This window comes from Gobio gobio (genome assembly GCF_949357685.1).
Source record: "Gobio gobio genome assembly, chromosome: 21".
Lineage (NCBI taxonomy): Eukaryota > Metazoa > Chordata > Actinopteri > Cypriniformes > Gobionidae > Gobio > Gobio gobio.
Window position 1 is genome coordinate 46,390,690 of NC_137117.1, and position 72,089 is coordinate 46,462,778.

Below are 72,089 nucleotides of genomic sequence, written 5' to 3' on the forward strand. Positions count from 1 at the left end.
TGGAGGGGAACATTTGCGAGTTTTTGGTATTTTTGGATGCTCTGCTCACAGCAGAGCCACACGCATCGGTTGAAAAACAGAGAGTGCTGAAGCTTTTCAAAGCTCTGAGTCAATAGGACCAAACGCTTGGCGAAATGTTTCACTGCTTTGAAGCGCCACACGCTGGTGGCCCCTGCTGGTCACAACAGTGGAAATGCAACACAAACCCAGGCCAAACATGCATAAAAACACCTTTTACAAACCCCTTTCAAACGTTTTATTGAAAATAAGACCTATCACGTACAATCGGCTAATCATCAGCAGGTGAGTCTTGAACGGCGGGTTGGCTTTATCAGCAGATTGACGGTAAGGCCTGAGCTTATGCAAGGTGTTATTTGGCCGTCATAAAGAAGAAGCCTCCCCGTCGGGGAATCGAACCCCGGTCTTCCGCGTGACAGGCGGAGATACTGTCCACTATACTAACGAGGACTGGCTCTTGCAGCCGCTGTTTTGCATGCGCAACCGTCGAGAAGTCCCTTAATACTGGATATGCTTTCCATTGTGGGAGTTATTATTTAACCCTTTTATTTTGGCCAAGGGGGCAGGAGAGGAGCTTACCCTGTCCTATGGAGGAATCAACCCGCAATGGAAGGAGATGAGGGGCTTGTTTATTCCGCTTCCAGGAAGTTCATAACAAATCTTGTGCGGATACCACCACCAATGATCTTCAAAATACCACCGTCCTCAGCGACATCCTCTTAGACAGGGTTTGCGGTCATCTGGTGATGGGGCGGGTTCTTATTACATTTGCTCCTTCCAATGGAAATGGCTCGATGATTTGAAAAAGAAAAAAGCAGGGTGGGAGGAGCCTGCACCAGACATTACCCTTGCTGAGCATTGTGGCATATTGGTGGGAGCACATTGGCCCAACCTCTCAGGGGTACAGCTCGAGTTTCTCTTCATTCACGCATAAATCTTTCGCCTTTTACTAAAGATTTCCGTGGAGGGGAACATTTGCGAGTTTTTGGTATTTTTGGATGCTCTGCTCACAGCAGAGCCACACGCATCGGTTGAAAAACAGAGAGTGCTGAAGCTTTTCAAAGCTCTGAGTCAATAGGACCAAACGCTTGGCGAAATGTTTCACTGCTTTGAAGCGCCACACGCTGGTGGCCCCTGCTGGTCACAACAGTGGAAATGCAACACAAACCCAGGCCAAACATGCATAAAAACACCTTTTACAAACCCATTTCAAACGTTTTATTGAAAATAAGACCTATCACGTGCAATCGGCTAAGCATCAGCAGGTGAGTCTTGAACGGCGGGTTGGCTTTATCAGCAGATTGACGGTAAGGCCTGAGCTTATGCAAGGTGTTATTTGGCCGTCATAAAGAAGAAGCCTCCCCGTCGGGGAATCGAACCCCGGTCTTCCGCGTGACAGGCGGAGATACTGTCCACTATACTAACGAGGACTGGCTCTTGCAGCCGCTGTTTTGCATGGGCAACCGTCGAGAAGTCCCTTAATACTGGATATGCTTTCCATTGTGGGAGTTATTATTTAACCCTTTTATTTTGGCCAAGGGGGCAGGAGAGGAGCTTACCCTGTCCTATGGAGGAATCAACCCGCAATGGAAGGAGATGAGGGGCTTGTTTATTCCGCTTCCAGGAAGTTCATAACAAATCTTGTGCGGATACCACCACCAATGATCTTCAAAATACCACCGTCCTCAGCGACATCCTCTTAGACAGGGTTTACGGTCATCTGGTGATGGGGCGGGTTCTTATTACATTTGCTCCTTCCAATGGAAATGGCTCGATGATTTGAAAAAGAAAAAAGCAGGGTGGGAGGAGCCTGCACCAGACATTACCCTTGCTGAGCATTGTGGCATATTGGTGGGAGCACATTGGCCCAACCTCTCAGGGGTACAGCTCGAGTTTCTCTTCATTCATGCATAAATCTTTCGCCTTTTACTAAAGATTTCCGTGGAGGGGAACATTTGCGAGTTTTTGGTATTTTTGGATGCTCTGCTCACAGCAGAGCCACACGCATCGGTTGAAAAACAGAGAGTGCTGAAGCTTTTCAAAGCTCTGAGTCAATAGGACCAAACGCTTGGCGAAATGTTTCACTGCTTTGAAGCGCCACACGCTGGTGAACCCTGCTGGTCACAACAGTGGAAATACAACACAAACCCAGGCCAAACATGCATAAAAACACCTTTTACAAACCCATTTCAAACGTTTTATTGAAAATTAGACCTATCACGTGCAATCGGCTAATCATCACCAGGTGAGTCTTGAACGGCGGGTTGGCTTTATCAGCAGATTGACGGTAAGGCCTGAGCTTATGCAAGGTGTTATTTGGCCGTCATAAAGAAGAAGCCTCCCCGTCGGGGAATCGAACCCCGGTCTTCCGCGTGACAGGCGGAGACACTGTCCACTATACTAACGAGGACTGGCTCTTGCAGCCGCTGTTTTGTATGCGCAACCGTCGAGAAGTCCCTTAATACTGGATATGCTTTCCATTGTGGGAGTTATTATTTAACCCTTTTATTTTGGCCAAGGGGGCAGGAGAGGAGCTTACCCTGTCCTATGGAGGAATCAACCCGCAATGGAAGGAGATGAGGGGCTTGTTTATTCCGCTTCCAGGAAGTTCATAACAAATCTTGTGCGGATACCACCACCAATGATCTTCAAAATACCATCGGCCTCAGCGACATCCTCTTAGACAGGGTTTGCGGTCATCTGGTGATGAGGCGGGTTCTTATTACATTTGCTCCTTCCAATGGAAATGGCTCGATGATTTGAAAAAGAAAAAAGCAGGGTGGGAGGAGCCTGCACCAGACATTACCCTTGCTGAGCATTGTGGCATGTTGGTGGGAGCACATTGGCCCAACCTCTCAGGGGTACAGCTCGAGTTTCTCTTCATTCACGCATAAATCTTTCGCCTTTTACTAAAGATTTCCGTGGAGGGGAACATTTGCGAGTTTTTGGTATTTTTGGATGCTCTGCTCACAGCAGAGCCACACGCATCGTTTGAAAAACAGAGAGTGCTGAAGCTTTTCAAAGCTCTGAGTCAATAGGACCAAACGCTTGGCGAAATGTTTCACTGCTTTGAAGCGCCACACGCTGGTGGCCCCTGCTGGTCACAACAGTGGAAATGCAACACAAACCCAGGCCAAACATGCATAAAAACACCTTTTACAAACCCATTTCAAACGTTTTATTGAAAATAAGACCTATCACGTGCAATCGGCTAATCATCAGCAGGTGAGTCTTGAACGGCGGGTTGGCTTTATCAGCAGATTGACGGCAAGGCCTGAGCTTATGCAAGGTGTTATTTGGCCGTCATAAAGAAGAAGCCTCCCCGTCGGGGAATCGAACCCCGGTCTTCCGCGTGACAGGCGGAGATACTGTCCACTATACTAACGAGGACTGGCTCTTGCAGCCGCTGTTTTGCATGCGCAACCGTCGAGAAGTCCCTTAATACTGGATATGCTTTCCATTGTGGGAGTTATTATTTAACCCTTTTATTTTGGCCAAGGGGGCAGGAGAGGAGCTTACCCTGTCCTATGGAGGAATCAACCCGCAATGGAAGGAGATGAGGGGCTTGTTTATTCCGCTTCCAGGAAGTTCATAACAAATCTTGTGCGGATACCACCACCAATGATCTTCAAAATACCACCGTCCTCAGCGACATCCTCTTAGACAGGGTTTGCGGTCATCTGGTGATGGGGCGGGTTCTTATTACATTTGCTCCTTCCAATGGAAATGGCTCGATGATTTGAAAAAGAAAAAAGCAGGGTGGGAGGAGCCTGCACCAGACATTACCCTTGCTGAGCATTGTGGCATATTGGTGGGAGCACATTGGCCCAACCTCTCAGGGGTACAGCTCGAGTTTCTCTTCATTCATGCATAAATCTTTCGCCTTTTACTAAAGATTTCCGTGGAGGGGAACATTTGCGAGTTTTTGGTATTTTTGGATGCTCTGCTCACAGCAGAGCCACACGCATCGGTTGAAAAACAGAGAGTGCTGAAGCTTTTCAAAGCTCTGAGTCAATAGGACCAAACGCTTGGCGAAATGTTTCACTGCTTTGAAGCGCCACACGCTGGTGAACCCTGCTGGTCACAACAGTGGAAATACAACACAAACCCAGGCCAAACATGCATAAAAACACCTTTTACAAACCCATTTCAAACGTTTTATTGAAAATTAGACCTATCACGTGCAATCGGCTAATCATCACCAGGTGAGTCTTGAACGGCGGGTTGGCTTTATCAGCAGATTGACGGTAAGGCCTGAGCTTATGCAAGGTGTTATTTGGCCGTCATAAAGAAGAAGCCTCCCCGTCGGGGAATCGAACCCCGGTCTTCCGCGTGACAGGCGGAGACACTGTCCACTATACTAACGAGGACTGGCTCTTGCAGCCGCTGTTTTGTATGCGCAACCGTCGAGAAGTCCCTTAATACTGGATATGCTTTCCATTGTGGGAGTTATTATTTAACCCTTTTATTTTGGCCAAGGGGGCAGGAGAGGAGCTTACCCTGTCCTATGGAGGAATCAACCCGCAATGGAAGGAGATGAGGGGCTTGTTTATTCCGCTTCCAGGAAGTTCATAACAAATCTTGTGCGGATACCACCACCAATGATCTTCAAAATACCATCGGCCTCAGCGACATCCTCTTAGACAGGGTTTGCGGTCATCTGGTGATGGGGCGGGTTCTTATTACATTTGCTCCTTCCAATGGAAATGGCTCGATGATTTGAAAAAGAAAAAAGCAGGGTGGGAGGAGCCTGCACCAGACATTACCCTTGCTGAGCATTGTGGCATGTTGGTGGGAGCACATTGGCCCAAACTCTCAGGGGTACAGCTCGAGTTTCTCTTCATTCACGCATAAATCTTTCGCCTTTTACTAAAGATTTCTGTGGAGGGGAACATTTGCGAGTTTTTGGTATTTTTGGATGCTCTGCTCACAGCAGAGCCACACGCATCGGTTGAAAAACAGAGAGTGCTGAAGCTTTTCAAAGCTCTGAGTCAATAGGACCAAACGCTTGGCGAAATGTTTCACTGCTTTGAAGCGCCACACGCTGGTGGCCCCTGCTGGTCACAACAGTGGAAATGCAACACAAACCCAGGCCAAACATGCATAAAAACACCTTTTACAAACCCCTTTCAAACGTTTTATTGAAAATAAGACCTATCACGTACAATCGGCTAATCATCAGCAGGTGAGTCTTGAACGGCGGGTTGGCTTTATCAGCAGATTGACGGTAAGGCCTGAGCTTATGCAAGGTGTTATTTGGCCGTCATAAAGAAGAAGCCTCCCCGTCGGGGAATCGAACCCCGGTCTTCCGCGTGACAGGCGGAGATACTGTCCACTATACTAACGAGGACTGGCTCTTGCAGCCGCTGTTTTGCATGCGCAACCGTCGAGAAGTCCCTTAATACTGGATATGCTTTCCATTGTGGGAGTTATTATTTAACCCTTTTATTTTGGCCAAGGGGGCAGGAGAGGAGCTTACCCTGTCCTATGGAGGAATCAACCCGCAATGGAAGGAGATGAGGGGCTTGTTTATTCCGCTTCCAGGAAGTTCATAACAAATCTTGTGCGGATACCACCACCAATGATCTTCAAAATACCACCGTCCTCAGCGACATCCTCTTAGACAGGGTTTGCGGTCATCTGGTGATGGGGCGGGTTCTTATTACATTTGCTCCTTCCAATGGAAATGGCTCGATGATTTGAAAAAGAAAAAAGCAGGGTGGGAGGAGCCTGCACCAGACATTACCCTTGCTGAGCATTGTGGCATATTGGTGGGAGCACATTGGCCCAACCTCTCAGGGGTACAGCTCGAGTTTCTCTTCATTCACGCATAAATCTTTCGCCTTTTACTAAAGATTTCCGTGGAGGGGAACATTTGCGAGTTTTTGGTATTTTTGGATGCTCTGCTCACAGCAGAGCCACACGCATCGGTTGAAAAACAGAGAGTGCTGAAGCTTTTCAAAGCTCTGAGTCAATAGGACCAAACGCTTGGCGAAATGTTTCACTGCTTTGAAGCGCCACACGCTGGTGGCCCCTGCTGGTCACAACAGTGGAAATACAACACAAACCCAGGCCAAACATGCATAAAAACACCTTTTACAAACCCATTTCAAACGTTTTATTGAAAATTAGACCTATCACGTGCAATCGGCTAATCATCACCAGGTGAGTCTTGAACGGCGGGTTGGCTTTATCAGCAGATTGACGGTAAGGCCTGAGCTTATGCAAGGTGTTATTTGGCCGTCATAAAGAAGAAGCCTCCCCGTCGGGGAATCGAACCCCGGTCTTCCGCGTGACAGGCGGAGATACTGTCCACTATACTAACGAGGACTGGCTCTTGCAGCCGCTGTTTTGCATGCGCAACCGTCGAGAAGTCCCTTAATACTGGATATGCTTTCCATTGTGGGAGTTATTATTTAACCCTTTTATTTTGGCCAAGGGGGCAGGAGAGGAGCTTACCCTGTCCTATGGAGGAATCAACCCGCAATGGAAGGAGATGAGGGGCTTGTTTATTCCGCTTCCAGGAAGTTCATAACAAATCTTGTGCGGATACCACCACCAATGATCTTCAAAATACCATCGGCCTCAGCGACATCCTCTTAGACAGGGTTTGCGGTCATCTGGTGATGGGGCGGGTTCTTATTACATTTGCTCCTTCCAATGGAAATGGCTCGATGATTTGAAAAAGAAAAAAGCAGGGTGGGAGGAGCCTGCACCAGACATTACCCTTGCTGAGCATTGTGGCATGTTGGTGGGAGCACATTGGCCAACCTCTCAGGGGTACAGCTCGAGTTTCTCTTCATTCACGCATAAATCTTTCGCCTTTTACTAAAGATTTCCGTGGAGGGGAACATTTGCGAGTTTTTGGTATTTTTGGATGCTCTGCTCACAGCAGAGCCACACGCATCGGTTGAAAAACAGAGAGTGCTGAAGCTTTTCAAAGCTCTGAGTCAATAGGACCAAACGCTTGGCGAAATGTTTCACTGCTTTGAAGCGCCACACGCTGGTGGCCCCTGCTGGTCACAACAGTGGAAATGCAACACAAACCCAGGCCAAACATGCATAAAAACACCTTTTACAAACCCATTTCAAACGTTTTATTGAAAATAAGACCTATCACGTGCAATCGGCTAATCATCAGCAGGTGAGTCTTGAACGGCGGGTTGGCTTTATCAGCAGATTGACGGTAAGGCCTGAGCTTATGCAAGGTGTTATTTGGCCGTCATAAAGAAGAAGCCTCCCCGTCGGGGAATCGAACCCCGGTCTTCCACGTGACAGGCGGAGATACTGTCCACTATACTAACGAGGACTGGCTCTTGCAGCCGCTGTTTTGCATGCGCAACCGTCGAGAAGTCCCTTAATACTGGATATGCTTTCCATTGTGGGAGTTATTATTTAACCCTTTTATTTTGGCCAAGGGGGCAGGAGAGGAGCTTACCCTGTCCTATGGAGGAATCAACCCGCAATGGAAGGAGATGAGGGGCTTGTTTATTCCGCTTCCAGGAAGTTCATAACAAATCTTGTGCGGATACCACCACCAATGATCTTCAAAATACCACCGGCCTCAGCGACATCCTCTTAGACAGGGTTTGCGGTCATCTGGTGATGGGGCGGGTTCTTATTACATTTGCTCCTTCCAATGGAAATGGCTCGATGATTTGAAAAAGAAAAAAGCAGGGTGGGAGGAGCCTGCACCAGACATTACCCTTGCTGAGCATTGTGGCATGTTGGTGGGAGCACATTGGCCCAACCTCTCAGGGGTACAGCTCGAGTTTCTCTTCATTCACGCATAAATCTTTCGCCTTTTACTAAAGATTTCCGTGGAGGGGAACATTTGCGAGTTTTTGGTATTTTTGGATGCTCTGCTCACAGCAGAGCCACACGCATCGGTTGAAAAACAGAGAGTGCTGAAGCTTTTCAAAGCTCTGAGTCAATAGGACCAAACGCTTGGCGAAATGTTTCACTGCTTTGAAGCGCCACACGCTGGTGGCCCCTGCTGGTCACAACAGTGGAAATGCAACACAAACCCAGGCCAAACATGCATAAAAACACCTTTTACAAACCCATTTCAAACGTTTTATTGAAAATAAGACCTATCACGTGCAATCGGCTAATCATCAGCAGGTGAGTCTTGAACGGCGGGTTGGCTTTATCAGCAGATTGACGGTAAGGCCTGAGCTTATGCAAGGTGTTATTTGGCCGTCATAAAGAAGAAGCCTCCCCGTCGGGGAATCGAACCCCGGTCTTCCGCGTGACAGGCGGAGATACTGTCCACTATACTAACGAGGACTGGCTCTTGCAGCCGCTGTTTTGCATGCGCAACCGTCGAGAAGTCCCTTAATACTGGATATGCTTTCCATTGTGGGAGTTATTATTTAACCCTTTTATTTTGGCCAAGGGGGCAGGAGAGGAGCTTACCCTGTCCTATGGAGGAATCAACCCGCAATGGAAGGAGATGAGGGGCTTGTTTATTCCGCTTCCAGGAAGTTCATAACAAATCTTGTGCGGATACCACCACCAATGATCTTCAAAATACCACCGGCCTCAGCGACATCCTCTTAGACAGGGTTTGCGGTCATCTGGTGATGGGGCGGGTTCTTATTACATTTGCTCCTTCCAATGGAAATGGCTCGATGATTTGAAAAAGAAAAAAGCAGGGTGGGAGGAGCCTGCACCAGACATTACCCTTGCTGAGCATTGTGGCATGTTGGTGGGAGCACATTGGCCCAACCTCTCAGGGGTACAGCTCGAGTTTCTCTTCATTCACGCATAAATCTTTCGCCTTTTACTAAAGATTTCCGTGGAGGGGAACATTTGTGAGTTTTTGGTATTTTTGGATGCTCTGCTCACAGCAGAGCCACACGCATCGGTTGAAAAACAGAGAGTGCTGAAGCTTTTCAAAGCTCTGAGTCAATAGGACCAAACGCTTGGCGAAATGTTTCACTGCTTTGAAGCGCCACACGCTGGTGGCCCCTGCTGGTCACAACAGTGGAAATGCAACACAAACCCAGGCCAAACATGCATAAAAACACCTTTTACAAACCCATTTCAAACGTTTTATTGAAAATAAGACCTATCACGTGCAATCGGCTAATCATCAGCAGGTGAGTCTTGAACGGCGGGTTGGCTTTATCAGCAGATTGACGGTAAGGCCTGAGCTTATGCAAGGTGTTATTTGGCCGTCATAAAGAAGAAGCCTCCCCGTCGGGGAATCGAACCCCGGTCTTCCGCGTGACAGGCGGAGATACTGTCCACTATACTAACGAGGACTGGCTCTTGCAGCCGCTGTTTTGCATGCGCAACCGTCGAGAAGTCCCTTAATACTGGATATGCTTTCCATTGTGGGAGTTATTATTTAACCCTTTTATTTTGGCCAAGGGGGCAGGAGAGGAGCTTACCCTGTCCTATGGAGGAATCAACCCGCAATGGAAGGAGATGAGGGGCTTGTTTATTCCGCTTCCAGGAAGTTCATAACAAATCTTGTGCGGATACCACCACCAATGATCTTCAAAATACCACCGGCCTCAGCGACATCCTCTTAAGACAGGGTTTGCGGTCATCTGGTGATGGGGCGGGTTCTTATTACATTTGCTCCTTCCAATGGAAATGGCTCGATGATTTGAAAAAGAAAAAAGCAGGGTGGGAGGAGCCTGCTCCAGACATTACCCTTGCTGAGCATTGTGGCATGTTGGTGGGAGCACATTGGCCCAACCTCTCAGGGGTACAGCTCGAGTTTCTCTTCATTCACGCATAAATCTTTCGCCTTTTACTAAAGATTTCCGTGGAGGGGAACATTTGCGAGTTTTTGGTATTTTTGGATGCTCTGCTCACAGCAGAGCCACACGCATCGGTTGAAAAACAGAGAGTGCTGAAGCTTTTCAAAGCTCTGAGTCAATAGGACCAAACGCTTGGCGAAATGTTTCACTGCTTTGAAGCGCCACACGCTGGTGGCCCCTGCTGGTCACAACAGTGGAAATGCAACACAAACCCAGGCCAAACATGCATAAAAACACCTTTTACAAACCCATTTCAAACGTTTTATTGAAAATAAGACCTATCACGTGCAATCGGCTAATCATCAGCAGGTGAGTCTTGAACGGCGGGTTGGCTTTATCAGCAGATTGACGGTAAGGCCTGAGCTTATGCAAGGTGTTATTTGGCCGTCATAAAGAAGAAGCCTCCCCGTCGGGGAATCGAACCCCGGTCTTCCGCGTGACAGGCGGAGATACTGTCCACTATACTAACGAGGACTGGCTCTTGCAGTCGCTGTTTTGCATGCGCAACCGTCGAGAAGTCCCTTAATACTGGATATGCTTTCTATTGTGGGAGTTATTATTTAACCCTTTTATTTTGGCCAAGGGGGCAGGAGAGGAGCTTACCCTGTCCTATGGAGGAATCAACCCGCAATGGAAGGAGATGAGGGGCTTGTTTATTCCGCTTCCAGGAAGTTCATAACAAATCTTGTGCGGATACCACCACCAATGATCTTCAAAATACCACCGGCCTCAGCGACATCCTCTTAGACAGGGTTTGCGGTCATCTGGTGATGGGGCGGGTTCTTATTACATTTGCTCCTTCCAATGGAAATGGCTCGATGATTTGAAAAAGAAAAAAGCAGGGTGGGAGGAGCCTGCACCAGACATTACCCTTGCTGAGCATTGTGGCATGTTGGTGGGAGCACATTGGCCCAACCTCTCAGGGGTACAGCTCGAGTTTCTCTTCATTCACGCATAAATCTTTCGCCTTTTACTAAAGATTTCCGTGGAGGGGAACATTTGCGAGTTTTTGGTATTTTTGGATGCTCTGCTCACAGCAGAGCCACACGCATCGGTTGAAAAACAGAGCGTGCTGAAGCTTTTCAAAGCTCTGAGTCAATAGGACCAAGCGCTTGGCGAAATGTTTCACTGCTTTGAAGCGCCACACGCTGGTGGCCCCTGCTGGTCACAACAGTGGAAATACAACACAAACCCAGGCCAAACATGCATAAAAACACCTTTTACAAACCCATTTCAAACGTTTTATTGAAAATTAGACCTATAACGTGCAATCGGCTAATCATCACCAGGTGAGTCTTGAACGGCGGGTTGGCTTTATCAGCAGATTGACGGTAAGGCCTGAGCTTATGCAAGGTGTTATTTGGCCGTCATAAAGAAGAAGCCTCCCCATCGGGGAATCGAACCCCGGTCTTCCGCGTGACAGGCGGAGATACTGTCCACTATACTAACGAGGACTGGCTCTTGCAGCCGCTGTTTTGCATGCGCAACCGTCGAGAAGTCCCTTAATACTGGATATGCTTTCCATTGTGGGAGTTATTATTTAACCCTTTTATTTTGGCCAAGGGGGCAGGAGAGGAGCTTACCCTGTCCTATGGAGGAATCAACCCGCAATGGAAGGAGATGAGGGGCTTGTTTATTCCGCTTCCAGGAAGTTCATAACAAATCTTGTGCGGATACCACCACCAATGATCTTCAAAATACCACCGTCCTCAGCGACATCCTCTTAGACAGGGTTTGCGGTCATCTGGTGATGGGGCGGGTTCTTATTACATTTGCTCCTTCCAATGGAAATGGCTCGATGATTTGAAAAAGAAAAAAGCAGGGTGGGAGGAGCCTGCACCAGACATTACCCTTGCTGAGCATTGTGGCATATTGGTGGGAGCACATTGGCCCAACCTCTCAGGGGTACAGCTCGAGTTTCTCTTCATTCATGCATAAATCTTTCGCCTTTTACTAAAGATTTCCGTGGAGGGGAACATTTGCGAGTTTTTGGTATTTTTGGATGCTCTGCTCACAGCAGAGCCACACGCATCGGTTGAAAAACAGAGAGTGCTGAAGCTTTTCAAAGCTCTGAGTCAATAGGACCAAACGCTTGGCGAAATGTTTCACTGCTTTGAAGCGCCACACGCTGGTGAACCCTGCTGGTCACAACAGTGGAAATACAACACAAACCCAGGCCAAACATGCATAAAAACACCTTTTACAAACCCATTTCAAACGTTTTATTGAAAATTAGACCTATCACGTGCAATCGGCTAATCATCACCAGGTGAGTCTTGAACGGCGGGTTGGCTTTATCAGCAGATTGACGGTAAGGCCTGAGCTTATGCAAGGTGTTATTTGGCCGTCATAAAGAAGAAGCCTCCCCGTCGGGGAATCGAACCCCGGTCTTCCGCGTGACAGGCGGAGACACTGTCCACTATACTAACGAGGACTGGCTCTTGCAGCCGCTGTTTTGTATGCGCAACCGTCGAGAAGTCCCTTAATACTGGATATGCTTTCCATTGTGGGAGTTATTATTTAACCCTTTTATTTTGGCCAAGGGGGCAGGAGAGGAGCTTACCCTGTCCTATGGAGGAATCAACCCGCAATGGAAGGAGATGAGGGGCTTGTTTATTCCGCTTCCAGGAAGTTCATAACAAATCTTGTGCGGATACCACCACCAATGATCTTCAAAATACCATCGGCCTCAGCGACATCCTCTTAGACAGGGTTTGCGGTCATCTGGTGATGGGGCGGGTTCTTATTACATTTGCTCCTTCCAATGGAAATGGCTCGATGATTTGAAAAAGAAAAAAGCAGGGTGGGAGGAGCCTGCACCAGACATTACCCTTGCTGAGCATTGTGGCATGTTGGTGGGAGCACATTGGCCCAAACTCTCAGGGGTACAGCTCGAGTTTCTCTTCATTCACGCATAAATCTTTCGCCTTTTACTAAAGATTTCTGTGGAGGGGAACATTTGCGAGTTTTTGGTATTTTTGGATGCTCTGCTCACAGCAGAGCCACACGCATCGGTTGAAAAACAGAGAGTGCTGAAGCTTTTCAAAGCTCTGAGTCAATAGGACCAAACGCTTGGCGAAATGTTTCACTGCTTTGAAGCGCCACACGCTGGTGGCCCCTGCTGGTCACAACAGTGGAAATGCAACACAAACCCAGGCCAAACATGCATAAAAACACCTTTTACAAACCCCTTTCAAACGTTTTATTGAAAATAAGACCTATCACGTACAATCGGCTAATCATCAGCAGGTGAGTCTTGAACGGCGGGTTGGCTTTATCAGCAGATTGACGGTAAGGCCTGAGCTTATGCAAGGTGTTATTTGGCCGTCATAAAGAAGAAGCCTCCCCGTCGGGGAATCGAACCCCGGTCTTCCGCGTGACAGGCGGAGATACTGTCCACTATACTAACGAGGACTGGCTCTTGCAGCCGCTGTTTTGCATGCGCAACCGTCGAGAAGTCCCTTAATACTGGATATGCTTTCCATTGTGGGAGTTATTATTTAACCCTTTTATTTTGGCCAAGGGGGCAGGAGAGGAGCTTACCCTGTCCTATGGAGGAATCAACCCGCAATGGAAGGAGATGAGGGGCTTGTTTATTCCGCTTCCAGGAAGTTCATAACAAATCTTGTGCGGATACCACCACCAATGATCTTCAAAATACCACCGTCCTCAGCGACATCCTCTTAGACAGGGTTTGCGGTCATCTGGTGATGGGGCGGGTTCTTATTACATTTGCTCCTTCCAATGGAAATGGCTCGATGATTTGAAAAAGAAAAAAGCAGGGTGGGAGGAGCCTGCACCAGACATTACCCTTGCTGAGCATTGTGGCATATTGGTGGGAGCACATTGGCCCAACCTCTCAGGGGTACAGCTCGAGTTTCTCTTCATTCACGCATAAATCTTTCGCCTTTTACTAAAGATTTCCGTGGAGGGGAACATTTGCGAGTTTTTGGTATTTTTGGATGCTCTGCTCACAGCAGAGCCACACGCATCGGTTGAAAAACAGAGAGTGCTGAAGCTTTTCAAAGCTCTGAGTCAATAGGACCAAACGCTTGGCGAAATGTTTCACTGCTTTGAAGCGCCACACGCTGGTGGCCCCTGCTGGTCACAACAGTGGAAATACAACACAAACCCAGGCCAAACATGCATAAAAACACCTTTTACAAACCCATTTCAAACGTTTTATTGAAAATTAGACCTATCACGTGCAATCGGCTAATCATCACCAGGTGAGTCTTGAACGGCGGGTTGGCTTTATCAGCAGATTGACGGTAAGGCCTGAGCTTATGCAAGGTGTTATTTGGCCGTCATAAAGAAGAAGCCTCCCCGTCGGGGAATCGAACCCCGGTCTTCCGCGTGACAGGCGGAGATACTGTCCACTATACTAACGAGGACTGGCTCTTGCAGCCGCTGTTTTGCATGCGCAACCGTCGAGAAGTCCCTTAATACTGGATATGCTTTCCATTGTGGGAGTTATTATTTAACCCTTTTATTTTGGCCAAGGGGGCAGGAGAGGAGCTTACCCTGTCCTATGGAGGAATCAACCCGCAATGGAAGGAGATGAGGGGCTTGTTTATTCCGCTTCCAGGAAGTTCATAACAAATCTTGTGCGGATACCACCACCAATGATCTTCAAAATACCATCGGCCTCAGCGACATCCTCTTAGACAGGGTTTGCGGTCATCTGGTGATGGGGCGGGTTCTTATTACATTTGCTCCTTCCAATGGAAATGGCTCGATGATTTGAAAAAGAAAAAAGCAGGGTGGGAGGAGCCTGCACCAGACATTACCCTTGCTGAGCATTGTGGCATGTTGGTGGGAGCACATTGGCCAACCTCTCAGGGGTACAGCTCGAGTTTCTCTTCATTCACGCATAAATCTTTCGCCTTTTACTAAAGATTTCCGTGGAGGGGAACATTTGCGAGTTTTTGGTATTTTTGGATGCTCTGCTCACAGCAGAGCCACACGCATCGGTTGAAAAACAGAGAGTGCTGAAGCTTTTCAAAGCTCTGAGTCAATAGGACCAAACGCTTGGCGAAATGTTTCACTGCTTTGAAGCGCCACACGCTGGTGGCCCCTGCTGGTCACAACAGTGGAAATGCAACACAAACCCAGGCCAAACATGCATAAAAACACCTTTTACAAACCCATTTCAAACGTTTTATTGAAAATAAGACCTATCACGTGCAATCGGCTAATCATCAGCAGGTGAGTCTTGAACGGCGGGTTGGCTTTATCAGCAGATTGACGGTAAGGCCTGAGCTTATGCAAGGTGTTATTTGGCCGTCATAAAGAAGAAGCCTCCCCGTCGGGGAATCGAACCCCGGTCTTCCACGTGACAGGCGGAGATACTGTCCACTATACTAACGAGGACTGGCTCTTGCAGCCGCTGTTTTGCATGCGCAACCGTCGAGAAGTCCCTTAATACTGGATATGCTTTCCATTGTGGGAGTTATTATTTAACCCTTTTATTTTGGCCAAGGGGGCAGGAGAGGAGCTTACCCTGTCCTATGGAGGAATCAACCCGCAATGGAAGGAGATGAGGGGCTTGTTTATTCCGCTTCCAGGAAGTTCATAACAAATCTTGTGCGGATACCACCACCAATGATCTTCAAAATACCACCGGCCTCAGCGACATCCTCTTAGACAGGGTTTGCGGTCATCTGGTGATGGGGCGGGTTCTTATTACATTTGCTCCTTCCAATGGAAATGGCTCGATGATTTGAAAAAGAAAAAAGCAGGGTGGGAGGAGCCTGCACCAGACATTACCCTTGCTGAGCATTGTGGCATGTTGGTGGGAGCACATTGGCCCAACCTCTCAGGGGTACAGCTCGAGTTTCTCTTCATTCACGCATAAATCTTTCGCCTTTTACTAAAGATTTCCGTGGAGGGGAACATTTGCGAGTTTTTGGTATTTTTGGATGCTCTGCTCACAGCAGAGCCACACGCATCGGTTGAAAAACAGAGAGTGCTGAAGCTTTTCAAAGCTCTGAGTCAATAGGACCAAACGCTTGGCGAAATGTTTCACTGCTTTGAAGCGCCACACGCTGGTGGCCCCTGCTGGTCACAACAGTGGAAATGCAACACAAACCCAGGCCAAACATGCATAAAAACACCTTTTACAAACCCATTTCAAACGTTTTATTGAAAATAAGACCTATCACGTGCAATCGGCTAATCATCAGCAGGTGAGTCTTGAACGGCGGGTTGGCTTTATCAGCAGATTGACGGTAAGGCCTGAGCTTATGCAAGGTGTTATTTGGCCGTCATAAAGAAGAAGCCTCCCCGTCGGGGAATCGAACCCCGGTCTTCCGCGTGACAGGCGGAGATACTGTCCACTATACTAACGAGGACTGGCTCTTGCAGCCGCTGTTTTGCATGCGCAACCGTCGAGAAGTCCCTTAATACTGGATATGCTTTCCATTGTGGGAGTTATTATTTAACCCTTTTATTTTGGCCAAGGGGGCAGGAGAGGAGCTTACCCTGTCCTATGGAGGAATCAACCCGCAATGGAAGGAGATGAGGGGCTTGTTTATTCCGCTTCCAGGAAGTTCATAACAAATCTTGTGCGGATACCACCACCAATGATCTTCAAAATACCACCGGCCTCAGCGACATCCTCTTAGACAGGGTTTGCGGTCATCTGGTGATGGGGCGGGTTCTTATTACATTTGCTCCTTCCAATGGAAATGGCTCGATGATTTGAAAAAGAAAAAAGCAGGGTGGGAGGAGCCTGCACCAGACATTACCCTTGCTGAGCATTGTGGCATGTTGGTGGGAGCACATTGGCCCAACCTCTCAGGGGTACAGCTCGAGTTTCTCTTCATTCACGCATAAATCTTTCGCCTTTTACTAAAGATTTCCGTGGAGGGGAACATTTGTGAGTTTTTGGTATTTTTGGATGCTCTGCTCACAGCAGAGCCACACGCATCGGTTGAAAAACAGAGAGTGCTGAAGCTTTTCAAAGCTCTGAGTCAATAGGACCAAACGCTTGGCGAAATGTTTCACTGCTTTGAAGCGCCACACGCTGGTGGCCCCTGCTGGTCACAACAGTGGAAATGCAACACAAACCCAGGCCAAACATGCATAAAAACACCTTTTACAAACCCATTTCAAACGTTTTATTGAAAATAAGACCTATCACGTGCAATCGGCTAATCATCAGCAGGTGAGTCTTGAACGGCGGGTTGGCTTTATCAGCAGATTGACGGTAAGGCCTGAGCTTATGCAAGGTGTTATTTGGCCGTCATAAAGAAGAAGCCTCCCCGTCGGGGAATCGAACCCCGGTCTTCCGCGTGACAGGCGGAGATACTGTCCACTATACTAACGAGGACTGGCTCTTGCAGCCGCTGTTTTGCATGCGCAACCGTCGAGAAGTCCCTTAATACTGGATATGCTTTCCATTGTGGGAGTTATTATTTAACCCTTTTATTTTGGCCAAGGGGGCAGGAGAGGAGCTTACCCTGTCCTATGGAGGAATCAACCCGCAATGGAAGGAGATGAGGGGCTTGTTTATTCCGCTTCCAGGAAGTTCATAACAAATCTTGTGCGGATACCACCACCAATGATCTTCAAAATACCACCGGCCTCAGCGACATCCTCTTAAGACAGGGTTTGCGGTCATCTGGTGATGGGGCGGGTTCTTATTACATTTGCTCCTTCCAATGGAAATGGCTCGATGATTTGAAAAAGAAAAAAGCAGGGTGGGAGGAGCCTGCTCCAGACATTACCCTTGCTGAGCATTGTGGCATGTTGGTGGGAGCACATTGGCCCAACCTCTCAGGGGTACAGCTCGAGTTTCTCTTCATTCACGCATAAATCTTTCGCCTTTTACTAAAGATTTCCGTGGAGGGGAACATTTGCGAGTTTTTGGTATTTTTGGATGCTCTGCTCACAGCAGAGCCACACGCATCGGTTGAAAAACAGAGAGTGCTGAAGCTTTTCAAAGCTCTGAGTCAATAGGACCAAACGCTTGGCGAAATGTTTCACTGCTTTGAAGCGCCACACGCTGGTGGCCCCTGCTGGTCACAACAGTGGAAATGCAACACAAACCCAGGCCAAACATGCATAAAAACACCTTTTACAAACCCATTTCAAACGTTTTATTGAAAATAAGACCTATCACGTGCAATCGGCTAATCATCAGCAGGTGAGTCTTGAACGGCGGGTTGGCTTTATCAGCAGATTGACGGTAAGGCCTGAGCTTATGCAAGGTGTTATTTGGCCGTCATAAAGAAGAAGCCTCCCCGTCGGGGAATCGAACCCCGGTCTTCCGCGTGACAGGCGGAGATACTGTCCACTATACTAACGAGGACTGGCTCTTGCAGTCGCTGTTTTGCATGCGCAACCGTCGAGAAGTCCCTTAATACTGGATATGCTTTCCATTGTGGGAGTTATTATTTAACCCTTTTATTTTGGCCAAGGGGGCAGGAGAGGAGCTTACCCTGTCCTATGGAGGAATCAACCCGCAATGGAAGGAGATGAGGGGCTTGTTTATTCCGCTTCCAGGAAGTTCATAACAAATCTTGTGCGGATACCACCACCAATGATCTTCAAAATACCACCGGCCTCAGCGACATCCTCTTAGACAGGGTTTGCGGTCATCTGGTGATGGGGCGGGTTCTTATTACATTTGCTCCTTCCAATGGAAATGGCTCGATGATTTGAAAAAGAAAAAAGCAGGGTGGGAGGAGCCTGCACCAGACATTACCCTTGCTGAGCATTGTGGCATGTTGGTGGGAGCACATTGGCCCAACCTCTCAGGGGTACAGCTCGAGTTTCTCTTCATTCACGCATAAATCTTTCGCCTTTTACTAAAGATTTCCGTGGAGGGGAACATTTGCGAGTTTTTGGTATTTTTGGATGCTCTGCTCACAGCAGAGCCACACGCATCGGTTGAAAAACAGAGCGTGCTGAAGCTTTTCAAAGCTCTGAGTCAATAGGACCAAACGCTTGGCGAAATGTTTCACTGCTTTGAAGCGCCACACGCTGGTGGCCCCTGCTGGTCACAACAGTGGAAATACAACACAAACCCAGGCCAAACATGCATAAAAACACCTTTTACAAACCCATTTCAAACGTTTTATTGAAAATTAGACCTATAACGTGCAATCGGCTAATCATCACCAGGTGAGTCTTGAACGGCGGGTTGGCTTTATCAGCAGATTGACGGTAAGGCCTGAGCTTATGCAAGGTGTTATTTGGCCGTCATAAAGAAGAAGCCTCCCCATCGGGGAATCGAACCCCGGTCTTCCGCGTGACAGGCGGAGATACTGTCCACTCTACTAACGAGGACTGGCTCTTGCAGCCGCTGTTTTGCATGCGCAACCGTCGAGAAGTCCCTTAATACTGGATATGCTTTCCATTGTGGGAGTTATTATTTAACCCTTTTATTTTGGCCAAGGGGGCAGGAGAGGAGCTTACCCTGTCCTATGGAGGAATCAACCCGCAATGGAAGGAGATGAGGGGCTTGTTTATTCCGCTTCCAGGAAGTTCATAACAAATCTTGTGCGGATACCACCACCAATGATCTTCAAAATACCATCGGCCTCAGCGACATCCTCTTAGACAGGGTTTGCGGTCATCTGGTGATGGGGCGGGTTCTTATTACATTTGCTCCTTCCAATGGAAATGGCTCGATGATTTGAAAAAGAAAAAAGCAGGGTGGGAGGAGCCTGCACCAGACATTACCCTTGCTGAGCATTGTGGCATGTTGGTGGGAGCACATTGGCCCAACCTCTCAGGGGTACAGCTCGAGTTTCTCTTCATTCACGCATAAATCTTTCGCCTTTTACTAAAGATTTCCGTGGAGGGGAACATTTGCGAGTTTTTGGTATTTTTGGATGCTCTGCTCACAGCAGAGCCACACGCATCGGTTGAAAAACAGAGAGTGCTGAAGCTTTTCAAAGCTCTGAGTCAATAGGACCAAACGCTTGGCGAAATGTTTCACTGCTTTGAAGCGCCACACGCTGGTGGCCCCTGCTGGTCACAACAGTGGAAATGCAACACAAACCCAGGCCAAACATGCATAAAAACACCTTTTACAAACCCATTTCAAACGTTTTATTGAAAATAAGACCTATCACGTGCAATCGGCTAATCATCAGCAGGTGAGTCTTGAACGGCGGGTTGGCTTTATCAGCAGATTGACGGTAAGGCCTGAGCTTATGCAAGGTGTTATTTGGCCGTCATAAAGAAGAAGCCTCCCCGTCGGGGAATCGAACCCCGGTCTTCCGCGTGACAGGCGGAGATACTGTCCACTATACTAACGAGGACTGGCTCTTGCAGCCGCTGTTTTGCATGCGCAACCGTCGAGAAGTCCCTTAATACTGGATATGCTTTCCATTGTGGGAGTTATTATTTAACCCTTTTATTTTGGCCAAGGGGGCAGGAGAGGAGCTTACCCTGTCCTATGGAGGAATCAACCCGCAATGGAAGGAGATGAGGGGCTTGTTTATTCCGCTTCCAGGAAGTTCATAACAAATCTTGTGCGGATACCACCACCAATGATCTTCAAAATACCATCGGCCTCAGCGACATCCTCTTAGACAGGGTTTGCGGTCATCTGGTGATGGGGCGGGTTCTTATTACATTTGCTCCTTCCAATGGAAATGGCTCGATGATTTGAAAAAGAAAAAAGCAGGGTGGGAGGAGCCTGCACCAGACATTACCCTTGCTGAGCATTGTGGCATGTTGGTGGGAGCACATTGGCCCAACCTCTCAGGGGTACAGCTCGAGTTTCTCTTCATTCACGCATAAATCTTTCGCCTTTTACTAAAGATTTCCGTGGAGGGGAACATTTGCGAGTTTTTGGTATTTTTGGATGCTCTGCTCACAGCAGAGCCACACGCATCGGTTGAAAAACAGAGAGTGCTGAAGCTTTTCAAAGCTCTGAGTCAATAGGACCAAACGCTTGGCGAAATGTTTCACTGCTTTGAAGCGCCACACGCTGGTGGCCCCTGCTGGTCACAACAGTGGAAATGCAACACAAACCCAGGCCAAACATGCATAAAAACACCTTTTACAAACCCATTTCAAACGTTTTATTGAAAATAAGACCTATCACGTGCAATCGGCTAATCATCAGCAGGTGAGTCTTGAACGGCGGGTTGGCTTTATCAGCAGATTGACGGTAAGGCCTGAGCTTATGCAAGGTGTTATTTGGCCGTCATAAAGAAGAAGCCTCCCCGTCGGGGAATCGAACCCCGGTCTTCCGCGTGACAGGCGGAGATACTGTCCACTATACTAACGAGGACTGGCTCTTGCAGCCGCTGTTTTGCATGCGCAACCGTCGAGAAGTCCCTTAATACTGGATATGCTTTCCATTGTGGGAGTTATTATTTAACCCTTTTATTTTGGCCAAGGGGGCAGGAGAGGAGCTTACCCTGTCCTATGGAGGAATCAACCCGCAATGGAAGGAGATGAGGGGCTTGTTTATTCCGCTTCCAGGAAGTTCATAACAAATCTTGTGCGGATACCACCACCAATGATCTTCAAAATACCATCGGCCTCAGCGACATCCTCTTAGACAGGGTTTGCGGTCATCTGGTGATGGGGCGGGTTCTTATTACATTTGCTCCTTCCAATGGAAATGGCTCGATGATTTGAAAAAGAAAAAAGCAGGGTGGGAGGAGCCTGCACCAGACATTACCCTTGCTGAGCATTGTGGCATGTTGGTGGGAGCACATTGGCCCAACCTCTCAGGGGTACAGCTCGAGTTTCTCTTCATTCACGCATAAATCTTTCGCCTTTTACTAAAGTTTCCGTGGAGGGGAACATTTGCGAGTTTTTGGTATTTTTGGATGCTCTGCTCACAGCAGAGCCACACGCATCGGTTGAAAAACAGAGAGTGCTGAAGCTTTTCAAAGCTCTGAGTCAATAGGACCAAACGCTTGGCGAAATGTTTCACTGCTTTGAAGCGCCACACGCTGGTGGCCCCTGCTGGTCACAACAGTGGAAATGCAACACAAACCCAGGCCAAACATGCATAAAAACACCTTTTACAAACCCATTTCAAACGTTTTATTGAAAATAAGACCTATCACGTGCAATCGGCTAATCATCAGCAGGTGAGTCTTGAACGGCGGGTTGGCTTTATCAGCAGATTGACGGTAAGGCCTGAGCTTATGCAAGGTGTTATTTGGCCGTCATAAAGAAGAAGCCTCCCCGTCGGGGAATCGAACCCCGGTCTTCCGCGTGACAGGCGGAGATACTGTCCACTATACTAACGAGGACTGGCTCTTGCAGCCGCTGTTTTGCATGCGCAACCGTCGAGAAGTCCCTTAATACTGGATATGCTTTCCATTGTGGGAGTTATTATTTAACCCTTTTATTTTGGCCAAGGGGGCAGGAGAGGAGCTTACCCTGTCCTATGGAGGAATCAACCCGCAATGGAAGGAGATGAGGGGCTTGTTTATTCCGCTTCCAGGAAGTTCATAACAAATCTTGTGCGGATACCACCACCAATGATCTTCAAAATACCATCGGCCTCAGCGACATCCTCTTAGACAGGGTTTGCGGTCATCTGGTGATGGGGCGGGTTCTTATTACATTTGCTCCTTCCAATGGAAATGGCTCGATGATTTGAAAAAGAAAAAAGCAGGGTGGGAGGAGCCTGCACCAGACATTACCCTTGCTGAGCATTGTGGCATGTTGGTGGGAGCACATTGGCCCAACCTCTCAGGGGTACAGCTCGAGTTTCTCTTCATTCACGCATAAATCTTTCGCCTTTTACTAAAGATTTCCGTGGAGGGGAACATTTGCGAGTTTTTGGTATTTTTGGATGCTCTGCTCACAGCAGAGCCACACGCATCGGTTGAAAAACAGAGAGTGCTGAAGCTTTTCAAAGCTCTGAGTCAATAGGACCAAACGCTTGGCGAAATGTTTCACTGCTTTGAAGCGCCACACGCTGGTGGCCCCTGCTGGTCACAACAGTGGAAATGCAACACAAACCCAGGCCAAACATGCATAAAAACACCTTTTACAAACCCATTTCAAACGTTTTATTGAAAATAAGACCTATCACGTGCAATCGGCTAATCATCAGCAGGTGAGTCTTGAACGGCGGGTTGGCTTTATCAGCAGATTGACGGTAAGGCCTGAGCTTATGCAAGGTGTTATTTGGCCGTCATAAAGAAGAAGCCTCCCCGTCGGGGAATCGAACCCCGGTCTTCCGCGTGACAGGCGGAGATACTGTCCACTATACTAACGAGGACTGGCTCTTGCAGCCGCTGTTTTGCATGCGCAACCGTCGAGAAGTCCCTTAATACTGGATATGCTTTCCATTGTGGGAGTTATTATTTAACCCTTTTATTTTGGCCAAGGGGGCAGGAGAGGAGCTTATCCTGTCCTATGGAGGAATCAACCCGCAATGGAAGGAGATGAGGGGCTTGTTTATTCCGCTTCCAGGAAGTTCATAACAAATCTTGTGCGGATACCACCACCAATGATCTCCAAAATACCACCGGCCTCAGCGACATCCTCTTAGACAGGGTTTGCGGTCATCTGGTGATGGGGCGGGTTCTTATTACATTTGCTCCTTCCAATGGAAATGGCTCGATGATTTGAAAAAGAAAAAAGCAGGGTGGGAGGAGCCTGCACCAGACATTACCCTTGCTGAGCATTGTGGCATGTTGGTGGGAGCACATTGGCCCAACCTCTCAGGGATACAGCTCGAGTTTCTCTTCATTCACGCATAAATCTTTCGCCTTTTACTAAAGATTTCTGTGGAGGGGAACATTTGCGAGTTTTTGGTATTTTTGGATGCTCTGCTCACAGCAGAGCCACACGCATCGGTTGAAAAACAGAGAGTGCTGAAGCTTTTCAAAGCTCTGAGTCAATAGGACCAAACGCTTGGCGAAATGTTTCACTGCTTTGAAGCGCCACACGCTGGTGGCCCCTGCTGGTCACAACAGTGGAAATGCAACACAAACCCAGGCCAAACATGCATAAAAACACCTTTTACAAACCCATTTCAAACGTTTTATTGAAAATAAGACCTATCACGTGCAATCGGCTAATCATCAGCAGGTGAGTCTTGAACGGCGGGTTGGCTTTATCAGCAGATTGACGGTAAGGCCTGAGCTTATGCAAGGTGTTATTTGGCCGTCATAAAGAAGAAGCCTCCCCGTCGGGGAATCGAACCCCGGTCTTCCGCGTGACAGGCGGAGATACTGTCCACTATACTAACGAGGACTGGCTCTTGCAGCCGCTGTTTTGCATGCGCAACCGTCGAGAAGTCCCTTAATACTGGATATGCTTTCCATTGTGGGAGTTATTATTTAACCCTTTTATTTTGGCCAAGGGGGCAGGAGAGGAGCTTACCCTGTCCTATGGAGGAATCAACCCGCAATGGAAGGAGATGAGGGGCTTGTTTATTCCGCTTCCAGGAAGTTCATAACAAATCTTGTGCGGATACCACCACCAATGATCTCCAAAATACCACCGGCCTCAGCGACATCCTCTTAGACAGGGTTTGCGGTCATCTGGTGATGGGGCGGGTTCTTATTACATTTGCTCCTTCCAATGGAAATGGCTCGATGATTTGAAAAAGAAAAAAGCAGGGTGGGAGGAGCCTGCACCAGACATTACCCTTGCTGAGCATTGTGGCATGTTGGCGGGAGCACATTGGCCCAACCTCTCAGGGGTACAGCTCGAGTTTCTCTTCATTCACGCATAAATCTTTCGCCTTTTACTAAAGATTTCCGTGGAGGGGAACATTTGCGAGTTTTTGGTATTTTTGGATGCTCTGCTCACAGCAGAGCCACACGCATCGGTTGAAAAACAGAGAGTGCTGAAGCTTTTCAAAGCTCTGAGTCAATAGGACCAAACGCTTGGCGAAATGTTTCACTGCTTTGAAGCGCCACACGCTGGTGGCCCCTGCTGGTCACAACAGTGGAAATACAACACAAACCCAGGCCAAACATGCATAAAAACACCTTTTACAAACCCATTTCAAACGTTTTATTGAAAATTAGACCTATCACGTGCAATCGGCTAATCATCACCAGGTGAGTCTTGAACGGCGGGTTGGCTTTATCAGCAGATTGACGGTAAGGCCTGAGCTTATGCAAGGTGTTATTTGGCCGTCATAAAGAAGAAGCCTCCCCGTCGGGGAATCGAACCCCGGTCTTCCGCGTGACAGGCGGAGATACTGTCCACTATACTAACGAGGACTGGCTCTTGCAGCCGCTGTTTTGCATGCGCAACCGTCGAGAAGTCCCTTAATACTGGATATGCTTTCCATTGTGGGAGTTATTATTTAACCCTTTTATTTTGGCCAAGGGGGCAGGAGAGGAGCTTACCCTGTCCTATGGAGGAATCAACCCGCAATGGAAGGAGATGAGGGGCTTGTTTATTCCGCTTCCAGGAAGTTCATAACAAATCTTGTGCGGATACCACCACCAATGATCTTCAAAATACCATCGGCCTCAGCGACATCCTCTTAGACAGGGTTTGCGGTCATCTGGTGATGGGGCGGGTTCTTATTACATTTGCTCCTTCCAATGGAAATGGCTCGATGATTTGAAAAAGAAAAAAGCAGGGTGGGAGGAGCCTGCACCAGACATTACCCTTGCTGAGCATTGTGGCATGTTGGTGGGAGCACATTGGCCCAACCTCTCAGGGGTACAGCTCGAGTTTCTCTTCATTCACACATAAATCTTTCGCCTTTTACTAAAGATTTCCGTGGAGGGGAACATTTGCGAGTTTTTGGTATTTTTGGATGCTCTGCTCACAGCAGAGCCACACGCATCGGTTGAAAAACAGAGAGTGCTGAAGCTTTTCAAAGCTCTGAGTCAATAGGACCAAACGCTTGGCGAAATGTTTCACTGCTTTGAAGCGCCACACGCTGGTGGCCCCTGCTGGTCACAACAGTGGAAATGCAACACAAACCCAGGCCAAACATGCATAAAAACACCTTTTACAAACCCATTTCAAACGTTTTATTGAAAATAAGACCTATCACGTGCAATCGGCTAATCATCAGCAGGTGAGTCTTGAACGGCGGGTTGGCTTTATCAGCAGATTGACGGTAAGGCCTGAGCTTATGCAAGGTGTTATTTGGCCGTCATAAAGAAGAAGCCTCCCCGTCGGGGAATCGGACCCCGGTCTTCCGCGTGACAGGCGGAGATACTGTCCACTATACTAACGAGGACTGGCTCTTGCAGCCGCTGTTTTGCATGCGCAACCGTCGAGAAGTCCCTTAATACTGGATATGCTTTCCATTGTGGGAGTTATTATTTAACCCTTTTATTTTGGCCAAGGGGGCAGGAGAGGAGCTTATCCTGTCCTATGGAGGAATCAACCCGCAATGGAAGGAGATGAGGGGCTTGTTTATTCCGCTTCCAGGAAGTTCATAACAAATCTTGTGCGGATACCACCACCAATGATCTCCAAAATACCACCGGCCTCAGCGACATCCTCTTAGACAGGGTTTGCGGTCATCTGGTGATGGGGCGGGTTCTTATTACATTTGCTCCTTCCAATGGAAATGGCTCGATGATTTGAAAAAGAAAAAAGCAGGGTGGGAGGAGCCTGCACCAGACATTACCCTTGCTGAGCATTGTGGCATGTTGGTGGGAGCACATTGGCCCAACCTCTCAGGGATACAGCTCGAGTTTCTCTTCATTCACGCATAAATCTTTCGCCTTTTACTAAAGATTTCTGTGGAGGGGAACATTTGCGAGTTTTTGGTATTTTTGGATGCTCTGCTCACAGCAGAGCCACACGCATCGGTTGAAAAACAGAGAGTGCTGAAGCTTTTCAAAGCTCTGAGTCAATAGGACCAAACGCTTGGCGAAATGTTTCACTGCTTTGAAGCGCCACACGCTGGTGGCCCCTGCTGGTCACAACAGTGGAAATGCAACACAAACCCAGGCCAAACATGCATAAAAACACCTTTTACAAACCCATTTCAAACGTTTTATTGAAAATAAGACCTATCACGTGCAATCGGCTAATCATCAGCAGGTGAGTCTTGAACGGCGGGTTGGCTTTATCAGCAGATTGACGGTAAGGCCTGAGCTTATGCAAGGTGTTATTTGGCCGTCATAAAGAAGAAGCCTCCCCGTCGGGGAATCGAACCCCGGTCTTCCGCGTGACAGGCGGAGATACTGTCCACTATACTAACGAGGACTGGCTCTTGCAGCCGCTGTTTTGCATGCGCAACCGTCGAGAAGTCCCTTAATACTGGATATGCTTTCCATTGTGGGAGTTATTATTTAACCCTTTTATTTTGGCCAAGGGGGCAGGAGAGGAGCTTACCCTGTCCTATGGAGGAATCAACCCGCAATGGAAGGAGATGAGGGGCTTGTTTATTCCGCTTCCAGGAAGTTCATAACAAATCTTGTGCGGATACCACCACCAATGATCTCCAAAATACCACCGGCCTCAGCGACATCCTCTTAGACAGGGTTTGCGGTCATCTGGTGATGGGGCGGGTTCTTATTACATTTGCTCCTTCCAATGGAAATGGCTCGATGATTTGAAAAAGAAAAAAGCAGGGTGGGAGGAGCCTGCACCAGACATTACCCTTGCTGAGCATTGTGGCATGTTGGTGGGAGCACATTGGCCCAACCTCTCAGGGGTACAGCTCGAGTTTCTCTTCATTCACGCATAAATCTTTCGCCTTTTACTAAAGATTTCTGTGGAGGGGAACATTTGCGAGTTTTTGGTATTTTTGGATGCTCTGCTCACAGCAGAGCCACACGCATCGGTTGAAAAACAGAGAGTGCTGAAGCTTTTCAAAGCTCTGAGTCAATAGGACCAAACGCTTGGCGAAATGTTTCACTGCTTTGAAGCGCCACACGCTGGTGGCCCCTGCTGGTCACAACAGTGGAAATACAACACAAACCCAGGCCAAACATGCATAAAAACACCTTTTACAAACCCATTTCAAACGTTTTATTGAAAATTAGACCTATCACGTGCAATCGGCTAATCATCACCAGGTGAGTCTTGAACGGCGGGTTGGCTTTATCAGCAGATTGACGGTAAGGCCTGAGCTTATGCAAGGTGTTATTTGGCCGTCATAAAGAAGAAGCCTCCCCGTCGGGGAATCGAACCCCGGTCTTCCGCGTGACAGGCGGAGATACTGTCCACTATACTAACGAGGACTGGCTCTTGCAGCCGCTGTTTTGCATGCGCAACCGTCGAGAAGTCCCTTAATACTGGATATGCTTTCCATTGTGGGAGTTATTATTTAACCCTTTTATTTTGGCCAAGGGGGCAGGAGAGGAGCTTACCCTGTCCTATGGAGGAATCAACCCGCAATGGAAGGAGATGAGGGGCTTGTTTATTCCGCTTCCAGGAAGTTCATAACAAATCTTGTGCGGATACCACCACCAATGATCTCCAAAATACCACCGGCCTCAGCGACATCCTCTTAGACAGGGTTTGCGGTCATCTGGTGATGGGGCGGGTTCTTATTACATTTGCTCCTTCCAATGGAAATGGCTCGATGATTTGAAAAAGAAAAAAGCAGGGTGGGAGGAGCCTGCACCAGACATTACCCTTGCTGAGCATTGTGGCATGTTGGTGGGAGCACATTGGCCCAACCTCTCAGGGGTACAGCTCGAGTTTCTCTTCATTCACGCATAAATCTTTCGCCTTTTACTAAAGATTTCTGTGGAGGGGAACATTTGCGAGTTTTTGGTATTTTTGGATGCTCTGCTCACAGCAGAGCCACACGCATCGGTTGAAAAACAGAGAGTGCTGAAGCTTTTCAAAGCTCTGAGTCAATAGGACCAAACGCTTGGCGAAATGTTTCACTGCTTTGAAGCGCCACACGCTGGTGGCCCCTGCTGGTCACAACAGTGGAAATGCAACACAAACCCAGGCCAAACATGCATAAAAACACCTTTTACAAACCCATTTCAAACGTTTTATTGAAAATAAGACCTATCACGTGCAATCGGCTAATCATCAGCAGGTGAGTCTTGAACGGCGGGTTGGCTTTATCAGCAGATTGACGGTAAGGCCTGAGCTTATGCAAGGTGTTATTTGGCCGTCATAAAGAAGAAGCCTCCCCGTCGGGGAATCGAACCCCGGTCTTCCGCGTGACAGGCGGAGATACTGTCCACTATACTAACGAGGACTGGCTCTTGCAGCCGCTGTTTTGCATGCGCAACCGTCGAGAAGTCCCTTAATACTGGATATGCTTTCCATTGTGGGAGTTATTATTTAACCCTTTTATTTTGGCCAAGGGGGCAGGAGAGGAGCTTACCCTGTCCTATGGAGGAATCAACCCGCAATGGAAGGAGATGAGGGGCTTGTTTATTCCGCTTCCAGGAAGTTCATAACAAATCTTGTGCGGATACCACCACCAATGATCTCCAAAATACCACCGGCCTCAGCGACATCCTCTTAGACAGGGTTTGCGGTCATCTGGTGATGGGGCGGGTTCTTATTACATTTGCTCCTTCCAATGGAAATGGCTCGATGATTTGAAAAAGAAAAAAGCAGGGTGGGAGGAGCCTGCACCAGACATTACCCTTGCTGAGCATTGTGGCATGTTGGTGGGAGCACATTGGCCCAACCTCTCAGGGGTACAGCTCGAGTTTCTCTTCATTCACGCATAAATCTTTCGCCTTTTACTAAAGATTTCTGTGGAGGGGAACATTTGCGAGTTTTTGGTATTTTTGGATGCTCTGCTCACAGCAGAGCCACACGCATCGGTTGAAAAACAGAGAGTGCTGAAGCTTTTCAAAGCTCTGAGTCAATAGGACCAAACGCTTGGCGAAATGTTTCACTGCTTTGAAGCGCCACACGCTGGTGGCCCCTGCTGGTCACAACAGTGGAAATACAACACAAACCCAGGCCAAACATGCATAAAAACACCTTTTACAAACCCATTTCAAACGTTTTATTGAAAATTAGACCTATCACGTGCAATCGGCTAATCATCACCAGGTGAGTCTTGAACGGCGGGTTGGCTTTATCAGCAGATTGACGGTAAGGCCTGAGCTTATGCAAGGTGTTATTTGGCCGTCATAAAGAAGAAGCCTCCCCGTCGGGGAATCGAACCCCGGTCTTCCGCGTGACAGGCGGAGATACTGTCCACTATACTAACGAGGACTGGCTCTTGCAGCCGCTGTTTTGCATGCGCAACCGTCGAGAAGTCCCTTAATACTGGATATGCTTTCCATTGTGGGAGTTATTATTTAACCCTTTTATTTTGGCCAAGGGGGCAGGAGAGGAGCTTACCCTGTCCTATGGAGGAATCAACCCGCAATGGAAGGAGATGAGGGGCTTGTTTATTCCGCTTCCAGGAAGTTCATAACAAATCTTGTGCGGATACCACCACCAATGATCTTCAAAATACCATCGGCCTCAGCGACATCCTCTTAGACAGGGTTTGCGGTCATCTGGTGATGGGGCGGGTTCTTATTACATTTGCTCCTTCCAATGGAAATGGCTCGATGATTTGAAAAAGAAAAAAGCAGGGTGGGAGGAGCCTGCACCAGACATTACCCTTGCTGAGCATTGTGGCATGTTGGTGGGAGCACATGGGCCCAACCTCTCAGGGGTACAGCTCGAGTTTCTCTTCATTCACGCATAAATCTTTCGCCTTTTACTAAAGATTTCCGTGGAGGGGAACATTTGCGAGTTTTTGGTATTTTTGGATGCTCTGCTCACAGCAGAGCCACACGCATCGGTTGAAAAACAGAGAGTGCTGAAGCTTTTCAAAGCTCTGAGTCAATAGGACCAAACGCTTGGCGAAATGTTTCACTGCTTTGAAGCGCCACACGCTGGTGGCCCCTGCTGGTCACAACAGTGGAAATGCAACACAAACCCAGGCCAAACATGCATAAAAACACCTTTTACAAACCCATTTCAAACGTTTTATTGAAAATAAGACCTATCACGTGCAATCGGTTAATCATCAGCAGGTGAGTCTTGAACGGCGGGTTGGCTTTATCAGCAGATTGACGGTAAGGCCTGAGCTTATGCAAGGTGTTATTTGGCCGTCATAAAGAAGAAGCCTCCCCGTCGGGGAATCGAACCCCGGTCTTCCGCGTGACAGGCGGAGATACTGTCCACTATACTAACGAGGACTGGCTCTTGCAGCCGCTGTTTTGCATGCGCAACCGTCGAGAAGTCCCTTAATACTGGATATGCTTTCCATTGTGGGAGTTATTATTTAACCCTTTTATTTTGGCCAAGGGGGCAGGAGAGGAGCTTACCCTGTCCTATGGAGGAATCAACCCGCAATGGAAGGAGATGAGGGGCTTGTTTATTCCGCTTCCAGGAAGTTCATAACAAATCTTGTGCGGATACCACCACCAATGATCTCCAAAATACCACCGGCCTCAGCGACATCCTCTTAGACAGGGTTTGCGGTCATCTGGTGATGGGGCGGGTTCTTATTACATTTGCTCCTTCCAATGGAAATGGCTCGATGATTTGAAAAAGAAAAAAGCAGGGTGGGAGGAGCCTGCACCAGACATTACCCTTGCTGAGCATTGTGGCATGTTGGTGGGAGCACATTGGCCCAACCTCTCAGGGGTACAGCTCGAGTTTCTCTTCATTCACGCATAAATCTTTCGCCTTTTACTAAAGATTTCTGTGGAGGGGAACATTTGCGAGTTTTTGGTATTTTTGGATGCTCTGCTCACAGCAGAGCCACACGCATCGGTTGAAAAACAGAGAGTGCTGAAGCTTTTCAAAGCTCTGAGTCAATAGGACCAAACGCTTGGCGAAATGTTTCACTGCTTTGAAGCGCCACACGCTGGTGGCCCCTGCTGGTCACAACAGTGGAAATGCAACACAAACCCAGGCCAAACATGCATAAAAACACCTTTTACAAACCCATTTCAAACGTTTTATTGAAAATAAGACCTATCACGTGCAATCGGCTAATCATCAGCAGGTGAGTCTTGAACGGCGGGTTGGCTTTATCAGCAGATTGACGGTAAGGCCTGAGCTTATGCAAGGTGTTATTTGGCCGTCATAAAGAAGAAGCCTCCCCGTCGGGGAATCGAACCCCGGTCTTCCGCGTGACAGGCGGAGATACTGTCCACTATACTAACGAGGACTGGCTCTTGCAGCCGCTGTTTTGCATGCGCAACCGTCGAGAAGTCCCTTAATACTGGATATGCTTTCCATTGTGGGAGTTATTATTTAACCCTTTTATTTTGGCCAAGGGGGCAGGAGAGGAGCTTACCCTGTCCTATGGAGGAATCAACCCGCAATGGAAGGAGATGAGGGGCTTGTTTATTCCGCTTCCAGGAAGTTCATAACAAATCTTGTGCGGATACCACCACCAATGATCTTCAAAATACCACCGTCCTCAGCGACATCCTCTTAGACAGGGTTTGCGGTCATCTGGTGATGGGGCGGGTTCTTATTACATTTGCTCCTTCCAATGGAAATGGCTCGATGATTTGAAAAAGAAAAAAGCAGGGTGGGAGGAGCCTGCACCAGACATTACCCTTGCTGAGCATTGTGGCATGTTGGTGGGAGCACATTGGCCCAACCTCTCAGGGGTACAGCTCGAGTTTCTCTTCATTCACGCATAAATCTTTCGCCTTTTACTAAAGATTTCCGTGGAGGGGAACATTTGCGAGTTTTTGGTATTTTTGGATGCTCTGCTCACAGCAGAGCCACACGCATCGGTTGAAAAACAGAGAGTGCTGAAGCTTTTCAAAGCTCTGAGTCAATAGGACCAAACGCTTGGCGAAATGTTTCACTGCTTTGAAGCGCCACACGCTGGTGGCCCCTGCTGGTCACAACAGTGGAAATGCAACACAAACCCAGGCCAAACATGCATAAAAACACCTTTTACAAACCCATTTCAAACGTTTTATTGAAAATTAGACCTATCACGTGCAATCGGCTAATCATCACCAGGTGAGTCTTGAACGGCGGGTTGGCTTTATCAGCAGATTGACGGTAAGGCCTGAGCTTATGCAAGGTGTTATTTGGCCGTCATAAAGAAGAAGCCTCCCCGTCGGGGAATCGAACCCCGGTCTTCCGCGTGACAGGCGGAGATACTGTCCACTATACTAACGAGGACTGGCTCTTGCAGCCGCTGTTTTGCATGCGCAACCGTCGAGAAGTCCCTTAATACTGGATATGCTTTCCATTGTGGGAGTTATTATTTAACCCTTTTATTTTGGCCAAGGGGGCAGGAGAGGAGCTTACCCTGTCCTATGGAGGAATCAACCCGCAATGGAAGGAGATGAGGGGCTTGTTTATTCCGCTTCCAGGAAGTTCATAACAAATCTTGTGCGGATACCACCACCAATGATCTCCAAAATACCACCGGCCTCAGCGACATCCTCTTAGACAGGGTTTGCGGTCATCTGGTGATGGGGCGGGTTCTTATTACATTTGCTCCTTCCAATGGAAATGGCTCGATGATTTGAAAAAGAAAAAAGCAGGGTGGGAGGAGCCTGCACCAGACATTACCCTTGCTGAGCATTGTGGCATGTTGGTGGGAGCACATTGGCCCAACCTCTCAGGGGTACAGCTCGAGTTTCTTTTCATTCACGCATAAATCTTTCGCCTTTTACTAAAGATTTCCGTGGAGGGGAACATTTGCGAGTTTTTGGTATTTTTGGATGCTCTGCTCACAGCAGAGCCACACGCATCGGTTGAAAAACAGAGAGTGCTGAAGCTTTTCAAAGCTCTGAGTCAATAGGACCAAACGCTTGGCGAAATGTTTCACTGCTTTGAAGCGCCACACGCTGGTGGCCCCTGCTGGTCACAACAGTGGAAATGCAACACAAACCCAGGCCAAACATGCATAAAAACACCTTTTACAAACCCATTTCAAACGTTTTATTGAAAATAAGACCTATCACGTGCAATCGGCTAATCATCAGCAGGTGAGTCTTGAACGGCGGGTTGGCTTTATCAGCAGATTGACGGTAAGGCCTGAGCTTATGCAAGGTGTTATTTGGCCGTCATAAAGAAGAAGCCTCCCCGTCGGGGAATCGAACCCCGGTCTTCCGCGTGACAGGCGGAGATACTGTCCACTATACTAACGAGGACTGGCTCTTGCAGCCGCTGTTTTGCATGCGCAACCGTCGAGAAGTCCCTTAATACTGGATATGCTTTCCATTGTGGGAGTTATTATTTAACCCTTTTATTTTGGCCAAGGGGGCAGGAGAGGAGCTTACCCTGTCCTATGGAGGAATCAACCCGCAATGGAAGGAGATGAGGGGCTTGTTTATTCCGCTTCCAGGAAGTTCATAACAAATCTTGTGCGGATACCACCACCAATGATCTTCAAAATACCACCGGCCTCAGCGACATCCTCTTAGACAGGGTTTGCGGTCATCTGGTGATGGGGCGGGTTCTTATTACATTTGCTCCTTCCAATGGAAATGGCTCGATGATTTGAAAAAGAAAAAAGCAGGGTGGGAGGAGCCTGCACCAGACATTACCCTTGCTGAGCATTGTGGCATGTTGGTGGGAGCACATTGGCCCAACCTCTCAGGGGTACAGCTCGAGTTTCTCTTCATTCACGCATAAATCTTTCGCCTTTTACTAAAGATTTCCGTGGAGGGGAACATTTGCGAGTTTTTGGTATTTTTGGATGCTCTGCTCACAGCAGAGCCACACGCATCGGTTGAAAAACAGAGAGTGCTGAAGCTTTTCAAAGCTCTGAGTCAATAGGACCAAACGCTTGGCGAAATGTTTCACTGCTTTGAAGCGCCACACGCTGGTGGCCCCTGCTGGTCACAACAGTGGAAATGCAACACAAACCCAGGCCAAACATGCATAAAAACACCTTTTACAAACCCATTTCAAACGTTTTATTGAAAATAAGACCTATCACGTGCAATCGGCTAATCATCAGCAGGTGAGTCTTGAACGGCGGGTTGGCTTTATCAGCAGATTGACGGTAAGGCCTGAGCTTATGCAAGGTGTTATTTGGCCGTCATAAAGAAGAAGCCTCCCCGTCGGGGAATCGAACCCCGGTCTTCCGCGTGACAGGCGGAGATACTGTCCACTATACTAACGAGGACTGGCTCTTGCAGCCGCTGTTTTGCATGCGCAACCGTCGAGAAGTCCCTTAATACTGGATATGCTTTCCATTGTGGGAGTTATTATTTAACCCTTTTATTTTGGCCAAGGGGGCAGGAGAGGAGCTTACCCTGTCCTATGGAGGAATCAACCCGCAATGGAAGGAGATGAGGGGCTTGTTTATTCCGCTTCCAGGAAGTTCATAACAAATCTTGTGCGGATACCACCACCAATGATCTTCAAAATACCACCGGCCTCAGCGACATCCTCTTAGACAGGGTTTGCGGTCATCTGGTGATGGGGCGGGTTCTTATTACATTTGCTCCTTCCAATGGAAATGGCTCGATGATTTGAAAAAGAAAAAAGCAGGGTGGGAGGAGCCTGCACCAGACATTACCCTTGCTGAGCATTGTGGCATGTTGGTGCGAGCACATTGGCCCAACCTCTCAGGGGTACAGCTCGAGTTTCTCTTCATTCACGCATAAATCTTTCGCCTTTTACTAAAGATTTCCGTGGAGGGGAACATTTGCGAGTTTTTGGTATTTTTGGATGCTCTGCTCACAGACGAGCCACACGCATCGGTTGAAAAACAGAGAGTGCTGAAGCTTTTCAAAGCTCTGAGTCAATAGGACCAAACGCTTGGCGAAATGTTTCACTGCTTTGAAGCGCCACACGCTGGTGGCCCCTGCTGGTCACAACAGTGGAAATGCAACACAAACCCAGGCCAAACATGCATAAAAACACCTTTTACAAACCCATTTCAAACGTTTTATTGAAAATAAGACCTATCACGTGCAATCGGCTAATCATCAGCAGGTGAGTCTTGAACGGCGGGTTGGCTTTATCAGCAGATTGACGGTAAGGCCTGAGCTTATGCAAGGTGTTATTTGGCCGTCATAAAGAAGAAGCCTCCCCGTCGGGGAATCGAACCCTGGTCTTCCGCGTGACAGGTGGAGATACTGTCCACTATACTAACGAGGACTGGCTCTTGCAGCCGCTGTTTTGCATGCGCAACCGTCGAGAAGTCCCTTAATACTGGATATGCTTTCCATTGTGGGAGTTATTATTTAACCCTTTTATTTTGGCCAAGGGGGCAGGAGAGGAGCTTACCCTGTCCTATGGAGGAATCAACCCGCAATGGAAGGAGATGAGGGGCTTGTTTATTCCGCTTCCAGGAAGTTCATAACAAATCTTGTGCGGATACCACCACCAATGATCTTCAAAATACCATCGGCCTCAGCGACATCCTCTTAGACAGGGTTTGCGGTCATCTGGTGATGGGGCGGGTTCTTATTACATTTGCTCCTTCCAATGGAAATGGCTCGATGATTTGAAAAAGAAAAAAGCAGGGTGGGAGGAGCCTGCACCAGACATTACCCTTGCTGAGCATTGTGGCATGTTGGTGGGAGCACATTGGCCCAACCTCTCAGGGGTACAGCTCGAGTTTCTCTTCATTCACGCATAAATCTTTCGCCTTTTACTAAAGATTTCCGTGGAGGGGAACATTTGCGAGTTTTTGGTATTTTTGGATGCTCTGCTCACAGCAGAGCCACACGCATCGGTTGAAAAACAGAGAGTGCTGAAGCTTTTCAAAGCTCTGAGTCAATAGGACCAAACGCTTGGCGAAATGTTTCACTGCTTTGAAGCGCCACACGCTGGTGGCCCCTGCTGGTCACAACAGTGGAAATGCAACACAAACCCAGGCCAAACATGCATAAAAACACCTTTTACAAACCCATTTCAAACGTTTTATTGAAAATAAGACCTATCACGTGCAATCGGCTAATCATCAGCAGGTGAGTCTTGAACGGCGGGTTGGCTTTATCAGCAGATTGACGGTAAGGCCTGAGCTTATGCAAGGTGTTATTTGTTCGTCATAAAGAAGAAGCCTCCCCGTCGGGGAATCGAACCCCGGTCTTCCGCGTGACAGGCGGAGATACTGTCCACTATACTAACGAGGACTGGCTCTTGCAGCCGCTGTTTTGCATGCGCAACCGTCGAGAAGTCCCTTAATACTGGATATGCTTTCCATTGTGGGAGTTATTATTTAACCCTTTTATTTTGGCCAAGGGGGCAGGAGAGGAGCTTACCCTGTCCTATGGAGGAATCAACCCGCAATGGAAGGAGATGAGGGGCTTGTTTATTCCGCTTCCAGGAAGTTCATAACAAATCTTGTGCGGATACCACCACCAATGATCTCCAAAATACCACCGGCCTCAGCGACATCCTCTTAGACAGGGTTTGCGGTCATCTGGTGATGGGGCGGGTTCTTATTACATTTGCTCCTTCCAATGGAAATGGCTCGATGATTTGAAAAAGAAAAAAGCAGGGTGGGAGGAGCCTGCACCAGACATTACCCTTGCTGAGCATTGTGGCATGTTGGTGGGAGCACATTGGCCCAACCTCTCAGGGGTACAGCTCGAGTTTCTCTTCATTCACGCATAAATCTTTCGCCTTTTACTAAAGATTTCTGTGGAGGGGAACATTTGCGAGTTTTTGGTATTTTTGGATGCTCTGCTCACAGCAGAGCCACACGCATCGGTTGAAAAACAGAGAGTGCTGAAGCTTTTCAAAGCTCTGAGTCAATAGGACCAAACGCTTGGCGAAATGTTTCACTGCTTTGAAGCGCCACACGCTGGTGGCCCCTGCTGGTCACAACAGTGGAAATGCAACACAAACCCAGGCCAAACATGCATAAAAACACCTTTTACAAACCCATTTCAAACGTTTTATTGAAAATAAGACCTATCACGTGCAATCGGCTAATCATCAGCAGGTGAGTCTTGAACGGCGGGTTGGCTTTATCAGCAGATTGACGGTAAGGCCTGAGCTTATGCAAGGTGTTATTTGGCCGTCATAAAGAAGAAGCCTCCCCGTCGGGGAATCGAACCCCGGTGTTCCACGTGACAGGCGGAGATACTGTCCACTATACTAACGAGGACTGGCTCTTGCAGCCGCTGTTTTGCATGCGCAACCGTCGAGAAGTCCCTTAATACTGGATATGCTTTCCATTGTGGGAGTTATTATTTAACCCTTTTATTTTGGCCAAGGGGGCAGGAGAGGAGCTTACCCTGTCCTATGGAGGAATCAACCCGCAATGGAAGGAGATGAGGGGCTTGTTTATTCCGCTTCCAGGAAGTTCATAACAAATCTTGTGCGGATACCACCACCAATGATCTTCAAAATACCATCGGCCTCAGCGACATCCTCTTAGACAGGGTTTGCGGTCATCTGGTGATGGGGCGGGTTCTTATTACATTTGCTCCTTCCAATGGAAATGGCTCGATGATTTGAAAAAGAAAAAAGCAGGGTGGGAGGAGCCTGCACCAGACATTACCCTTGCTGAGCATTGTGGCATGTTGGTGGGAGCACATTGGCCCAACCTCTCAGGGGTACAGCTCGAGTTTCTCTTCATTCACGCATAAATCTTTCGCCTTTTACTAAAGATTTCTGTGGAGGGGAACATTTGCGAGTTTTTGGTATTTTTGGATGCTCTGCTCACAGCAGAGCCACACGCATCGGTTGAAAAACAGAGAGTGCTGAAGCTTTTCAAAGCTCTGAGTCAATAGGACCAAACGCTTGGCGAAATGTTTCACTGCTTTGAAGCGCCACACGCTGGTGGCCCCTGCTGGTCACAACAGTGGAAATGCAACACAAACCCAGGCCAAACATGCATAAAAACACCTTTTACAAACCCATTTCAAACGTTTTATTGAAAATAAGACCTATCACGTGCAATCGGCTAATCATCAGCAGGTGAGTCTTGAACGGCGGGTTGGCTTTATCAGCAGATTGACGGTAAGGCCTGAGCTTATGCAAGGTGTTATTTGGCCGTCATAAAGAAGAAGCCTCCCCGTCGGGGAATCGAACCCCGGTGTTCCACGTGACAGGCGGAGATACTGTCCACTATACTAACGAGGACTGGCTCTTGCAGCCGCTGTTTTGCATGCGCAACCGTCGAGAAGTCCCTTAATACTGGATATGCTTTCCATTGTGGGAGTTATTATTTAACCCTTTTATTTTGGCCAAGGGGGCAGGAGAGGAGCTTACCCTGTCCTATGGAGGAATCAACCCGCAATGGAAGGAGATGAGGGGCTTGTTTATTCCGCTTCCAGGAAGTTCATAACAAATCTTGTGCGGATACCACCACCAATGATCTTCAAAATACCACCGTCCTCAGCGACATCCTCTTAGACAGGGTTTGCGGTCATCTGGTGATGGGGCGGGTTCTTATTACATTTGCTCCTTCCAATGGAAATGGCTCGATGATTTGAAAAAGAAAAAAGCAGGGTGGGAGGAGCCTGCACCAGACATTACCCTTGCTGAGCATTGTGGCATGTTGGTGGGAGCACATTGGCCCAACCTCTCAGGGGTACAGCTCGAGTTTCTCTTCATTCACGCATAAATCTTTCGCCTTTTACTAAAGATTTCCGTGGAGGGGAACATTTGCGAGTTTTTGGTATTTTTGGATGCTCTGCTCACAGCAGAGCCACACGCATCGGTTGAAAAACAGAGAGTGCTGAAGCTTTTCAAAGCTCTGAGTCAATAGGACCAAACGCTTGGCGAAATGTTTCACTGCTTTGAAGCGCCACACGCTGGTGGCCCCTGCTGGTCACAACAGTGGAAATGCAACACAAACCCAGGCCAAACATGCATAAAAACACCTTTTACAAACCCATTTCAAACGTTTTATTGAAAATTAGACCTATCACGTGCAATCGGCTAATCATCACCAGGTGAGTCTTGAACGGCGGGTTGGCTTTATCAGCAGATTGACGGTAAGGCCTGAGCTTATGCAAGGTGTTATTTGGCCGTCATAAAGAAGAAGCCTCCCCGTCGGGGAATCGAACCCCGGTCTTCCGCGTGACAGGCGGAGATACTGTCCACTATACTAACGAGGACTGGCTCTTGCAGCCGCTGTTTTGCAGGCGCAACCGTCGAGAAGTCCCTTAATACTGGATATGCTTTCCATTGTGGGAGTTATTATTTAACCCTTTTATTTTGGCCAAGGGGGCAGGAGAGGAGCTTACCCTGTCCTATGGAGGAATCAACCCGCAATGGAAGGAGATGAGGGGCTTGTTTATTCCGCTTCCAGGAAGTTCATAACAAATCTTGTGCGGATACCACCACCAATGATCTCCAAAATACCACCGGCCTCAGCGACATCCTCTTAGACAGGGTTTGCGGTCATCTGGTGATGGGGCGGGTTCTTATTACATTTGCTCCTTCCAATGGAAATGGCTCGATGATTTGAAAAAGAAAAAAGCAGGGTGGGAGGAGCCTGCACCAGACATTACCCTTGCTGAGCATTGTGGCATGTTGGTGGGAGCACATTGGCCCAACCTCTCAGGGGTACAGCTCGAGTTTCTATTCATTCACGCATAAATCTTTCGCCTTTTACTAAAGATTTCCGTGGAGGGGAACATTTGCGAGTTTTTGGTATTTTTGGATGCTCTGCTCACAGCAGAGCCACACGCATCGGTTGAAAAACAGAGAGTGCTGAAGCTTTTCAAAGCTCTGAGTCAATAGGACCAAACGCTTGGCGAAATGTTTCACTGCTTTGAAGCGCCACACGCTGGTGGCCCCTGCTGGTCACAACAGTGGAAATGCAACACAAACCCAGGCCAAACATGCATAAAAACACCTTTTACAAACCCATTTCAAACGTTTTATTGAAAATAAGACCTATCACGTGCAATCGGCTAATCATCAGCAGGTGAGTCTTGAACGGCGGGTTGGCTTTATCAGCAGATTGACGGTAAGGCCTGAGCTTATGCAAGGTGTTATTTGGCCGTCATAAAGAAGAAGCCTCCCCGTCGGGGAATCGAACCCCGGTCTTCCGCGTGACAGGCGGAGATACTGTCCACTATACTAACGAGGACTGGCTCTTGCAGCCGCTGTTTTGCATGCCCAACCGTCGAGAAGTCCCTTAATACTGGATATGCTTTCCATTGTGGGAGTTATTATTTAACCCTTTTATTTTGGCCAAGGGGGCAGGAGAGGAGCTTACCCTGTCCTATGGAGGAATCAACCCGCAATGGAAGGAGATGAGGGGCTTGTTTATTCCGCTTCCAGGAAGTTCATAACAAATCTTGTGCGGATACCACCACCAATGATCTTCAAAATACCACCGGCCTCAGCGACATCCTCTTAGACAGGGTTTGCGGTTATCTGGTGATGGGGCGGGTTCTTATTACATTTGCTCCTTCCAATGGAAATGGCTCGATGATTTGAAAAAGAAAAAAGCAGGGTGGGAGGAGCCTGCACCAGACATTACCCTTGCTGAGCATTGTGGCATGTTGGTGGGAGCACATTGGCCCAACCTCTCAGGGGTACAGCTCGAGTTTCTCTTCATTCACGCATAAATCTTTCGCCTTTTACTAAAGATTTCCGTGGAGGGGAACATTTGCGAGTTTTTGGTATTTTTGGATGCTCTGCTCACAGCAGAGCCACACGCCTCGGTTGAAAAACAGAGAGTGCTGAAGCTTTTCAAAGCTCTGAGTCAATAGGACCAAACGCTTGGCGAAATGTTTCACTGCTTTGAAGCGCCACACGCTGGTGGCCCCTGCTGGTCACAACAGTGGAAATGCAACACAAACCCAGGCCAAACATGCATAAAAACACCTTTTACAAACCCATTTCAAACGTTTTATTGAAAATAAGACCTATCACGTGCAATCGGCTAATCATCAGCAGGTGAGTCTTGAACGGCGGGTTGGCTTTATCAGCAGATTGACGGTAAGGCCTGAGCTTATGCAAGGTGTTATTTGGCCGTCATAAAGAAGAAGCCTCCCCGTCGGGGAATCGAACCCCGGTCTTCCGCGTGACAGGCGGAGATACTGTCCACTATACTAACGAGGACTGGCTCTTGCAGCCGCTGTTTTGCATGCGCAACCGTCGAGAAGTCCCTTAATACTGGATATGCTTTCCATTGTGGGAGTTATTATTTAACCCTTTTATTTTGGCCAAGGGGGCAGGAGAGGAGCTTACCCTGTCCTATGGAGGAATCAACCCGCAATGGAAGGAGATGAGGGGCTTGTTTATTCCGCTTCCAGGAAGTTCATAACAAATCTTGTGCGGATACCACCACCAATGATCTTCAAAATACCACCGGCCTCAGCGACATCCTCTTAGACAGGGTTTGCGGTCATCTGGTGATGGGGCGGGTTCTTATTACATTTGCTCCTTCCAATGGAAATGGCTCGATGATTTGAAAAAGAAAAAAGCAGGGTGGGAGGAGCCTGCACCAGACATTACCCTTGCTGAGCATTGTGGCATGTTGGTGCGAGCACATTGGCCCAACCTCTCAGGGGTACAGCTCGAGTTTCTCTTCATTCACGCATAAATCTTTCGCCTTTTACTAAAGATTTCCGTGGAGGGGAACATTTGCGAGTTTTTGGTATTTTTGGATGCTCTGCTCACAGACGAGCCACACGCATCGGTTGAAAAACAGAGAGTGCTGAAGCTTTTCAAAGCTCTGAGTCAATAGGACCAAACGCTTGGCGAAATGTTTCACTGCTTTGAAGCGCCACACGCTGGTGGCCCCTGCTGGTCACAACAGTGGAAATGCAACACAAACCCAGGCCAAACATGCATAAAAACACCTTTTACAAACCCATTTCAAACGTTTTATTGAAAATAAGACCTATCACGTGCAATCGGCTAATCATCAGCAGGTGAGTCTTGAACGGCGGGTTGGCTTTATCAGCAGATTGACGGTAAGGCCTGAGCTTATGCAAGGTGTTATTTGGCCGTCATAAAGAAGAAGCCTCCCCGTCGGGGAATCGAACCCCGGTCTTCCGCGTGACAGGTGGAGATACTGTCCACTATACTAACGAGGATTGGCTCTTGCAGCCGCTGTTTTGCATGCGCAACCGTCGAGAAGTCCCTTAATACTGGATATGCTTTCCATTGTGGGAGTTATTATTTAACCCTTTTATTTTGGCCAAGGGGGCAGGAGAGGAGCTTACCCTGTCCTATGGAGGAATCAACCCGCAATGGAAGGAGATGAGGGGCTTGTTTATTCCGCTTCCAGGAAGTTCATAACAAATCTTGTGCGGATACCACCACCAATGATCTCCAAAATACCACCGGCCTCAGCGACATCCTCTTAGACAGGGTTTGCGGTCATCTGGTGATGGGGCGGGTTCTTATTACATTTGCTCCTTCCAATGGAAATGGCTCGATGATTTGAAAAAGAAAAAAGCAGGGTGGGAGGAGCCTGCACCAGACATTACCCTTGCTGAGCATTGTGGCATGTTGGTGGGAGCACATTGGCCCAACCTCTCAGGGGTACAGCTCGAGTTTCTATTCATTCACGCATAAATCTTTCGCCTTTTACTAAAGATTTCCGTGGAGGGGAACATTTGCGAGTTTTTGGTATTTTTGGATGCTCTGCTCACAGCAGAGCCACACGCATCGGTTGAAAAACAGAGAGTGCTGAAGCTTTTCAAAGCTCTGAGTCAATAGGACCAAACGCTTGGCGAAATGTTTCACTGCTTTGAAGCGCCACACGCTGGTGGCCCCTGCTGGTCACAACAGTGGAAATGCAACACAAACCCAGGCCAAACATGCATAAAAACACCTTTTACAAACCCATTTCAAACGTTTTATTGAAAATAAGACCTATCACGTGCAATCGGCTAATCATCAGCAGGTGAGTCTTGAACGGCGGGTTGGCTTTATCAGCAGATTGACGGTAAGGCCTGAGCTTATGCAAGGTGTTATTTGGCCGTCATAAAGAAGAAGCCTCCCCGTCGGGGAATCGAACCCCGGTCTTCCGCGTGACAGGCGGAGATACTGTCCACTATACTAACGAGGACTGGCTCTTGCAGCCGCTGTTTTGCATGCCCAACCGTCGAGAAGTCCCTTAATACTGGATATGCTTTCCATTGTGGGAGTTATTATTTAACCCTTTTATTTTGGCCAAGGGGGCAGGAGAGGAGCTTACCCTGTCCTATGGAGGAATCAACCCGCAATGGAAGGAGATGAGGGGCTTGTTTATTCCGCTTCCAGGAAGTTCATAACAAATCTTGTGCGGATACCACCACCAATGATCTTCAAAATACCACCGGCCTCAGCGACATCCTCTTAGACAGGGTTTGCGGTCATCTGGTGATGGGGCGGGTTCTTATTACATTTGCTCCTTCCAATGGAAATGGCTCGATGATTTGAAAAAGAAAAAAGCAGGGTGGGAGGAGCCTGCACCAGACATTACCCTTGCTGAGCATTGTGGCATGTTGGTGGGAGCACATTGGCCCAACCTCTCAGGGGTACAGCTCGAGTTTCTCTTCATTCACGCATAAATCTTTCGCCTTTTACTAAAGATTTCCGTGGAGGGGAACATTTGCGAGTTTTTGGTATTTTTGGATGCTCTGCTCACAGCAGAGCCACACGCCTCGGTTGAAAAACAGAGAGTGCTGAAGCTTTTCAAAGCTCTGAGTCAATAGGACCAAACGCTTGGCGAAATGTTTCACTGCTTTGAAGCGCCACACGCTGGTGGCCCCTGCTGGTCACAACAGTGGAAATGCAACACAAACCCAGGCCAAACATGCATAAAAACACCTTTTACAAACCCATTTCAAACGTTTTATTGAAAATAAGACCTATCACGTGCAATCGGCTAATCATCAGCAGGTGAGTCTTGAACGGCGGGTTGGCTTTATCAGCAGATTGACGGTAAGGCCTGAGCTTATGCAAGGTGTTATTTGGCCGTCATAAAGAAGAAGCCTCCCCGTCGGGGAATCGAACCCCGGTCTTCCGCGTGACAGGCGGAGATACTGTCCACTATACTAACGAGGACTGGCTCTTGCAGCCGCTGTTTTGCATGCGCAACCGTCGAGAAGTCCCTTAATACTGGATATGCTTTCCATTGTGGGAGTTATTATTTAACCCTTTTATTTTGGCCAAGGGGGCAGGAGAGGAGCTTACCCTGTCCTATGGAGGAATCAACCCGCAATGGAAGGAGATGAGGGGCTTGTTTATTCCGCTTCCAGGAAGTTCATAACAAATCTTGTGCGGATACCACCACCAATGATCTTCAAAATACCACCGGCCTCAGCGACATCCTCTTAGACAGGGTTTGCGGTCATCTGGTGATGGGGCGGGTTCTTATTACATTTGCTCCTTCCAATGGAAATGGCTCGATGATTTGAAAAAGAAAAAAGCAGGGTGGGAGGAGCCTGCACCAGACATTACCCTTGCTGAGCATTGTGGCATGTTGGTGCGAGCACATTGGCCCAACCTCTCAGGGGTACAGCTCGAGTTTCTCTTCATTCACGCATAAATCTTTCCTCTTTTACTAAAGATTTCCGTGGAGGGGAACATTTGCGAGTTTTTGGTATTTTTGGATGCTCTGCTCACAGCAGAGCCACACGCATCGGTTGAAAAACAGAGAGTGCTGAAGCTTTTCAAAGCTCTGAGTCAATAGGACCAAACGCTTGGCGAAATGTTTCACTGCTTTGAAGCGCCACACGCTGGTGGCCCCTGCTGGTCACAACAGTGGAAATGCAACACAAACCCAGGCCAAACATGCATAAAAACACCTTTTACAAACCCATTTCAAACGTTTTATTGAAAATAAGACCTATCACGTGCAATCGGCTAATCATCAGCAGGTGAGTCTTGAACGGCGGGTTGGCTTTATCAGCAGATTGACGGTAAGGCCTGAGCTTATGCAAGGTGTTATTTGGCCGTCATAAAGAAGAAGCCTCCCCGTCGGGGAATCGAACCCCGGTCTTCCGCGTGACAGGCGGAGATACTGTCCACTATACTAACGAGGACTGGCTCTTGCAGCCGCTGTTTTGCATGCGCAACCGTCGAGAAGTCCCTTAATACTGGATATGCTTTCCATTGTGGGAGTTATTATTTAACCCTTTTATTTTGGCCAAGGGGGCAGGAGAGGAGCTTACCCTGTCCTATGGAGGAATCAACCCGCAATGGAAGGAGATGAGGGGCTTGTTTATTCCGCTTCCAGGAAGTTCATAACAAATCTTGTGCGGATACCACCACCAATGATCTTCAAAATACCACCGGCCTCAGCGACATCCTCTTAGACAGGGTTTGCGGTCATCTGGTGATGGGGCGGGTTCTTATTACATTTGCTCCTTCCAATGGAAATGGCTCGATGATTTGAAAAAGAAAAAAGCAGGGTGGGAGGAGCCTGCACCAGACATTACCCTTGCTGAGCATTGTGGCATGTTGGTGGGAGCACATTGGCCCAACCTCTCAGGGGTACAGCTCGAGTTTCTCTTCATTCACGCATAAATCTTTCGCCTTTTACTAAAGATTTCCGTGGAGGGGAACATTTGCGAGTTTTTGGTATTTTTGGATGCTCTGCTCACAGCAGAGCCACACGCATCGGTTGAAAAACAGAGAGTGCTGAAGCTTTTCAAAGCTCTGAGTCAATAGGACCAAACGCTTGGCGAAATGTTTCACTGCTTTGAAGCGCCACACGCTGGTGGCCCCTGCTGGTCACAACAGTGGAAATGCAACACAAACCCAGGCCAAACATGCATAAAAACACCTTTTACAAACCCATTTCAAACGTTTTATTGAAAATAAGACCTATCACGTGCAATCGGCTAATCATCAGCAGGTGAGTCTTGAACGGCGGGTTGGCTTTATCAGCAGATTGACGGTAAGGCCTGAGCTTATGCAAGGTGTTATTTGGCCGTCATAAAGAAGAAGCCTCCCCGTCGGGGAATCGAACCCCGGTCTTCCGCGTGACAGGCAGAGATACTGTCCACTATACTAACGAGGACTGGCTCTTGCAGCCGCTGTTTTGCATGCCCAACCGTCGAGAAGTCCCTTAATACTGGATATGCTTTCCATTGTGGGAGTTATTATTTAACCCTTTTATTTTGGCCAAGGGGGCAGGAGAGGAGCTTACCCTGTCCTATGGAGGAATCAACCCGCAATGGAAGGAGATGAGGGGCTTGTTTATTCCGCTTCCAGGAAGTTCATAACAAATCTTGTGCGGATACCACCACCAATGATCTTCAAAATACCACCGGCCTCAGCGACATCCTCTTAGACAGGGTTTGCGGTCATCTGGTGATGGGGCGGGTTCTTATTACATTTGCTCCTTCCAATGGAAATGGCTCGATGATTTGAAAAAGAAAAAAGCAGGGTGGGAGGAGCCTGCACCAGACATTACCCTTGCTGAGCATTGTGGCATGTTGGTGCGAGCACATTGGCCCAACCTCTCAGGGGTACAGCTCGAGTTTCTCTTCATTCACGCATAAATCTTTCGCCTTTTACTAAAGATTTCCGTGGAGGGGAACATTTGCGAGTTTTTGGTATTTTTGGATGCTCTGCTCACAGACGAGCCACACGCATCGGTTGAAAAACAGAGAGTGCTGAAGCTTTTCAAAGCTCTGAGTCAATAGGACCAAACGCTTGGCGAAATGTTTCACTGCTTTGAAGCGCCACACGCTGGTGGCCCCTGCTGGTCACAACAGTGGAAATGCAACACAAACCCAGGCCAAACATGCATAAAAACACCTTTTACAAACCCATTTCAAACGTTTTATTGAAAATAAGACCTATCACGTGCAATCGGCTAATCATCAGCAGGTGAGTCTTGAACGGCGGGTTGGCTTTATCAGCAGATTGACGGTAAGGCCTGAGCTTATGCAAGGTGTTATTTGGCCGTCATAAAGAAGAAGCCTCCCCGTCGGGGAATCGAACCCTGGTCTTCCGCGTGACAGGTGGAGATACTGTCCACTATACTAACGAGGACTGGCTCTTGCAGCCGCTGTTTTGCATGCGCAACCGTCGAGAAGTCCCTTAATACTGGATATGCTTTCCATTGTGGGAGTTATTATTTAACCCTTTTATTTTGGCCAAGGGGGCAGGAGAGGAGCTTACCCTGTCCTATGGAGGAATCAACCCGCAATGGAAGGAGATGAGGGGCTTGTTTATTCCGCTTCCAGGAAGTTCATAACAAATCTTGTGCGGATACCACCACCAATGATCTCCAAAATTCCACCGGCCTCAGCGACATCCTCTTAGACAGGGTTTGCGGTCATCTGGTGATGGGGCGGGTTCTTATTACATTTGCTCCTTCCAATGGAAATGGCTCGATGATTTGAAAAAGAAAAAAGCAGGGTGGGAGGAGCCTGCACCAGACATTACCCTTGCTGAGCATTGTGGCATGTTGGTGGGAGCACATTGGCCCAACCTCTCAGGGGTACAGCTCGAGTTTCTCTTCATTCACGCATAAATCTTTCGCCTTTTACTAAAGATTTCCGTGGAGGGGAACATTTGCGAGTTTTTGGTATTTTTGGATGCTCTGCTCACAGCAGAGCCACACGCATCGGTTGAAAAACAGAGAGTGCTGAAGCTTTTCAAAGCTCTGAGTCAATAGGACCAAACGCTTGGCGAAATGTTTCACTGCTTTGAAGCGCCACACGCTGGTGGCCCCTGCTGGTCACAACAGTGGAAATGCAACACAAACCCAGGCCAAACATGCATAAAAACACCTTTTACAAACCCATTTCAAACGTTTTATTGAAAATAAGACCTATCACGTGCAATCGGCTAATCATCAGCAGGTGAGTCTTGAACGGCGGGTTGGCTTTATCAGCAGATTGACGGTAAGGCCTGAGCTTATGCAAGGTGTTATTTGGCCGTCATAAAGAAGAAGCCTCCCCGTCGGGGAATCGAACCCCGGTCTTCCGCGTGACAGGCGGAGATACTGTCCACTATACTAACGAGGACTGGCTCTTGCAGCCGCTGTTTTGCATGCGCAACCGTCGAGAAGTCCCTTAATACTGGATATGCTTTCCATTGTGGGAGTTATTATTTAACCCTTTTATTTTGGCCAAGGGGGCAGGAGAGGAGCTTACCCTGTCCTATGGAGGAATCAACCCGCAATGGAAGGAGATGAGGGGCTTGTTTATTCCGCTTCCAGGAAGTTCATAACAAATCTTGTGCGGATACCACCACCAATGATCTCCAAAATACCACCGGCCTCAGCGACATCCTCTTAGACAGGGTTTGCGGTCATCTGGTGATGGGGCGGGTTCTTATTACATTTGCTCCTTCCAATGGAAATGGCTCGATGATTTGAAAAAGAAAAAAGCAGGGTGGGAGGAGCCTGCACCAGACATTACCCTTGCTGAGCATTGTGGCATGTTGGTGGGAGCACATTGGCCCAACCTCTCAGGGGTACAGCTCGAGTTTCTCTTCATTCACGCATAAATCTTTCGCCTTTTACTAAAGATTTCCGTGGAGGGGAACATTTGCGAGTTTTTGGTATTTTTGGATGCTCTGCTCACAGCAGAGCCACACGCATCGGTTGAAAAACAGAGAGTGCTGAAGCTTTTCAAAGCTCTGAGTCAATAGGACCAAACGCTTGGCGAAATGTTTCACTGCTTTGAAGCGCCACACGCTGGTGGCCCCTGCTGGTCACAACAGTGGAAATGCAACACAAACCCAGGCCAAACATGCATAAAAACACCTTTTACAAACCCATTTCAAACGTTTTATTGAAAATAAGACCTATCACGTGCAATCGGCTAATCATCAGCAGGTGAGTCTTGAACGGCGGGTTGGCTTTATCAGCAGATTGACGGTAAGGCCTGAGCTTATGCAAGGTGTTATTTGGCCGTCATAAAGAAGAAGCCTCCCCGTCGGGGAATCGAACCCCGGTCTTCCGCGTGACAGGCGGAGATACTGTCCACTATACTAACGAGGACTGGCTCTTGCAGCCGCTGTTTTGCATGCGCAACCGTCGAGAAGTCCCTTAATACTGGATATGCTTTCCATTGTGGGAGTTATTATTTAACCCTTTTATTTTGGCCAAGGGGGCAGGAGAGGAGCTTACCCTGTCCTATGGAGGAATCAACCCGCAATGGAAGGAGATGAGGGGCTTGTTTATTCCGCTTCCAGGAAGTTCATAACAAATCTTGTGCGGATACCACCACCAATGATCTTCAAAATACCACCGGCCTCAGCGACATCCTCTTAGACAGGGTTTGCGGTCATCTGGTGATGGGGCGGGTTCTTATTACATTTGCTCCTTCCAATGGAAATGGCTCGATGATTTGAAAAAGAAAAAAGCAGGGTGGGAGGAGCCTGCACCAGACATTACCCTTGCTGAGCATTGTGGCATGTTGGTGGGAGCACATTGGCCCAACCTCTCAGGGGTACAGCTCGAGTTTCTCTTCATTCACGCATAAATCTTTCGCCTTTTACTAAAGATTTCCGTGGAGGGGAACATTTGCGAGTTTTTGGTATTTTTGGATGCTCTGCTCACAGCAGAGCCACACGCATCGGTTGAAAAACAGAGAGTGCTGAAGCTTTTCAAAGCTCTGAGTCAATAGGACCAAACGCTTGGCGAAATGTTTCACTGCTTTGAAGCGCCACACGCTGGTGGCCCCTGCTGGTCACAACAGTGGAAATGCAACACAAACCCAGGCCAAACATGCATAAAAACACCTTTTACAAACCCATTTCAAACGTTTTATTGAAAATAAGACCTATCACGTGCAATCGGCTAATCATCAGCAGGTGAGTCTTGAACGGCGGGTTGGCTTTATCAGCAGATTGACGGTAAGGCCTGAGCTTATGCAAGGTGTTATTTGGCCGTCATAAAGAAGAAGCCTCCCCGTCGGGGAATCGAACCCCGGTCTTCCGCGTGACAGGCAGAGATACTGTCCACTATACTAACGAGGACTGGCTCTTGCAGCCGCTGTTTTGCATGCCCAACCGTCGAGAAGTCCCTTAATACTGGATATGCTTTCCATTGTGGGAGTTATTATTTAACCCTTTTATTTTGGCCAAGGGGGCAGGAGAGGAGCTTACCCTGTCCTATGGAGGAATCAACCCGCAATGGAAGGAGATGAGGGGCTTGTTTATTCCGCTTCCAGGAAGTTCATAACAAATCTTGTGCGGATACCACCACCAATGATCTTCAAAATACCACCGGCCTCAGCGACATCCTCTTAGACAGGGTTTGCGGTCATCTGGTGATGGGGCGGGTTCTTATTACATTTGCTCCTTCCAATGGAAATGGCTCGATGATTTGAAAAAGAAAAAAGCAGGGTGGGAGGAGCCTGCACCAGACATTACCCTTGCTGAGCATTGTGGCATGTTGGTGGGAGCACATTGGCCCAACCTCTCAGGGGTACAGCTCGAGTTTCTCTTCATTCACGCATAAATCTTTCGCCTTTTACTAAAGATTTCCGTGGAGGGGAACATTTGCGAGTTTTTGGTATTTTTGGATGCTCTGCTCACAGCAGAGCCACACGCATCGGTTGAAAAACAGAGAGTGCTGAAGCTTTTCAAAGCTCTGAGTCAATAGGACCAAACGCTTGGCGAAATGTTTCACTGCTTTGAAGCGCCACACGCTGGTGGCCCCTGCTGGTCACAACAGTGGAAATGCAACACAAACCCAGGCCAAACATGCATAAAAACACCTTTTACAAACCCATTTCAAACGTTTTATTGAAAATAAGACCTATCACGTGCAATCGGCTAATCATCAGCAGGTGAGTCTTGAACGGCGGGTTGGCTTTATCAGCAGATTGACGGTAAGGCCTGAGCTTATGCAAGGTGTTATTTGGCCGTCATAAAGAAGAAGCCTCCTCGTCGGGGAATCGAACCCCGGTCTTCCGCGTGACAGGCGGAGAGACTGTCCACTATACTAACGAGGACTGGCTCTTGCAGCCGCTGTTTTGCATGCGCAACCGTCGAGAAGTCCCTTAATAATGGATATGCTTTCCATTGTGGGAGTTATTATTTAACCCTTTTATTTTGGCCAAGGGGGCAGGAGAGGAGCTTACCCTGTCCTATGGAGGAATCAACCCGCAATGGAAGGAGATGAGGGGCTTGTTTATTCCGCTTCCAGGAAGTTCATAACAAATCTTGTGCGGATACCACCACCAATGATCTTCAAAATACCACCGGCCTCAGCGACATCCTCTTAGACAGGGTTTGCGGTCATCTGGTGATGGGGCGGGTTCTTATTACATTTGCTCCTTCCAATGGAAATGGCTCGATGATTTGAAAAAGAAAAAAGCAGGGTGGGAGGAGCCTGCACCAGACATTACCCTTGCTGAGCATTGTGGCATGTTGGTGGGAGCACATTGGCCCAACCTCTCAGGGGTACAGCTCGAGTTTCTCTTCATTCACGCATAAATCTTTCGCCTTTTACTAAAGATTTCCGTGGAGGGGAACATTTGCGAGTTTTTGGTATTTTTGGATGCTCTGCTCACAGCAGAGCCACACGCATCGGTTGAAAAACAGAGAGTGCTGAAGCTTTTCAAAGCTCTGAGTCAATAGGACCAAACGCTTGGCGAAATGTTTCACTGCTTTGAAGCGCCACACGCTGGTGGCCCCTGCTGGTCACAACAGTGGAAATGCAACACAAACCCAGGCCAAACATGCATAAAAACACCTTTTACAAACCCATTTCAAACGTTTTATTGAAAATAAGACCTATCACGTGCAATCGGCTAATCATCAGCAGGTGAGTCTTGAACGGCGGGTTGGCTTTATCAGCAGATTGACGGTAAGGCCTGAGCTTATGCAAGGTGTTATTTGGCCGTCATAAAGAAGAAGCCTCCCCGTCGGGGAATCGAACCCCGGCCTTCCGCGTGACAGGCGGAGAGACTGTCCACTATACTAACGAGGACTGGCTCTTGCAGCCGCTGTTTTGCATGCGCAAAAGTCGAGAAGTCCCTTAATAATGGATATGCTTTCCATTGTGGGAGTTATTATTTAACCCTTTTATTTTGGCCAAGGGGGCAGGAGAGGAGCTTACCCTGTCCTATGGAGGAATCAACCCGCAATGGAAGGAGATGAGGGGCTTGTTTATTCCGCTTCCAGGAAGTTCATAACAAATCTTGTGCGGATACCACCACCAATGATCTTCAAAATACCACCGGCCTCAGCGACATCCTCTTAGACAGGGTTTGCGGTCATCTGGTGATGGGGCGGGTTCTTATTACATTTGCTCCTTCCAATGGAAATGGCTCGATGATTTGAAAAAGAAAAAAGCAGGGTGGGAGGAGCCTGCACCAGACATTACCCTTGCTGAGCATTGTGGCATGTTGGTGGGAGCACATTGGCCCAACCTCTCAGGGGTACAGCTCGAGTTTCTCTTCATTCACGCATAAATCTTTCGCCTTTTACTAAAGATTTCCGTGGAGGGGAACATTTGCGAGTTTTTGGTATTTTTGGATGCTCTGCTCACAGCAGAGCCACACGCATCGGTTGAAAAACAGAGAGTGCTGAAGCTTTTCAAAGCTCTGAGTCAATAGGACCAAACGCTTGGCGAAATGTTTCACTGCTTTGAAGCGCCACACGCTGGTGGCCCCTGCTGGTCACAACAGTGGAAATGCAACACAAACCCAGGCCAAACATGCATAAAAACACCTTTTACAAACCCATTTCAAACGTTTTATTGAAAATAAGACCTATCACGTGCAATCGGCTAATCATCAGCAGGTGAGTCTTGAACGGCGGGTTGGCTTTATCAGCAGATTGACGGTAAGGCCTGAGCTTATGCAAGGTGTTATTTGGCCGTCATAAAGAAGAAGCCTCCTCGTCGGGGAATCGAACCCCGGTCTTCCGCGTGACAGGCGGAGAGACTGTCCACTATACTAACGAGGACTGGCTCTTGCAGCCGCTGTTTTGCATGCGCAACCGTCGAGAAGTCCCTTAATAATGGATATGCTTTCCATTGTGGGAGTTATTATTTAACCCTTTTATTTTGGCCAAGGGGGCAGGAGAGGAGCTTACCCTGTCCTATGGAGGAATCAACCCGCAATGGAAGGAGATGAGGGGCTTGTTTATTCCGCTTCCAGGAAGTTCATAACAAATCTTGTGCGGATACCACCACCAATGATCTTCAAAATACCACCGGCCTCAGCGACATCCTCTTAGACAGGGTTTGCGGTCATCTGGTGATGGGGCGGGTTTTTATTACATTTGCTCCTTCCAATGGAAATGGCTCGATGATTTGAAAAAGAAAAAAGCAGGGTGGGAGGAGCCTGCACCAGACATTACCCTTGCTGAGCATTGTGGCATGTTGGTGGGAGCACATTGGCCCAACCTCTCAGGGGTACAGCTCGAGTTTCTCTTCATTCACGCATAAATCTTTCGCCTTTTACTAAAGATTTCCGTGGAGGGGAACATTTGCGAGTTTTTGGTATTTTTGGATGCTCTGCTCACAGCAGAGCCACACGCATCGGTTGAAAAACAGAGAGTGCTGAAGCTTTTCAAAGCTCTGAGTCAATAGGACCAAACGCTTGGCGAAATGTTTCACTGCTTTGAAGCGCCACACGCTGGTGGCCCCTGCTGGTCACAACAGTGGAAATGCAACACAAACCCAGGCCAAACATGCATAAAAACACCTTTTACAAACCCATTTCAAACGTTTTATTGAAAATAAGACCTATCACGTGCAATCGGCTAATCATCAGCAGGTGAGTCTTGAACGGCGGGTTGGCTTTATCAGCAGATTGACGGTAAGGCCTGAGCTTATGCAAGGTGTTATTTGGCCGTCATAAAGAAGAAGCCTCCCCGTCGGGGAATCGAACCCCGGTCTTCCGCGTGACAGGCGGAGAGACTGTCCACTATACTAACGAGGACTGGCTCTTGCAGCCGCTGTTTTGCATGCGCAACCGTCGAGAAGTCCCTTAATAATGGATATGCTTTCCATTGTGGGAGTTATTATTTAACCCTTTTATTTTGGCCAAGGGGGCAGGAGAGGAGCTTACCCTGTCCTATGGAGGAATCAACCCGCAATGGAAGGAGATGAGGGGCTTGTTTATTCCGCTTCCAGGAAGTTCATAACAAATCTTGTGCGGATACCACCACCAATGATCTTCAAAATACCACAGGCCTCAGCGACATCCTCTTAGACAGGGTTTGCGGTCATCTGGTGATGGGGCGGGTTCTTATTACATTTGCTCCTTCCAATGGAAATGGCTCGATGATTTGAAAAAGAAAAAAGCAGGGTGGGAGGAGCCTGCACCAGACATTACCCTTGCTGAGCATTGTGGCATGTTGGTGGAAGCACATTGGCCCAACCTCTCAGGGGTACAGCTCGAGTTTCTCTTCATTCACGCATAAATCTTTCGCCTTTTACTAAAGATTTCAGTGGAGGGGAACATTTGCGAGTTTTTGGTATTTTTGGATGCTCTGCTCACAGCAGAGCCACACGCATCGGTTGAAAAACAGAGAGTGCTGAAGCTTTTCAAAGCTCTGAGTCAATAGGACCAAACGCTTGGCGAAATGTTTCACTGCTTTGAAGCGCCACACGCTGGTGGCCCCTGCTGGTCACAACAGTGGAAATGCAACACAAACCCAGGCCAAACATGCATAAAAACACCTTTTACAAACCCATTTCAAACGTTTTATTGAAAATAAGACCTATCACGTGCAATCGGCTAATCATCAGCAGGTGAGTCTTGAACGGCGGGTTGGCTTTATCAGCAGATTGACGGTAAGGCCTGAGCTTATGCAAGGTGTTATTTGGCCGTCATAAAGAAGAAGCCTCCCCGTCGGGGAATCGAACCCCGGTCTTCCGCGTGACAGGCGGAGATACTGTCCACTATACTAACGAGGACTGGCTCTTGCAGCCGCTGTTTTGCATGCGCAACCGTCGAGAAGTCCCTTAATACTGGATATGCTTTCCATTGTGGGAGTTATTATTTAACCCTTTTATTTTGGCCAAGGGGGCAGGAGAGGAGCTTACCCTGTCCTATGGAGGAATCAACCCGCAATGGAAGGAGATGAGGGGCTTGTTTATTCCGCTTCCAGGAAGTTCATAATAAATCTTGTGCGGATACCACCACCAATGATCTTCAAAATACCACCGGCCTCAGCGACATCCTCTTAGACAGGGTTTGCGGTCATCTGGTGATGGGGCGGGTTCTTATTACATTTGCTCCTTCCAATGGAAATGGCTCGATGATTTGAAAAAGAAAAAAGCAGGGTGGGAGGAGCCTGCACCAGACATTACCCTTGCTGAGCATTGTGGCATGTTGGTGGGAGCACATTGGCCCAACCTCTCAGGGGTACAGCTCGAGTTTCTCTTCATTCACGCATAAATCTTTCGCCTTTTACTAAAGATTTCCGTGGAGGGGAACATTTGCGAGTTTTTGGTATTTTTGGACGCTCTGCTCACAGCAGAGCCACACGCATCGGTTGAAAAACAGAGAGTGCTGAAGCTTTTCAAAGCTCTGAGTCAAGAGGACCAAACGCTTGGCGAAATGTTTCACTGCTTTGAAGCGCCACACGCTGGTGGCCCCTGCTGGTCACAACAGTGGAAATGCAACACAAACCCAGGCCAAACATGCATAAAAACACCTTTTACAAACCCATTTCAAACGTTTTATTGAAAATAAGACCTATCAGGTGCAATCGGCTAATCATCAGCAGGTGAGTCTTGAACGGCGGGTTGGCTTTATCAGCAGATTGACGGTAAGGCCTGAGCTTATGCAAGGTGTTATTTGGCCGTCATAAAGAAGAAGCCTCCCCGTCGGGGAATCGAACCCCGGTCTTCCGCGTGACAGGCGGAGATACTGTCCACTATACTAACGAGGACTGGCTCTTGCAGCCGCTGTTTTGCATGCGCAACCGTCGAGAAGTCCCTTAATACTGGATATGCTTTCCATTGTGGGAGTTATTATTTAACCCTTTTATTTTGGCCAAGGGGGCAGGAGAGGAGCTTACCCTGTCCTATGGAGGAATCAACCCGCAATGGAAGGAGATGAGGGGCTTGTTTATTCCGCTTCCAGGAAGTTCATAACAAATCTTGTGCGGATACCACCACCAATGATCTTCAAAATACCACCGGCCTCAGCGACATCCTCTTAGACAGGGTTTGCGGTCATCTGGTGATGGGGCGGGTTCTTATTACATTTGCTCCTTCCAATGGAAATGGCTCGATGATTTGAAAAAGAAAAAAAGCAGGGTGGGAGGAGCCTGCACCAGACATTACCCTTGCTGAGCATTGTGGCATGTTGGTGGGAGCACATTGGCCCAACCTCTCAGGGGTACAGCTCGAGTTTCTCTTCATTCACGCATAAATCTTTCGCCTTTTACTAAAGATTTCCGTGGAGGGGAACATTTGCGAGTTTTTGGTATTTTTGGATGCTCTGCTCACAGCAGAGCCACACGCATCGGTTGAAAAACAGAGAGTGCTGAAGCTTTTCAAAGCTCTGAGTCAGTAGGACCAAACGCTTGGCGAAATGTTTCACTGCTTTGAAGCGCCACACGCTGGTGGCCCCTGCTGGTCACAACAGTGGAAATGCAACACAAACCCAGGCCAAACATGCATAAAAACACCTTTTACAAACCCATTTCAAACGTTTTATTGAAAATAAGACCTATCACGTGCAATCGGCTAATCATCAGCAGGTGAGTCTTGAACGGCGGGTTGGCTTTATCAGCAGATTGACGGTAAGGCCTGAGCTAATGCAAGGTGTTATTTGGCCGTCATAAAGAAGAAGCCTCCCCGTCGGGGAATCGAACCCCGGTCTTCCGCGTGACAGGCGGAGATACTGTCCAGTATACTAACGAGGACTGGCTCTTGCAGCCGCTGTTTTGCATGCGCAACCGTCGAGAAGTCCCTTAATACTGGATATGCTTTCCATTGTGGGAGTTATTATTTAACCCTTTTATTTTGGCCAAGGGGGCAGGAGAGGAGCTTACCCTGTCCTATGGAGGAATCAACCCGCAATGGAAGGAGATGAGGGGCTTGTTTATTCCGCTTCCAGGAAGTTCATAACAAATCTTGTGCGGATACCACCACCAATGATCTTCAAAATACCACCGGCCTCAGCGACATCCTCTTAGACAGGGTTTGCGGTCATCTGGTGATGGGGCGGGTTCTTATTACATTTGCTCCTTCCAATGGAAATGGCTCGATGATTTGAAAAAGAAAAAAGCAGGGTGGGAGGAGCCTGCACCAGACATTACCCTTGCTGAGCATTGTGGCATGTTGGTGGGAGCACATTGGCCCAACCTCTCAGGGGTACAGCTCGAGTTTCTCTTCATTCACGCATAAATCTTTCGCCTTTTACTAAAGATTTCCGTGGAGGGGAACATTTGCGAGTTTTTGGTATTTTTGGATGCTCTGCTCACAGCAGAGCCACACGCATCGGTTGAAAAACAGAGAGTGCTGAAGCTTTTCAAAGCTCTGAGTCAATAGGACCAAACGCTTGGCGAAATGTTTCACTGCTTTGAAGCGCCACACGCTGGTGGCCCCTGCTGGTCACAACAGTGGAAATGCAACACAAACCCAGGCCAAACATGCATAAAAACACCTTTTACAAACCCATTTCAAACGTTTTATTGAAAATAAGACCTATCACGTGCAATCGGCTAATCATCAGTAGGTGAGTCTTGAACGGCGGGTTGGCTTTATCAGCAGATTGACGGTAAGGCCTGAGCTTATGCAAGGTGTTATTTGGCCGTCATAAAGAAGAAGCCTCCCCGTCGGGGAATCGAACCCCGGTCTTCCGCGTGACAGGCGGAGATACTGTCCACTATACTAACGAGGACTGGCTCTTGCAGCCGCTGTTTTGCATGCGCAACCGTCGAGAAGTCCCTTAATACTGGATATGCTTTCCATTGTGGGAGTTATTATTTAACCCTTTTATTTTGGCCAAGGGGGCAGGAGAGGAGCTTACCCTGTCCTATGGAGGAATCAACCCGCAATGGAAGGAGATGAGGGGCTTGTTTATTCCGCTTCCAGGAAGTTCATAACAAATCTTGTGCGGATACCACCACCAATGATCTTCAAAATACCACCGGCCTCAGCGACATCCTCTTAGACAGGGTTTGCGGTCATCTGGTGATGGGGCGGGTTCTTATTACATTTGCTCCTTCCAATGGAAATGGCTCGATGATTTGAAAAAGAAAAAAGCAGGGTGGGAGGAGCCTGCACCAGACATTACCCTTGCTGAGCATTGTGGCATGTTGGTGGGAGCACATTGGCCCAACCTCTCAGGGGTACAGCTCGAGTTTCTCTTCATTCACGCATAAATCTTTCGCCTTTTACTAAAGATTTCCGTGGAGGGGAACATTTGCGAGTTTTTGGTATTTTTGGACGCTCTGCTCACAGCAGAGCCACACGCATCGGTTGAAAAACAGAGAGTGCTGAAGCTTTTCAAAGCTCTGAGTCAAGAGGACCAAACGCTTGGCGAAATGTTTCACTGCTTTGAAGCGCCACACGCTGGTGGCCCCTGCTGGTCACAACAGTGGAAATGCAACACAAACCCAGGCCAAACATGCATAAAAACACCTTTTACAAACCCATTTCAAACGTTTTATTGAAAATAAGACCTATCACGTGCAATCGGCTAATCATCAGCAGGTGAGTCTTGAACGGCGGGTTGGCTTTATCAGCAGATTGACGGTAAGGCCTGAGCTTATGCAAGGTGTTATTTGGCCGTCATAAAGAAGAAGCCTCCCCGTCGGGGAATCGAACCCCGGTCTTCCGCGTGACAGGCGGAGATACTGTCCACTATACTAACGAGGACTGGCTCTTGCAGCCGCTGTTTTGCATGCGCAACCGTCGAGAAGTCCCTTAATACTGGATATGCTTTCCATTGTGGGAGTTATTATTTAACCCTTTTATTTTGGCCAAGGGGGCAGGAGAGGAGCTTACCCTGTCCTATGGAGGAATCAACCCGCAATGGAAGGAGATGAGGGGCTTGTTTATTCCGCTTCCAGGAAGTTCATAACAAATCTTGTGCGGATACCACCACCAATGATCTTCAAAATACCACCGGCCTCAGCGACATCCTCTTAGACAGGGTTTGCGGTCATCTGGTGATGGGGCGGGTTCTTATTACATTTGCTCCTTCCAATGGAAATGGCTCGATGATTTGAAAAAGAAAAAAAGCAGGGTGGGAGGAGCCTGCACCAGACATTACCCTTGCTGAGCATTGTGGCATGTTGGTGGGAGCACATTGGCCCAACCTCTCAGGGGTACAGCTCGAGTTTCTCTTCATTCACGCATAAATCTTTCGTCTTTTACTAAAGATTTCCGTGGAGGGGAACATTTGCGAGTTTTTGGTATTTTTGGATGCTCTGCTCACAGCAGAGCCACACGCATCGGTTGAAAAACAGAGAGTGCTGAAGCTTTTCAAAGCTCTGAGTCAATAGGACCAAACGCTTGGCGAAATGTTTCACTGCTTTGAAGCGCCACACGCTGGTGGCCCCTGCTGGTCACAACAGTGGAAATGCAACACAAACCCAGGCCAAACATGCATAAAAACACCTTTTACAAACCCATTTCAAACGTTTTATTGAAAATAAGACCTATCACGTGCAATCGGCTAATCATCAGCAGGTGAGTCTTGAACGGCGGGTTGGCTTTATCAGCAGATTGACGGTAAGGCCTGAGCTAATGCAAGGTGTTATTTGGCCGTCATAAAGAAGAAGCCTCCCCGTCGGGGAATCGAACCCCGGTCTTCCGCGTGACAGGCGGAGATACTGTCCAGTATACTAACGAGGACTGGCTCTTGCAGCCGCTGTTTTGCATGCGCAACCGTCGAGAAGTCCCTTAATACTGGATATGCTTTCCATTGTGGGAGTTATTATTTAACCCTTTTATTTTGGCCAAGGGGGCAGGAGAGGAGCTTACCCTGTCCTATGGAGGAATCAACCCGCAATGGAAGGAGATGAGGGGCTTGTTTATTCCGCTTCCAGGAAGTTCATAACAAATCTTGTGCGGATACCACCACCAATGATCTTCAAAATACCACCGGCCTCAGCGACATCCTCTTAGACAGGGTTTGCGGTCATCTGGTGATGGGGCGGGTTCTTATTACATTTGCTCCTTCCAATGGAAATGGCTCGATGATTTGAAAAAGAAAAAAGCAGGGTGGGAGGAGCCTGCACCAGACATTACCCTTGCTGAGCATTGTGGCATGTTGGTGGGAGCACATTGGCCCAACCTCTCAGGGGTACAACTCGAGTTTCTCTTCATTCACGCATAAATCTTTCGCCTTTTACTAAAGATTTCCGTGGAGGGGAACATTTGCGAGTTTTTGGTATTTTTGGATGCTCTGCTCACAGCAGAGCCACACGCATCGGTTGAAAAACAGAGAGTGCTGAAGCTTTTCAAAGCTCTGAGTCAAGAGGACCAAACGCTTGGCGAAATGTTTCACTGCTTTGAAGCGCCACACGCTGGTGGCCCCTGCTGGTCACAACAGTGGAAATGCAACACAAACCCAGGCCAAACATGCATAAAAACACCTTTTACAAACCCATTTCAAACGTTTTATTGAAAATAAGACCTATCACGTGCAATCGGCTAATCATCAGCAGGTGAGTCTTGAACGGCGGGTTGGCTTTATCAGCAGATTGACGGTAAGGCCTGAGCTTATGCAAGGTGTTATTTGGCCGTCATAAAGAAGAAGCCTCCCCGTCGGGGAATCGAACCCCGGTCTTCCGCGTGACAGGCGGAGATACTGTCCACTATACTAACGAGGACTGGCTCTTGCAGCCGCTGTTTTGCATGCGCAACCGTCGAGAAGTCCCTTAATACTGGATATGCTTTCCATTGTGGGAGTTATTATTTAACCCTTTTATTTTGGCCAAGGGGGCAGGAGAGGAGCTTACCCTGTCCTATGGAGGAATCAACCCGCAATGGAAGGAGATGAGGGGCTTGTTTATTCCGCTTCCAGGAAGTTCATAACAAATCTTGTGCGGATACCACCACCAATGATCTTCAAAATACCACCGGCCTCAGCGACATCCTCTTAGACAGGGTTTGCGGTCATCTGGTGATGGGGCGGGTTCTTATTACATTTGCTCCTTCCAATGGAAATGGCTCGATGATTTGAAAAAGAAAAAAAGCAGGGTGGGAGGAGCCTGCACCAGACATTACCCTTGCTGAGCATTGTGGCATGTTGGTGGGAGCACATTGGCCCAACCTCTCAGGGGTACAGCTCGAGTTTCTCTTCATTCACGCATAAATCTTTCGTCTTTTACTAAAGATTTCCGTGGAGGGGAACATTTGCGAGTTTTTGGTATTTTCGGATGCTCTGCTCACAGCAGAGCCACACGCATCGGTTGAAAAACAGAGAGTGCTGAAGCTTTTCAAAGCTCTGAGTCAATAGGACCAAACGCTTGGCGAAATGTTTCACTGCTTTGAAGCGCCACACGCTGGTGGCCCCTGCTGGTCACAACAGTGGAAATGCAACACAAACCCAGGCCAAACATGCATAAAAACACCTTTTACAAACCCATTTCAAACGTTTTATTGAAAATAAGACCTATCACGTGCAATCGGCTAATCATCAGCAGGTGAGTCTTGAACGGCGGGTTGGCTTTATCAGCAGATTGACGGTAAGGCCTGAGCTTATGCAAGGTGTTATTTGGCCGTCATAAAGAAGAAGCCTCCCCGTCGGGGAATCGAACCCCGGTCTTCCGCGTGACAGGCGGAGATACTGTCCACTATACTAACGAGGACTGGCTCTTGCAGCCGCTGTTTTGCATGCGCAACCGTCGAGAAGTCCCTTAATACTGGATATGCTTTCCATTGTGGGAGTTATTATTTAACCCTTTTATTTTGGCCAAGGGGGCAGGAGAGGAGCTTACCCTGTCCTATGGAGGAATCAACCCGCAATGGAAGGAGATGAGGGGCTTGTTTATTCCGCTTCCAGGAAGTTCATAACAAATCTTGTGCGGATACCACCACCAATGATCTTCAAAATACCACCGGCCTCAGCGACATCCTCTTAGACAGGGTTTGCGGTCATCTGGTGATGGGGCGGGTTCTTATTACATTTGCTCCTTCCAATGGAAATGGCTCGATGATTTGAAAAAGAAAAAAAGCAGGGTGGGAGGAGCCTGCACCAGACATTACCCTTGCTGAGCATTGTGGCATGTTGGTGGGAGCACATTGGCCCAACCTCTCAGGGGTACAGCTCGAGTTTCTCTTCATTCACGCATAAATCTTTCGTCTTTTACTAAAGATTTCCGTGGAGGGGAACATTTGCGAGTTTTTGGTATTTTTGGATGCTCTGCTCACAGCAGAGCCACACGCATCGGTTGAAAAACAGAGAGTGCTGAAGCTTTTCAAAGCTCTGAGTCAATAGGACCAAACGCTTGGCGAAATGTTTCACTGCTTTGAAGCGCCACACGCTGGTGGCCCCTGCTGGTCACAACAGTGGAAATGCAACACAAACCCAGGCCAAACATGCATAAAAACACCTTTTACAAACCCATTTCAAACGTTTTATTGAAAATAAGACCTATCACGTGCAATCGGCTAATCATCAGCAGGTGAGTCTTGAACAGCGGGTTGGCTTTATCAGCAGATTGACGGTAAGGCCTGAGCTAATGCAAGGTGTTATTTGGCCGTCATAAAGAAGAAGCCTCCCCGTCGGGGAATCGAACCCCGGTCTTCCGCGTGACAGGCGGAGATACTGTCCAGTATACTAACGAGGACTGGCTCTTGCAGCCGCTGTTTTGCATGCGCAACCGTCGAGAAGTCCCTTAATACTGGATATGCTTTCCATTGTGGGAGTTATTATTTAACCCTTTTATTTTGGCCAAGGGGGCAGGAGAGGAGCTTACCCTGTCCTATGGAGGAATCAACCCGCAATGGAAGGAGATGAGGGGCTTGTTTATTCCGCTTCCAGGAAGTTCATAACAAATCTTGTGCGGATACCACCACCAATGATCTTCAAAATACCACCGGCCTCAGCGACATCCTCTTAGACAGGGTTTGCGGTCATCTGGTGATGGGGCGGGTTCTTATTACATTTGCTCCTTCCAATGGAAATGGCTCGATGATTTGAAAAAGAAAAAAAGCAGGGTGGGAGGAGCCTGCACCAGACATTACCCTTGCTGAGCATTGTGGCATGTTGGTGGGAGCACATTGGCCCAACCTCTCAGGGGTACAGCTCGAGTTTCTCTTCATTCACGCATAAATCTTTCGTCTTTTACTAAAGATTTCCGTGGAGGGGAACATTTGCGAGTTTTTGGTATTTTTGGATGCTCTGCTCACAGCAGAGCCACACGCATCGGTTGAAAAACAGAGAGTGCTGAAGCTTTTCAAAGCTCTGAGTCAATAGGACCAAACGCTTGGCGAAATGTTTCACTGCTTTGAAGCGCCACACGCTGGTGGCCCCTGCTGGTCACAACAGTGGAAATGCAACACAAACCCAGGCCAAACATGCATAAAAACACCTTTTACAAACCCATTTCAAACGTTTTATTGAAAATAAGACCTATCACGTGCAATCGGCTAATCATCAGCAGGTGAGTCTTGAACAGCGGGTTGGCTTTATCAGCAGATTGACGGTAAGGCCTGAGCTAATGCAAGGTGTTATTTGGCCGTCATAAAGAAGAAGCCTCCCCGTCGGGGAATCGAACCCCGGTCTTCCGCGTGACAGGCGGAGATACTGTCCAGTATACTAACGAGGACTGGCTCTTGCAGCCGCTGTTTTGCATGCGCAACCGTCGAGAAGTCCCTTAATACTGGATATGCTTTCCATTGTGGGAGTTATTATTTAACCCTTTTATTTTGGCCAAGGGGGCAGGAGAGGAGCTTACCCTGTCCTATGGAGGAATCAACCCGCAATGGAAGGAGATGAGGGGCTTGTTTATTCCGCTTCCAGGAAGTTCATAACAAATCTTGTGCGGATACCACCACCAATGATCTTCAAAATACCACCGGCCTCAGCGACATCCTCTTAGACAGGGTTTGCGGTCATCTGGTGATGGGGCGGGTTCTTATTACATTTGCTCCTTCCAATGGAAATGGCTCGATGATTTGAAAAAGAAAAAAGCAGGGTGGGAGGAGCCTGCACCAGACATTACCCTTGCTGAGCATTGTGGCATGTTGGTGGGAGCACATTGGCCCAACCTCTCAGGGGTACAACTCGAGTTTCTCTTCATTCACGCATAAATCTTTCGCCTTTTACGAAAGATTTCCGTGGAGGGGAACATTTGCGAGTTTTTGGTATTTTTGGATGCTCTGCTCACAGCAGAGCCACACGCATCGGTTGAAAAACAGAGAGTGCTGAAGCTTTTCAAAGCTCTGAGTCAATAGGACCAAACGCTTGGCGAAATGTTTCACTGCTTTGAAGCGCCACACGCTGGTGGCCCCTGCTGGTCATAACAGTGGAAATGCAACACAAACCCAGGCCAAACATGCATAAAAACACCTTTTACAAACCCATTTCAAACGTTTTATTGAAAATAAGACCTATCACGTGCAATCGGCTAATCATCAGCAGTTGAGTCTTGAACGGCGGGTTGGCTTTATCAGCAGATTGACGGTAAGGCCTGAGCTTATGCAAGGTGTTATTTGGCCGTCATAAAGAAGAAGCCTCCCCGTCGGGGAATCGAACCCCGGTCTTCCGCGTGACAGGCGGAGATACTGTCCACTATACTAACGAGGACTGGCTCTTGCAGCCGCTGTTTTGCATGCGCAACCGTCGAGAAGTCCCTTAATACTGGATATGCTTTCCATTGTGGGAGTTATTATTTAACCCTTTTATTTTGGCCAAGGGGGCAGGAGAGGAGCTTACCCTGTCCTATGGAGGAATCAACCCGCAATGGAAGGAGATGAGGGGCTTGTTTATTCCGCTTCCAGGAAGTTCATAACAAATCTTGTGCGGATACCACCACCAATGATCTTCAAAATACCACCGGCCTCAGCGACATCCTCTTAGACAGGGTTTGCGGTCATCTGGTGATGGGGCGGGTTCTTATTACATTTGCTCCTTCCAATGGAAATGGCTCGATGATTTGAAAAAGAAAAAAGCAGGGTGGGAGGAGCCTGCACCAGACATTACCCTTGCTGAGCATTGTGGCATGTTGGTGGGAGCACATTGGCCCAACCTCTCAGGGGTACAGCTCGAGTTTCTCTTCATTCACGCATAAATCTTTCGCCTTTTACTAAAGATTTCCGTGGAGGGGAACATTTGCGAGTTTTTGGTATTTTTGGACGCTCTGCTCACAGCAGAGCCACACGCATCGGTTGAAAAACAGAGAGTGCTGAAGCTTTTCAAAGCTCTGAGTCAAGAGGACCAAACGCTTGGCGAAATGTTTCACTGCTTTGAAGCGCCACACGCTGGTGGCCCCTGCTGGTCACAACAGTGGAAATGCAACACAAACCCAGGCCAAACATGCATAAAAACACCTTTTACAAACCCATTTCAAACGTTTTATTGAAAATAAGACCTATCACGTGCAATCGGCTAATCATCAGCAGGTGAGTCTTGAACGGCGGGTTGGCTTTATCAGCAGATTGACGGTAAGGCCTGAGCTTATGCAAGGTGTTATTTGGCCGTCATAAAGAAGAAGCCTCCCCGTCGGGGAATCGAACCCCGGTCTTCCGCGTGACAGGCGGAGATACTGTCCACTATACTAACGAGGACTGGCTCTTGCAGCCGCTGTTTTGCATGCGCAACCGTCGAGAAGTCCCTTAATACTGGATATGCTTTCCATTGTGGGAGTTATTATTTAACCCTTTTATTTTGGCCAAGGGGGCAGGAGAGGAGCTTACCCTGTCCTATGGAGGAATCAACCCGCAATGGAAGGAGATGAGGGGCTTGTTTATTCCGCTTCCAGGAAGTTCATAACAAATCTTGTGCGGATACCACCACCAATGATCTTCAAAATACCACCGGCCTCAGCGACATCCTCTTAGACAGGGTTTGCGGTCATCTGGTGATGGGGCGGGTTCTTATTACATTTGCTCCTTCCAATGGAAATGGCTCGATGATTTGAAAAAGAAAAAAAGCAGGGTGGGAGGAGCCTGCACCAGACATTACCCTTGCTGAGCATTGTGGCATGTTGGTGGGAGCACATTGGCCCAACCTCTCAGGGGTACAGCTCGAGTTTCTCTTCATTCACGCATAAATCTTTCGTCTTTTACTAAAGATTTCCGTGGAGGGGAACATTTGCGAGTTTTTGGTATTTTTGGATGCTCTGCTCACAGCAGAGCCACACGCATCGGTTGAAAAACAGAGAGTGCTGAAGCTTTTCAAAGCTCTGAGTCAATAGGACCAAACGCTTGGCGAAATGTTTCACTGCTTTGAAGCGCCACACGCTGGTGGCCCCTGCTGGTCACAACAGTGGAAATGCAACACAAACCCAGGCCAAACATGCATAAAAACACCTTTTACAAACCCATTTCAAACGTTTTATTGAAAATAAGACCTATCACGTGCAATCGGCTAATCATCAGCAGGTGAGTCTTGAACAGCGGGTTGGCTTTATCAGCAGATTGACGGTAAGGCCTGAGCTAATGCAAGGTGTTATTTGGCCGTCATAAAGAAGAAGCCTCCCCGTCGGGGAATCGAACCCCGGTCTTCCGCGTGACAGGCGGAGATACTGTCCAGTATACTAACGAGGACTGGCTCTTGCAGCCGCTGTTTTGCATGCGCAACCGTCGAGAAGTCCCTTAATACTGGATATGCTTTCCATTGTGGGAGTTATTATTTAACCCTTTTATTTTGGCCAAGGGGGCAGGAGAGGAGCTTACCCTGTCCTATGGAGGAATCAACCCGCAATGGAAGGAGATGAGGGGCTTGTTTATTCCGCTTCCAGGAAGTTCATAACAAATCTTGTGCGGATACCACCACCAATGATCTTCAAAATACCACCGGCCTCAGCGACATCCTCTTAGACAGGGTTTGCGGTCATCTGGTGATGGGGCGGGTTCTTATTACATTTGCTCCTTCCAATGGAAATGGCTCGATGATTTGAAAAAGAAAAAAGCAGGGTGGGAGGAGCCTGCACCAGACATTACCCTTGCTGAGCATTGTGGCATGTTGGTGGGAGCACATTGGCCCAACCTCTCAGGGGTACAACTCGAGTTTCTCTTCATTCACGCATAAATCTTTCGCCTTTTACGAAAGATTTCCGTGGAGGGGAACATTTGCGAGTTTTTGGTATTTTTGGATGCTCTGCTCACAGCAGAGCCACACGCATCGGTTGAAAAACAGAGAGTGCTGAAGCTTTTCAAAGCTCTGAGTCAATAGGACCAAACGCTTGGCGAAATGTTTCACTGCTTTGAAGCGCCACACGCTGGTGGCCCCTGCTGGTCATAACAGTGGAAATGCAACACAAACCCAGGCCAAACATGCATAAAAACACCTTTTACAAACCCATTTCAAACGTTTTATTGAAAATAAGACCTATCACGTGCAATCGGCTAATCATCAGCAGTTGAGTCTTGAACGGCGGGTTGGCTTTATCAGCAGATTGACGGTAAGGCCTGAGCTTATGCAAGGTGTTATTTGGCCGTCATAAAGAAGAAGCCTCCCCGTCGGGGAATCGAACCCCGGTCTTCCGCGTGACAGGCGGAGATACTGTCCACTATACTAACGAGGACTGGCTCTTGCAGCCGCTGTTTTGCATGCGCAACCGTCGAGAAGTCCCTTAATACTGGATATGCTTTCCATTGTGGGAGTTATTATTTAACCCTTTTATTTTGGCCAAGGGGGCAGGAGAGGAGCTTACCCTGTCCTATGGAGGAATCAACCCGCAATGGAAGGAGATGAGGGGCTTGTTTATTCCGCTTCCAGGAAGTTCATAACAAATCTTGTGCGGATACCACCACCAATGATCTTCAAAATACCACCGGCCTCAGCGACATCCTCTTAGACAGGGTTTGCGGTCATCTGGTGATGGGGCGGGTTCTTATTACATTTGCTCCTTCCAATGGAAATGGCTCGATGATTTGAAAAAGAAAAAAGCAGGGTGGGAGGAGCCTGCACCAGACATTACCCTTGCTGAGCATTGTGGCATGTTGGTGGGAGCACATTGGCCCAACCTCTCAGGGGTACAGCTCGAGTTTCTCTTCATTCACGCATAAATCTTTCGCCTTTTACTAAAGATTTCCGTGGAGGGGAACATTTGCGAGTTTTTGGTATTTTTGGACGCTCTGCTCACAGCAGAGCCACACGCATCGGTTGAAAAACAGAGAGTGCTGAAGCTTTTCAAAGCTCTGAGTCAAGAGGACCAAACGCTTGGCGAAATGTTTCACTGCTTTGAAGCGCCACACGCTGGTGGCCCCTGCTGGTCACAACAGTGGAAATGCAACACAAACCCAGGCCAAACATGCATAAAAACACCTTTTACAAACCCATTTCAAACGTTTTATTGAAAATAAGACCTATCACGTGCAATCGGCTAATCATCAGCAGGTGAGTCTTGAACGGCGGGTTGGCTTTATCAGCAGATTGACGGTAAGGCCTGAGCTTATGCAAGGTGTTATTTGGCCGTCATAAAGAAGAAGCCTCCCCGTCGGGGAATCGAACCCCGGTCTTCCGCGTGACAGGCGGAGATACTGTCCACTATACTAACGAGGACTGGCTCTTGCAGCCGCTGTTTTGCATGCGCAACCGTCGAGAAGTCCCTTAATACTGGATATGCTTTCCATTGTGGGAGTTATTATTTAACCCTTTTATTTTGGCCAAGGGGGCAGGAGAGGAGCTTACCCTGTCCTATGGAGGAATCAACCCGCAATGGAAGGAGATGAGGGGCTTGTTTATTCCGCTTCCAGGAAGTTCATAACAAATCTTGTGCGGATACCACCACCAATGATCTTCAAAATACCACCGGCCTCAGCGACATCCTCTTAGACAGGGTTTGCGGTCATCTGGTGATGGGGCGGGTTCTTATTACATTTGCTCCTTCCAATGGAAATGGCTCGATGATTTGAAAAAGAAAAAAAGCAGGGTGGGAGGAGCCTGCACCAGACATTACCCTTGCTGAGCATTGTGGCATGTTGGTGGGAGCACATTGGCCCAACCTCTCAGGGGTACAGCTCGAGTTTCTCTTCATTCACGCATAAATCTTTCGTCTTTTACTAAAGATTTCCGTGGAGGGGAACATTTGCGAGTTTTTGGTATTTTTGGATGCTCTGCTCACAGCAGAGCCACACGCATCGGTTGAAAAACAGAGAGTGCTGAAGCTTTTCAAAGCTCTGAGTCAATAGGACCAAACGCTTGGCGAAATGTTTCACTGCTTTGAAGCGCCACACGCTGGTGGCCCCTGCTGGTCACAACAGTGGAAATGCAACACAAACCCAGGCCAAACATGCATAAAAACACCTTTTACAAACCCATTTCAAACGTTTTATTGAAAATAAGACCTATCACGTGCAATCGGCTAATCATCAGCAGGTGAGTCTTGAACGGCGGGTTGGCTTTATCAGCAGATTGACGGTAAGGCCTGAGCTTATGCAAGGTGTTATTTGGCCGTCATAAAGAAGAAGCCTCCCCGTCGGGGAATCGAACCCCGGTCTTCCGCGTGACAGGCGGAGATACTGTCCACTATACTAACGAGGACTGGCTCTTGCAGCCGCTGTTTTGCATGCGCAACCGTCGAGAAGTCCCTTAATACTGGATATGCTTTCCATTGTGGGAGTTATTATTTAACCCTTTTATTTTGGCCAAGGGGGCAGGAGAGGAGCTTACCCTGTCCTATGGAGGAATCAACCCGCAATGGAAGGAGATGAGGGGCTTGTTTATTCCGCTTCCAGGAAGTTCATAACAAATCTTGTGCGGATACCACCACCAATGATCTTCAAAATACCACCGGCCTCAGCGACATCCTCTTAGACAGGGTTTGCGGTCATCTGGTGATGGGGCGGGTTCTTATTACATTTGCTCCTTCCAATGGAAATGGCTCGATGATTTGAAAAAGAAAAAAAGCAGGGTGGGAGGAGCCTGCACCAGACATTACCCTTGCTGAGCATTGTGGCATGTTGGTGGGAGCACATTGGCCCAACCTCTCAGGGGTACAGCTCGAGTTTCTCTTCATTCACGCATAAATCTTTCGCCTTTTACTAAAGATTTCCGTGGAGGGGAACATTTGCGAGTTTTTGGTATTTTTGGATGCTCTGCTCACAGCAGAGCCACACGCATCGGTTGAAAAACAGAGAGTGCTGAAGCTTTTCAAAGCTCTGAGTCAATAGGACCAAACGCTTGGCGAAATGTTTCACTGCTTTGAAGCGCCACACGCTGGTGGCCCCTGCTGGTCACAACAGTGGAAATGCAACACAAACCCAGGCCAAACATGCATAAAAACACCTTTTACAAACCCATTTCAAACGTTTTATTGAAAATAAGACCTATCACGTGCAATCGGCTAATCATCAGCAGGTGAGTCTTGAACAGCGGGTTGGCTTTATCAGCAGATTGACGGTAAGGCCTGAGCTAATGCAAGGTGTTATTTGGCCGTCATAAAGAAGAAGCCTCCCCGTCGGGGAATCGAACCCCGGTCTTCCGCGTGACAGGCGGAGATACTGTCCAGTATACTAACGAGGACTGGCTCTTGCAGCCGCTGTTTTGCATGCGCAACCGTCGAGAAGTCCCTTAATACTGGATATGCTTTCCATTGTGGGAGTTATTATTTAACCCTTTTATTTTGGCCAAGGGGGCAGGAGAGGAGCTTACCCTGTCCTATGGAGGAATCAACCCGCAATGGAAGGAGATGAGGGGCTTGTTTATTCCGCTTCCAGGAAGTTCATAACAAATCTTGTGCGGATACCACCACCAATGATCTTCAAAATACCACCGGCCTCAGCGACATCCTCTTAGACAGGGTTTGCGGTCATCTGGTGATGGGGCGGGTTCTTATTACATTTGCTCCTTCCAATGGAAATGGCTCGATGATTTGAAAAAGAAAAAAGCAGGGTGGGAGGAGCCTGCACCAGACATTACCCTTGCTGAGCATTGTGGCATGTTGGTGGGAGCACATTGGCCCAACCTCTCAGGGGTACAACTCGAGTTTCTCTTCATTCACGCATAAATCTTTCGCCTTTTACGAAAGATTTCCGTGGAGGGGAACATTTGCGAGTTTTTGGTATTTTTGGATGCTCTGCTCACAGCAGAGCCACACGCATCGGTTGAAAAACAGAGAGTGCTGAAGCTTTTCAAAGCTCTGAGTCAATAGGACCAAACGCTTGGCGAAATGTTTCACTGCTTTGAAGCGCCACACGCTGGTGGCCCCTGCTGGTCATAACAGTGGAAATGCAACACAAACCCAGGCCAAACATGCATAAAAACACCTTTTACAAACCCATTTCAAACGTTTTATTGAAAATAAGACCTATCACGTGCAATCGGCTAATCATCAGCAGTTGAGTCTTGAACGGCGGGTTGGCTTTATCAGCAGATTGACGGTAAGGCCTGAGCTTATGCAAGGTGTTATTTGGCCGTCATAAAGAAGAAGCCTCCCCGTCGGGGAATCGAACCCCGGTCTTCCGCGTGACAGGCGGAGATACTGTCCACTATACTAACGAGGACTGGCTCTTGCAGCCGCTGTTTTGCATGCGCAACCGTCGAGAAGTCCCTTAATACTGGATATGCTTTCCATTGT